Here is a 57,750-nt window from a genome sequence, read left to right as displayed (position 1 = left end):
CCAAATCTTTTCCTACCCTCAGGTCAATTTTATAATGAAGAACTGGTGAATGTAATAGGCTGTGTGTATCATTTACCACAATGGTAAATGGAAGTCATTACTACTGTTCAAAAAAGGCCCTAAGGCCATCCTATTGTAAAGAGATAAATGACACCAGGAGTGATAAAAGAGAACTAAAAAAAGACCCAGGAGACACCTTTGTTCTGCGCAGTAGGAAGTAAGAAAAAGGAGACCTAACAGAAATAAAAGAACAGACACATGAAATTTCTCATTTGTAATTTTAATCAAAGCATTGCTAATTCGTGTTTGTTTTTTTAACTTTCATAAAAGCACCAAATTTTAATCATGTAAGTCAATTCGTTTTTTGGGAAAGAAACACCATCAAGAACTCCCCTCCAGAATAGAACAATGATGTACATTCTTCCAAACAACCAAATTGAAAGTCTACCAAAACAAAAACAAAAACAGCCCACACAGGAAAAAAAGTAAAAAAAAAAAAAAAAAATCACATTCTAGGGTTCAGTGCATTTAGCAGCCTTTGCTATGCTAGCTAATCATCCTTCAGCTGACTTTCAAATAATAACACCCTAGGTCATCAAAATATACATTTTCCATTTGCCTTTTTAAATTAAAAAAAATAATTAAAAAAGAAAACTTGAAGGAATTCACAATCAATTGCCTGACTCATTTTGATGGCATGTACAGCATGTGAAGGTCAGGAAGGCTATTTGTAGCACATGTGATGAGGGGAGATTGATCTTCAAGGTTTAGCTTTCTTCCAAACAGTGTAAAATACCCACCTGGACAAGGAGTTAAGGAATGAGAACAGATAATTCAAAGAAGAACAGGTATCACTTAAAATGTTGTGGAAAGGCCTGCGTGGAGGCCTTGCAAACTCAAAAGAGACCTACAGTAACCACCAAGGATGGTCTGAAATGAAAACCTTTCATGAAAAAGCAGTTTACAGTGGGTAGTCATGTCCTAGGCCAGTATCTTCGCTGACAAAGATCAACTTCCATCTTTACTGAGCCTACTGTCTTTTTGAATCTAAGGTAACTTACCTGTGGAATGTCAGGGCCACTCATAACCTCCCTTTTTCTGGACCCCTCGGGGCACAACCATTGTTATTCTCTTGCTACTTGTTGACTGCTAACTATCCTTTATCCACCTGAGTAAAGAAGCATGTGTCTATCATTTTAGTTTTTACCCAATCCCAGAGGCTTGGCCGCTTTGCTTTATCCCGCCTCCCTAATCTATCACCAATGAATTTCACGTAACCCCACTTATGTCTCCTCCTTTGATTGTAATGTCTAAAACAAGGTAAAAAAAAAACAACACACAAAACCGCCATTATAGGGCACTATCACAATCTCAATACATTGGGGTTCTGCCTCCCTGCAATTGTTTTTATGGCTCAAATGAAATCACAAAATTCTTTACAGGTTTGAATGTTTTTTCCTTAACAATTTGCTGGCCTACAAAAATCGCTTAGAGCAGCAATTTTCAACCCTTTTCGTCTCATGGCACATTTTACTAATTATTAAAATTCTGCGGCACACCAAAAAATATGCTATACGTTTTGCCGGTCTGACAAAAGAAGTATCATTTTTGATTCATTCATACCAGATAGCTACTGTTGTGTTGGCTTGTGGTCGTTTTTTTTACTTGGCAATCTAAGGGAAAAGGGGTCAGTGGCCCTGACTAGTCAGGGCTGCAGGTTTTAAAAGTCCTTTCGGCACCCTGGCTGAAAACCGCTGGCTTAGAGCAGTGCGGCAATGAGAATGAAGGCCTCTTCAATAACCCACTTGGCAGCCTGGACACCCACCAGCCTGTGACCCTGAGTGGGGGAGGGGGTGTGCGGAGGAAAGGTGATGGTGCTGCTGTCAAGATCTCCAAGAAGTTTGAGGAAATTCTTACAAGGGTGGGAGGAAGAGACATAAACAAGAGGGAGGTGAGGAATGGGGTGGGGAGAGTGTGGGAGGTGGGAAGAAGAGGGGAAAAAAAAAAGGTGGAAGGAAGGATTAGAGCCCAAGCTGAAGCCCTTTTTCCAAATGTTATCAACTGATTTCTAAAGTCTTTGTTAGGGGCAGAAATAGAATATTGGAAACTAATTATAATGATAAGAAATCTTAATCATGCTCTGTTAACCCTGATGGTTCTGTTCTGATTAGAGAAAGCACACTCTAACCTGGCTGGGAGTTGTACGCCCTGAGACATGGGAGCTAACACCGGAATGCAGTCCATCCTCCGGTCCCGAGAACTATCTATCATTATGGAAAGATTTACAACCTCGTGGCTGAAACCATCTAGTCCTGGAGGCACCTGCTCTTTATAACCTCCAGCCCCTATTGCCCGTAATCTGGTCCAGGGGTGCCCATAGGCACCCTCCCTCTCTAATGCCCCCCCCCGGCCCATATGACTTGTAACCTGTAATGATTATCCTGTGCCTACTTTCCATTACCTGTAATTCCTACTTTCCCATGTAATCTTTGTCCTTTCTATCAAATATAAGCAGCCGGTTTATGGTGGGGGGCAGAGCAGATTTTTGTGGATGACTGGCTGCTCTCCCATCCTGCAGGCATTACTGGAATAAATGCTCATACAGGACTCAGCCCCGTCTCTGCTGAATTGGCTCATGTAGGGACAGGCAGCCCGGACCCCTTGGTTGTCTGGTTACAGTTCCAGAGAGAAACACAGACCTGACTGTAAAAAATGCTCTAGAGGAGAGCCCTGATGAAGGTGGATGGTTGGTAGGGGGAGAGGTGTTCAAGTCTGCCACAGGCAAGGAAGAACACGGCCCAGCACGCACAGAGCACTCAAGGCATCCCAGGGAGGACCCTGGGGGAGGCGAATGTTATGGCCTCCTTTCTGTCAGAACCTGCCCCACCTTGCAGGCCGGCAGCAATCACAGGAAACTCCGCCACCTCAAGAAAGCAAGCTTTTGCCTGCACTCTCCAGTGGTGCCTTTTAGGAGGAAACCCATTATAAATTTCCAGTGACAATGCTCTCATTCAGGTCCTCCCCCACCTCGCCCCCCGCAGTTCTTTTCTTATTTCTGGGGATTAAATTTACTAAGTGGCCCTAATGGAAAACACCAACGTTAACTTTGAGATCCCCGGCATTATTTCTAGCTCTCGATTTCTATTGCAAATCAGAATATCAAGGGAAGTATAGAAACTGATATTAAAGTAGGATCATCGTGATATAGAAGTAGAATGCATGTCTTTAGTCTTTTTGCCTGCAACAGCTGGGGTTCTGAAGTGCCAGTGTGCACATCAATCCCTCCCCTGGAGGGCTGCTTAAGGCCAGTCACCAGCTCCAGCTTTTCTCATTGGGCAGCAAGTGGGGGGGGGGGGGGTGGCGCTTAAGAATTTGCCTGTCTATTTCCCAGATGACGCTGCAGGACTGGGGACCACCTGTCAGAACCAGTAGGAGCCTTAGCAGGCCACACTCCAGAGTCTGAGGGCGGGACCCAGGAATCAGTATTGTTTTCAAGATCCCAGGGGCTTCCAATGTGCAGCTGCGCTTGAAAACTGGGGCCTCGTATACTACAGAGAATTCTGTTTATTCAAAATGTTAAGCCGGCACAGGATTGACTTGGTGTTCTGATCTGGCAACACAATGATAAGGTCAAAGGATACAATTCCAAGTATGAAGGAACACAGACGATCTCCTTTGAGAATTCCACAGGACAATACAGGTGTCCGAGCTGTTCTTCATAGAGCGACAGGGCTTCTGTCAAATTGACACAGTTCCCCTAAATCAAAGAGAGAAAAGCAAACAACGGGATACTGGAGTCCACTGAGGGTCCCACTCATTTGAAGGTCGCTAATAAATGGGAACAATTCTAGCTTCCGGTAAAAGTTCATCTTTGAAAATGAGATATGGTTTCTGTACTTTCACAAATTGCACTGAGCTCTATTTATAGATCCATTAGTTCATTATTCTACCTCATTTACCAAGCCTTTTCAAATGATTAGAGTATGAAGCAATACAAAAACAAGTGAGACCAATTTCTCATTTAGTGACACAGCCTGTGTATCAACACCATGCAATAGCGAAGATTCATACACAAAACCCATTCAATGTAAGTTTTCCCAGTAGTCACACTGTGTTTAGAATAATGTATCCAAAATATAATGTTCTCCCCCTAACCGGTTTGGCTCAGTGGATGGAGCGTCGGCCTGCGGACTGAAGGGTCCCAGGTTCGATTCTGGTCAAGGGCATGTACCTTGATTGCGGGCACATCCCCAGTAGGGGGTGTGCAGGAGGCAGCTGATCGATGCTTCTCTCTCTTCGATGTTTCTAACTCTCTATCCCTCTCCCTTCCTCTCTGTAAAAAATCAATAAAATATATATTTAAAAATATATAATATTCTGGTGGGTGGCGGTGGATGCGACCCCTTTCCCGGGGGGGGGGGGGGGGGGGGCAAGGGCCAGCTCCCTCCTCCCCTTTTTCCCAAATAAAAATATATATAATATTCTCGGTTTCCAGAAGGGCTTAAACTATGACCATCATAACAGTCTAAGTAATTGGCACAGAACTATATTTATCCTCCCATGCTTCCCCTGAAATTTCCCTGAATTAAGGCATAAGAGAGCAAAAGTCTATTCATGATATATACACCAAAGGTATTGCCCAGTTCCACTCCTTATCAAACAGTTTCTCTTGACTTCATTGTTCTAAGTTTTCTGCCTTTCTTGCCACCACTGATCTACTTAGCAAGCAGATCAGGGTGGTCAATGAATATAGTAGACATCTGCTAGGAGGCTACTGGGAAAGTATTTTATTCTGGACAATCAAGAATGAACTGTGACCCTGACTGGTTTGGCTCAGTGGATAGAGCATCGGCCTGCGGACTGAGAGGTCCCAGGTTCGATTCCTGTCAAGGGCATACCTTGGTTTCGGGCACATCCCCAATGGGAGGTGTGCAGGAGGCAGCTGGTCGATGTTTCTCTCTCATCAATGTTTCTAACTCTCTATCCCTCTCCCTCTCTGTAAAAAATCAATAAAATATATTTAAAAAAAAAAAAAGAATGAACTGTGACCCATCCCTTCAATTTCCTTCTAGCCCAGTGGTCGGCAAGTCAACAGAGCCAAATATCAACAGTAAACGATTGAAATTTCTTTTGAGAGCCACATTTTTTAAACTTAAACTTCTTCTAACGCCACTTCTTCAAAATAGACTTGCCCAGGCCATGGTATTTTGTGCAAGAGCCACACTCAAGAGGCCAAAGAGCCGCATGTGGCTCACGAGCCGCGGTTTGCCGACCATGGCCCTAGTCCTATAAACTCTGTCACTTTAAGACAGTCTCTTATTCTATAAAATGGCTTTGTTTTTAGTTCAAATAATAGAAAAAGATAAACTTAACTGCCTGACCTTGCAAGCTAGCCATCCAATGTAATAGAATAGATTAATACTGATAACAATTCCCATATTCTTATGCCAAGTACAAACTCATTATGTATTCAAGGTTACAGCTGTCTGTAACAATAACTCACACAGAGCCCTTTGTAATATCTGCAAACAAAGAGGCTCAAAAAGTATAAATACAGGAGACTTCCTGTATGTGGTGCTCAGAGATTTGGAAGAGACACCTCCCTCTGGGCCTCGCACAATAAATGACTCCTAATTAATTGGCTCATTAAGGCATCTGGTATCTCATTTGCTGATTTACGATACAACAGGGGTAGGGTCTATCATTTTAGCACAATATCTCCCCAAGTGCTTTCATAATGGACTTAGAAGACAAGATAGGTATTTCATGCCACCTATTTTCTTTCTTTTTTTGGCCACCTATTTTCTTTTTTTTAAACATCTTTTTATTGACTTTAGAGAGGGAGGGAGAGGAAGAGAGAGATATAAACATCAATGATGAGAGAGAATCATCGATCAGCTGCCTCCTGCAAGTCCCCTACTAGGGATCAAGCCCACACAATCCGGGCATGTACCCTTGACCGGGAATCGAACCATGACTTCCTGGTTCATAGGTCAACGCTCCATCACCGAGCAACACTGTCCGGGCACCACCTACTTTCTTTTAACCACTGAAGTTCCTAACACTCAAAGGGCTAATGAATGTATGTGCTGATTCGATTTCTTCAAAAGAACTTCACTGTCAACCTGCCAAAAAAATAGGCATGTGCAATATAAGATGAAAATTATTCACAAATTAAGACAGCCTGTGATGTAAGCATTTTTGAGGATGGTCTTTCAAAACCAATCAACCAGCCAGCCATGGGCAAGCCGGTAGACAGAACTATTCTGAGAGCTGGCCTTGGTGGTTTTAACTTAGCACATTCGCTCAGCATGACGTCACCCTTCAGTGCCAGCCAGTTTAGTAACCCATCATTCTAGGTCCTGCCGTGGGATTTGGCCAAAGTGCCCTTGGCCAGCATATAATTTGGTTTCAACATCAAGTTCAGCATGGGAGCATATAAACACCACATGTGTAATTTAAGACTCACAAATAGAAAACACTGCCTGGCTGTTTTTAGAGCACATCACCCCTGGGGGAGCTGTAGAATAGAAACGCCACCGACGTACACGGTTCAATGGTTTCCATGGCCATCCCAAAATTGACACCGAACTCTCTTCACAGAGGGTATGCAGGAGCACCTCCTTACAGAGAATGTGGTAAGGAAATGGGATACTTTCAATTTGTTCTTCCCCAACACTGTCAAAAAGCAGTTTAAAAAAGAAAATAAACTCACCACAAATAGAGACCTACCCAAAAAAGTAACATGATGCACTCCACTTTCCTGTTTATTTAAATAGAACTACCTTTTTTTTTTTATTTTCTTAAGAAAGACACATGGGAAATGCAGAAAAAAATCTAATAGCAAAGAATTAAGCACTTATTAAGGATGAGAGAAAGGGAATAATGGGGCAATGGGGGAGGGGGGAGAGGGTGCACTCCAAGGGAGTAAATCCCAATTCAGTAGCTTCAGTTCTAGAATGTTCTCCTTGACCCATGTTAGATGACAGCATGTATTACTTCTGTAATGTGAAAAGCAGGTGCAAAAGTATACATCCTTGCCCTCGCCGGTTTGGCTCAGTGGATAGAGCGTCGGCCTGGGGACAGAAGGGTCCCAGGTTCGATTCCAGTCAAGGGCATGTACCTTGGTTGCAGGCACATCCCCAGTAGGGGGCGTGCAGGAGGCAGCTGATCGATGCTTCTCTCTCATCGATGTTTCTAACTCTCTATCCCTCTCCCTTCCTCTCTGTAAAAAAAATCAATAAAATATATATTTTTTAAAATATATTTTTTAAAAAGGATACATCCTTAAGGACAGCATTTTTATCAGGTTCAAAAGCAAGAAAAACTACACAATATAATGATTTAGTATATCACAAATATGTGAAACATCTATAAAGAACAGCACAGGAATAAAAAAAACCAACAACACTAAAGGTAGTTTACTTCTAGAAGGTGGGCACGGATTAGGGAGGAATGGAGATGTGTCGATGGTACTAGCAATGACCAATTCTCAAGCTAGGGGAGTCAGAGTTTGCTAATACTTTGCATTATGATTTACATGAATGTCACACACATTATCAAACAACCTAGTCTTTTTTTTTTTAAATATATATATATATATTATTGATTTTTTACAGAGAGGAAGGAAGAGAGATAGTTAGAAACATCGATGAGAGAGAAACATTGATTCAGCTGCCTCCTGCACACCCCCCACTGGGTATGTAACCACAACCAAGGTACATGCCCTTGACCGGAATCGAACCTGGGACCCTTCAGGCTGACGCTCTATCCACTGAGCCAAACCGGTTTCGGCCAAACAACCTAGTCTTAACGGGGAGTGGGGAGTAAAGGGAGGGAGGCCAAGTCTCAGGATCTGCCTCCTAGTCCTGTGAAAGCAATTCTCCCCCCAGATGCAGATTCAAATTCCCCCCCATCCAGCAGAGCCAGAGTCCAGGCACTCCGTGATGCTTTCCCCAGCTTTGTGGCACAATGACAAGGTCACAGTGACACCAATGACATTTATGAACTCGGTCCTGTGATGCAAGCAATTTTAGGCAGGAACATTTAGCTTTTGTCAATCACCAAGCAACAGGTCAAACAACACTTTCGTCCCATCTTTACTCTGACTCCAGTTCTTTTTTTTTTTTTAATCTTTATTGTTGAAAGTGTTACATATGTCTCCCTTTCCCCCCATTGACCTCTTCTAATATGCCCTCTGCCCCAGGCCTTTACCACCCTATTGTCTTACTCCAGTTTGAAGCAAAACACTTGAGGACACACTTGAGGAAGGGAGGTGAGTGTGGGTGTAACGCATTCCGGCCCACAACGAATATTTTGCGGCCCAGCCAACATAACGGTAAGAAACATCTTAATAAAAATTCCGTCACTTAATTTTTACAATATCCTGTTATACATAATTATTAATAACGAACTACAATGTTTGCTAATGACTGAGGACTATAATCGTGTTGCATTCATTTCCCTTACATGCAGGCGCACCATTTCTCTCACTAATACCAGCAGCGTATATTTTAGCAGCAAATTGCCACGTCATTAGTCTTGGACTGACCTGTTTGGTGTGCGCAACAGGAAATATTTCACTTTCGGAGAACAAGAAAAATAGGTTTATCTGCGTTACGCTTATTAATTTGTGCAGTGCAGTTATATTTAGTGTCTGGTAAGTTAATGTTCAAGAAAAAATAATAATTGTTACTAAAATGTTCTATTATTTTATGTTAATGACTAGAGGCCCGGTGCACGAAATTCGTGCACGGAGGGGGTTGTCCCTCAGCCCAGCCTGTACCCTCTCCAATCTGGGACCCCTCAAGGGATGTCCAACTGCCCATTTAGGCCCGATCCCTGTAGGGGGTGTGCAGGAGGCAGCTGATGGATGTTTCTCTCTCATCGATGTTTCTAACTCTCTATCCCTCTCCCTTCCTCTCTGTAAAAAAATCAATAAAATATATTTTTAAAAAATATTGCACTGTGGCAACTACATCAGTACCTCCAGAATTAAACCACCCTGCACTCTTGACCACTGCTTCTTCAAGGGCCTACAACCTCCTTAGTCCACGTGTGCCATCACACATTCAACCACTGATCATTCCTGGGTATGATAAAATGACACAGCCTGGCGCCTCCACCTGTAATGAATGCAGGGACAGGAAACATGTCCTAATACAGCTTTTGAAATTCTTGGAAAGTGGCACAGCCCTGGGCATATAATGCGATTTTTCATAAAAGTCAGTTGGCAAAGGCAAGTTATCAAGGCCTGGATCATTAATATTTAATGAATGGGCGGTGGTGATCTGTTAAGGGAGTGTTTTTTATTAATCCTCCACATGGAGATATCAGTTCCCCAAGAAGGCAGTCTACCGGACAAATATTCTCAATGAAAGAAAACAGTTCCACTGTCTCCCTAACGCCACTTGTGAAAATTCCCCAACTCACTGAATGTGGGTTGCTCTTATAAGAATAAGCTGCCTTGGAGCAGGTTTCATTGGAGATTTCCTAGGAAGGGGGAAATCACCGTCTTTGTCTCCATCTCGTGGCAGCAGCTCATACTACAGCCAGAGCCCAAGGCTGATAAATCCGGTAACAAACAGAATACAACAAAGCTGATTAATTCCTTAATGGATGCCAGGTTGGCTATTTACAAACTTAACTGCTTCAAAGATCATAATCGAATTACGTTGTTCTATCCTTACCAGACATCAATTTCATGAATATGCATTCAAATTTCAAAATAGACAATGCTTATTAAGAGTTTGGGGGGCGGGGGGAGTGGGGGGACAGTTAAGTAGCCTACCTGTGTAAAATATTTCCCATCCTGTTTCAGTACTTTCATGGAGAGATCAAGAATCAGTCTGAGAAACTCCCAGGTGGAATCTGGATGTTGAAAAATGTAGGTTTATTAAATATGGGTTTGCATGCATCAGACACAAAATGCATCAATACTCAACAATACCAAAGAAAGAAAGAGCCACGAGCTTAAGACCCAATATCAGAGAGCTTATTAACCAATGAAAATGTATTCTCACTTATGAACATATCAATTGGGTGTCTTGTACACATGTGCACATAACCCAAGCGGGTCAAAAGCAAATGTGCTTCACTTAGCACTGTTCTCACAACACCAATAAAGATTCGACACAAAAGGCAGTGGTTGAAATCTGCAAGACTTTAAGTAAGGGGGCTAAGCAGCGACATCCCGAGAGAGAAACTGCAAGGGTCATCAGGTAGGAATGCAGCCTGCAAAGTCAGCAGGAAGACAAGGTTATAGGAAAAATCATTAAGACTCAAACCCCAGCCCAGCAGTGATTTCAAGCCTGGGGTTTGAGAAGGGAACTGTCGCTGGCGTTGTTTAGGCAGGTCACCAGTTTGTTCCATTATAGGTTAAAAATCACCTAGGGCAAATGATCAAACAAGCTAATGTATTAGTGGTGTAATTATGAGTCATTTTATTTCATGTTTGTTTCAAATGACTGAGTTAATTTGCTCATTTAGGAGCAGGACAGGATTTGACCAAAGCCAAATACAGCCATTTTTCCACCGTGGGCCTCAGTTTAACTACCTTTAAAAAAAAATGAAGACACTTAACTAGATAATCTCCAAGATCCTATCATTCTCACATGGTGCCAAGAAAAACATTTCCATTATTGTGGTTAAAAACAAAACAAAACAAAATCTACCTTCTTCCGGAGAGGTGGAGATTGGAACAGCTGTCAAATCATTAATCACATAATCAAACTCTCTCCCTTCTTTGGCGTACCTCTTCAGTACCGGAATACAGTCCTCTACTAGAACCTTCCAGAAAGAACAGAAATAATGCGGGTGAGCCAACACACATGGAAGTAGTTAAACACTTGTAGAGGAAGGGGAAAATGCAAGCTGGGGCTGACAGCCTACAGCACCTGCCACACGAATAAAAATGACTTCCAGCCCTAGCCGGCTTGGCTTAGTGGACAGAGCGTCAGCCTGCGGACTCAAGGGCCCCAGGTTCGATTCCGGCCAAGGGCACATGCCTGGGTTTCGGGCTCGATCCCCAGTGGAGGTCGTGCAGGAGGCAGCCGATCAATGATTCCATCTCATCATTGATGTTTCTATCCCTCTCTCCTTCTCCCTTCCTCTCTGAAATCAATAAAGAAATATATTTTAAAACAAAAAAAAATAACTTCCACCCATTCCTGTAAGAACTAAACTTCAGTGCTTACTACATGCTTCATGTGCCATCTCATTTTATCTAAACCACTCTACAACTGCTATCATTATCCCTGCTTTACAAACGGAGAAAACAAACTTATGAGGATACAAAGTTTACCCAAAGGCACCCAGTAACAGAGCCAAGAAGAACACCTAGAGCTATCTGAAAGCCAAGTTCATGCTTTTAACCCTAATCTAAATCACCTCTCCCACTCTCTGTATTTTCTTCTATTTTTAGTTTTTCTTCTACACGAGTACTGAATAACTTCATTGTCTATTGATGTATTTTTGCACTTTACTCCAAACTCTTAACCTAAGGTTTTTCAATTTCCTCTAACACTTATGAGTATTGCCGGTAATAAAGCCATGTAATACACACCAGCTCCCAAAACAGAGTTATTAATGAGGTAAGTATAGCAGCTAAGAGCTGGAATTCTCATCTAGACAGTTTACAGTAAATTCAGGAACTAAGTTTGGGGGCTGCCTTATCTTTGCAGTGCTGGGGACCCAGCTGGCTGCAGGCAACATCCTGAACTAGGCAAGAGTTATTCCCCTTGTCATTCATTTTTCTAGTTACAAAATACATATTTGTGTGAAAAGAATTCACATATAACAAATCAGAAATCAAGGTTCGCCTGGCTGGCATGGCTCAGTGGTTGAGCATCAACCTATGAACCAGGAGGTCACGGTTCGATTCCTGGTCAAGGGCACATGCCCGGGTTGTGGTCTCCTTCCCCAGTAGGGGGCGTGCAGGAGGCAGCCGAAAAATGATTCTCTCTAATTACTGATGTTTCTATCTCTCTCTCCCTCTCCCTTCCTCTCTGAAATCAATAAAAATATATTTTTGTAAAAAAGAAATCAACCTTGCCACAATCCCCTAAAATAATCTATTCCAGATTTTTCATATGAATGCTCTTACACATACCCTCTAAGTCTCATCTACGGCGCGCACTGACCACCAGGGGCAGACACTCAATGCAGGAGCTGCCCCCAGCCCATAGGGTGGGAGCAGGGTCCCCATCACCCCGCTGGACACCCCACAGATCAGCCCTGATCACCGGCCAGGCCTAGGGACCCTACCCCGTGCCAGAAATTTGTGCACCGGGTCCCTAGTGTTTTATAATGTGCTTCACTTAATACATCATTCAAGTGTAACCATGCAAAAACAAAGAAGGCACTAACACCCCAGTTGCCTTCAATCTATTTATCAATCCCATTTAAGTGCTTAAAAAAAATCTCAAGATTTTTTTCCCTGTGCTCATAAAGATTCTTATAAACTCTCACCCGCAAATAAAAACAAGTGCTTATTCTTTCGTAAAACTAGGATCACACACATTGTTCTAAACTTGGAAATATGTACCTAATATCATTCCAGGTAATGATGTTTGTAAAAACTGTATCATTCTATGAAAATGTTCTACACTTAGCATCTGCAAGCCTTGGCCCCTACAAATACAGCCATAATAAACCTCCATAATAAAGTAGAGATGCTTTTTTTTTTGTCCGAGGGCTGGATGCTCAAACACGGGATTGCTGAGACAAAGGCACGTGCATTTTAGTTCTTAAGGCAATTCACACTCCAATCGTCAATGCATGTGAACAACTGTCTCCTTTCAGCCTTCCTAGCATTGGCTGCTGTCCCCCTTCTTCTATTTGTATCAAATCCCTTGCTAATATTTTCACATGAACTTCCTGCACCAACAACAGGGGTGAACATCTTGTCTAAAAGTTTGCAGGTTGCCCTGCCGGTTTTGCTCAGTGGATAGAGCGTCAGCCTGCGGAATAAGGGGTCCCGGGTTCGATTCCGGTCAAGGGCATGTACCTTGGTTGCGGGCACATCCCCAGTGGGGGGTGTGCAGGAGGCAGCTGATCGATGTTTCTCTCTCATCGATGTTTCTAACTATCCCTCTCCCTTCCTCTCTGTAAAAAAATCAATAAAATATATATATTTTTAAAAAGTTTGCAGGTTATTTGACTTCTGCCTTCTGAGAAGTACCAGTTCATACGGTTAAACCATTTTTTTAAAGAAGCTAATTTTAAAATTTAAAAAGTTGTAGGGTCTCTTTATATATTAAAGGGATTAAGTCCCTGTCCTGTTTGTTAGCAGTATTGTTTTCAGTCTGTCTTTTGGCTTTGTTTATGGTATTATGTTGTCATTATAATTTCTGAGGTTCTTGTCCTTTTTAAAAATGTTTCTTTCCCAACTCCTAAACTTGCCTATATGTATTAGTTTTGTTTTTTAATATATTTTTATTGCTTTCAGAGAGGAGAAAGGGAGGAGAGATAGAAACATCAATGAGAATCATTGATCGGCTGCCTCCTGCACGCCCCCTACTGGGGAACGAGCCCGCAACCCGGGCATGTGCCCTTGACTGGAATCGAACCTGGGACCCTTCAGTCCGTAGGCCGACTCTACCCACTGAGCCAAACCAACTAGGGCTATGTATTAGTTTTTATATAGAGAGCTTAAATCATCTGAAATTGATTTTTCTATGGTTTCTAAGGTTAATTAGCTTTGTTCTCATGCATAGATACAGTCCATGATGCTAGCATCACTTATTAAATCAACTCAATCTCCTTTACCCAAGCAAAATGATTAGTAGAATGAAGGAACGGAGTGAAGAAATAAAATGGGGCCGAAACCGGTTTGGCTCAGCGGATAGAGCGTTAGCCTGCAGACTGAAGGGTCCCAGGTTCAATTTCAGTCAAGGGCACGTACATTGGTTGTGGGCACATCCCCAGTAGGAGGTGTGCAGGAGGCAGCTGATCGATGTTTCTCTCTCATCGATGTTCCTAATTCTCTATCCCTCTCCCTTCCTCTCTGTAAAAAAATCAATAAAATATATTAAAAAAAGAAAAGAAATAAAATGGGGTCACTATGGTCAAGCTGCTAAATTATAGAAATAAAGTAAGCTGAGGCACAAATGATTGTATTCTTGCCTTAACTATCCTGAGAACTAAAACTTCTGAACTTTCCAGTCCTGCGTCAGTGCCTGCATACACATCTGCTGGTTGTGCATCAATACCTGCACTCACATCAAACCCTCAGATGACCATATGAATGACCTCAAGAAGGAATTGTTCCATTGTCCATATCACGGGACATGTGAAGCTTACCATCCTGGACCGATTCATGGGCTATAAGAATGCAGGATTGACTCTCCTTAAGAATGTACTTTTTACTATAAAAACTCAGCTTTGCCCTAACTGGTTTGGCTCAGTGGATAGAGCGTCAGCCTGCGGACTGAAAGGTCCCAGGTTCGATTCTGGTCAAGGGCATGTACCTTGGTTGCGGACACATCCCCAGTGGGAGGTGTGCAGGAGGCAGTTGATCGATGTTTCTCTCTCATCAATGTTTCTAACTCTCTATCCCTCCCTCTTCCTCTCTGTAAAAAAATCAATAAAATATATATATTTTTAAAAATAAAATGAAAACTCAGCTTTTCTTTCTGCTTTGGAAAACTTTTAGTATTGCCTACTTGAATTTCCTGTTTTTAAACCCTAACATCCTTGAATAAATCCCATTTATTTCTAGCCCAAGCCTCCTGACTCTTTTGAGCTGGGTCCACACACCTTACACCACATATTAGCTGTATGTGTTCAAGCGTCTGTGACACTCCTCTTATCTGTCACCATCATACTTCCTGTGTCACCATCATACTTCCTGTTGGATTACAAGAGGGCAAATCTCCCTTCACTATGGTTATTTTAATTGTTTTTCTTGGCTATTCTTAGAAATTTATTGTTATAAATGAACTTCAAAATCACTTGGCCTAATTCTAAAAAGTCCCTTGGGATTCTGTTTAGAATTATTTATCATTAGGAAGAAAGACATTGTTCTGATATTTTCATCCAAGAAATGTAATGTCTCTCCACAGATTCAAACTTCAGTTGCTTTCTTTCAATAGGATCTTAACCTACCGTATTTTCTGGCATATAAGACGACCCCCAATTTTTCCAGTTAAAATATAGAGTTTGGGATATACCTGCCCTATAAGATGACACCCGGCATATAAGACGACCCCCGACTTTTGAGATTTTCCTGGGTTAAAAAGTCGTCTTATACGCCGGAAAATACGGTAATTCTTATCAGTCTCACGATACTCCGGATTTGTGTTAAACTTATTCCTAGGTATTTAACAATTGGTTACTACTCTAAATAGGATTTCCAATCTACCTCCACCCCAATTTCCACTCAAACTGTTTTTGTGGTTAGCATAGCAGAGGAAGTTTTTAAGTCTGCCTCTATCCAATCACTTTACCAAATGTTCATGAATTCAACTATATTTCTAGATGAGTTTTTTGGATCTTCTAACCAATTGGCAAATAATTTCTTTCTATATTTATATTCTTTTTTTTAAAATATATTTTATTGATTTTTTACAGAGAGGAAGGGAGAGGGATAGAGAGTTAGAAACATCAATCAGCTGCCTCTTGCACACCCCCTACTGGGGATGTGCCCACAATCAAGGTACATGCCCTTGACCGGAATCGAACCCGGGACCTTTCAGTCTGCAGGCCGACACTCTATCCACTGAGCCAAACCAGTTTCGGCTATATTTATATTCTTTACATTTTCCTGCCTTACTGAGTTAGGTAAAGCCTCAAAAAGAATGCTGAATAAAGGTAATAAGCATCCTCGTCCTAGTTTTAGAGGAAATGCCTTACGTATTTTTCCCCTGTGGACGAGAAAGGGGGCACATATTAAACCGGACAAGCTCAGGGGAGGCCTGTGTGGCCACCTTACGAACTCAGAGACCTAAAGGAACCACATATAGGATGGTGTGAAGTTAAAACTTCCTAACTAAAAGTGAGTCGTGGTGGGTAGTCATGTCCAAGGCCTGTATCTTCCTTGACAAAAGTCAATCTTTACCTTAACTGTGCCTGTTGTCTTTTTGCATCTACCATAACATACCTTTGGAACATCAGGGTAATTTCTTTATGTTCCTGACCCCCTCACTGCACCAGAGCAGAGGCCACAAAACCCCTCACAATGTTCTCATGTTGTTAACTGTTAACTATCTTATACCCACCAATGTAAAAGAAGTTTGTTTTACTTTTTATCCAATCTCAGAGATTCTGCCCCCAGTTTTGCTTTCTCCCGCCTCCCTGATCTATCACCAGTGGATTTCATGTAACCCTCCTTATGCCTCCTCCTTTGATTCTAATGTATAAAATAAGGTGCGAAACTGCTCATCTCTGGAGCAGTTTCTCAATCAGTTGAGATTTTGCTTCCTGGCAACTTTTGTCAGTTCGGCTCAAATCAACTCATAAAAATTCTCTACTTGTTTGAATCTTTCTTGAGCTGATACCATCCTATATAATAAAAGGCTAATATGCAAATAGACTGAACGGCAGAACAACCAGTCACTATGAATGTGCTGACCACCAGGGGGCATGCATGGAACATGGCAGGCGTTGGGCGTGGCGGGATGGTGGAGAAGGTAAGCGGAGGTGCTGGTCGTTGTCATCAGGGCGAGCCTCTGGTTACTGAAAATTCTTTGCTCCTGTGCGCTCCTGCCCAGCGCTCGCACCTGCTGCTGGCTCCAGCCCCACTCGCACACGCTGCCGGCACTGGAGCCGCTGCTTGCACCCCCTGCAGGTCCCGATCGCTCAGTGCTGTCAGTGGGTGCAAACAGTGACTGCCAGCCCCAATCGCCCCAGAGGGCTTCTCCACCTCCCCCTGCTCCTGAGGGGCAATCAGGGCAGCAGCCGCCACTTGCACCTGCTGCTGGCACTGGCCCCAATCACTCCATGCTGTCAGCGGTTGCGAGTGGGGCTGGCACCCTCAGCGTATGGGAGCAGCGGCAGAGGAAGCGGGGCTACTGGCAGAGAGGGGACCGGGGGCCACGGCAGGAGGTGCCGGGTGGGGGCACAGAGGATGGGCTGAGACCCTCCCCTGTGCCCACTGCAGCCTCGCGGCCCACAGTTCCTTTCAATGTGCATGAATTCGTGCACTGGGCCCCTAGTTTAATATAATACTATCTTTAGGTTTCTGATGGTTTCTATTATGTTTAGATAGTTGCCCTTCTTTTGCAATTTTATTTTACCTAAAGAAATTTCATTACCCTTTGTGACAGCATGGACAGGCCTGGAGAGCATTATGTTAAGTGAAATAAGCCAGTCAGAGAAAGACAGGTATTATATGATTTCACTCATATGTGGAATTTAATTAATAAACTGAACTACCAAGCAAAATAGAGACAAACTCATAGATAGAGAGCAAGCAGACAGCTCTGGTGGGAGAAGAGGGGATGGAGGGGGTTAAAGTGGTTGAGCAAAAAATAATAAAAGAGAGAGGGGCCCTAGCTGGTGTTTCTCAGTGGTTAGAGCGCCAGCATGCTCCTGGAAGGGATTGATTCTGAGTCAAGGGCACGTACCCAGGTTGCCAGTTTGATCCCTGCCCCTATCAGGGTGAGTGCGGGAGGCAACCAATCAATGTGTCTCTCTCCCATCACATAGATGTTTTCCTCTGCCTCTCTCTCTCTCCCTCCCTCCCACTCTCTCTCTAAAAAACAAAAAATCAATGGAAAAAATATCCTTGGGTGAAGATTAACACCAAAAAAAGAGAGAGAGAGAGGGAGAGGGAGAGAACTCTCATGGATATGGACAACAGTGTGGTGATTACAGGAGTGGGGGTGGAGGTGGAGGTGGAAGAGGCCATAGAGGGGATAAATGGTGATGGAAAAAAAGAAAAGAAAATTTAAAAATATTTTATAAATACTTCTAAGCCAACTGAATGTCATAATACAAATATCTTGATCTTTGAAAAAAAGAATGACTATATATTCCCAAATGCTTTATCATCTATTAATGTCAATTATTTTCTCCTTTAAATTATTCATATAATAAATTATGTTGTCTTAAGATTTTTACATTTATGAACTAAACTTTCTTGCACATAATATACATCATTCTTTAAATAAAGTGTCAGATTTAATTTACTACTATTTTACTTGGAAATCTTGCACATACAAAAAAAGGCTTTTAGTATTCTTTTTGTACTATTTTAATGATTTCAGTAGAGTGCTTTGGAACACTTATTATTTTCTAAAAAAGGTTAACAGAGTAATTTTCTGTTTTTCAAATGATAAACAGTTGCAAAGTCCTGGGGGTTTGTTAATGGTGGCAGAATTTTAATGCCTAAGGGGCTTGTCTGCCGCTGCCAGGGAGACCAACAACCTCCACCCCTTTAGAGCTGGGAAAACTGTGGCAGAAGAATTTTACAGGCTCCCCCTGCTGGTTGTTCTGTTCCAGAAAGAAGGCAGGGGGGAAAAGGATGTGTTCAGGCAAACAAGTTACCCAAGAGCCCAGCCATTTCAAATAAAATACTACTTTTCCCTTCTCTAAAATGTCCAATTGTCTGTGTCACCTTCTGCCTTCAGTGCTCTGCCCTCAGATGGACTTTCAATTGGAAAGGTTTATTCCCCAGGCCATTAGTAAATCTTCCCACTTATATATACCTTTCTATATACACTGAGTGGCCAGATTATTATGATCTCTGAACACATAATAATCTGGCCACTCAGTGTGTGTGTGTGTGTGTGTGTGTGTGTGTATGAATTGTATATATATTAGAGGCCCGGTGCATGAATTCGTGCATGGGTGGGGTCCGGCCAGCCTGGCCAGGGGGAGGGGACATGGGCGGTTGGCCAGCCTGCCTGCTGGTCGAACTCCTGGTTGAGGGGACAATTTGCATATTAGCCTTTTATTATATAGGATATACACCGAGTGACCAGATTATTATGCATTCAGAGATCATAATAATCTGGCCACTCAGTGTAATTCCTCTCAGCTTAAAAAATTAACACATGTGTACTGTGAAATCAAAGTTGGATACCCACTCTTTAAGGACAATGGGATGGGATAATTTACATATCAACAAACTGAAGCTCTCATCTAAAATGTCTATACATCTAGAGATACACAAGATTTTTGTTCAAATAAAAGAAGTATTTGCTTGATTATCTTGTTCTAAAAAGTACTGCATGTATGAACATCAAACATGCATCCTAAAATATAATACAAAATGTATCCTACAAATGTAATGATTGGTGAACTTGAAAGTACAGTAGAATTTAGGACAGGAACCACAGAGAGATTATCCAGGGTGGAGAGACAAAAGGTGGTGGTTGTCAGGTCACAAAATGGCACATGACATCTTTTATATAAGAATGAATGAACCCAAGCAGGTTTGGCTCAGTGGATAGAGCGTCAGCCTGAGGACCAAAAGGTCCTGGGTTCGATTCCAGTCAAGGGCACATAAGTTGGTTGTAGGCTCCTCCCCAGCCTGGGGCCTGGTTGGGGCTCGTGTAGGAGGCAACCAATCAATGTGCTTCTCTCACATCGATATTTCTGTCTTTTCCCTCTCTCTCCCATTCTCTCTAAAAATCAATGGAAAAATATCCTCAGGTGAGGATTAAACAAAAGAAAAGAATGAATGTTATTAAATTCAGAAATTATAGAGTTCTTTCTTATTATCAGTACACTTCTGTCCTAAATATAAATCTATCTATAACTCACAGAGAATGAAGGGGAGCAGAACATGCGACCTCAAAATATGCTGCATTGGCATACTGACTAGAGAGGCTTTCTCTGAACTCCCCTTATCTGCCTAAAGACAGATCCTCCAAAAGAAACTCAACTGTCATCCATTCCCCTCCCCGGAGGATTCAACCAGGAACACTGCCTCTTATCACAGGAGAGAAGATTGACACTATGTGGTCTCAGACAAACTTTGTCACAAACTACCTTGCCTTCTATCTATTCTTCTAAGGGCCATCCATCTTTCCAAAAAGTCATTTACTTTCCCTCAAAACACCTACATCCCCTTTCCCTATTTAAGACCAGAGGCCCAGTGCACAAAATTCGTGCACGGGTAGGGTCCCTAGCAGTTGCTGGCCGGGGCCTTCCTTCGATCCACGCTGCCCCCTGGTGGTTAGTGCAAGTCATAGCGAGAGATCGAACTCCCGGTCGGTCAAACTCCAGAGTGGACACTTTGCATATTAGGCTTTTATATACATAGAAGATGATATTTAAGCCTAAATTCTAAAGCTACCTCTGTGTTACTCACTTTTCTCTTGGGATCTTCCACATATTCATGAGGTATACATGCCAATAAATGTCTGTTTTTGTCTTGTTAATCTGTCTGTGATTACAGGAGTCTCAACCAAGAACTAGAAGGGTAGACAGAAAATTCTCCTCCTGTACAAGATGATCTATTTATCTTCTTAATCAGTTATACTTAAGGTTGTTTTAGGAAGGCACAATTCAGATTAATTATATTATCAGTTCATTTAAAAACTTTATCTGGAAAACACAAGTACCTGATAGCAGTCTCCTTTAAGATTGTCTAAGACATCACCACATGTTTTTCGCATGTATTTCTTACATCCATCAATCACCATTTGGTCAATGTTCAGAACAGGTTAAGGAGAAATTTAGCCAGAATTTAAACATATCAAAGAATTCTGAAATAGTAATACTTTTTTAAAAAGGTTAAGACAAACAAGTTTATAGCATTCATTTAGGTATCACAAGTTAAAAAAGATGAGTAAGACAATGATTATATTTTTGCACCCAGGACACTCAAAAAGAAATGAATTTTTTTCTTCTCATAAAGAAGCTATTTTGGCAACTGCTGAGTAGACATGGTACCACAGTTGCTTGCTCCTTCATTTGCAACTAGATTATCTCTGCTTCTTTGTTGCTGGCCACATAAAAAGGCTATTGGTACTAAATTGAAAAGTTTGTTCAAGGCACTCTTTATCACACATTTCCCTCATAACATTAACTGGAGTCACAAGACAGAAAGGAAGGTAGAAAACAAAAGCAGCCCATTGAACCTGATTCCATATAAAAAGGATATCTCTACCATAGTGACCATCTTTGGTTTCAGTTTGACTATTTCACATAAAATGCCCCCATCTCCACCTCCCAGAATCAGCACGTCTTTGCCAGTGTAATCTTCTTTGCCACTGCCCATGATGGCCCGGGTATACGCCAAATCACTCTCCGCCAGATCTAGGAAGGAAACAGATTCAAATTGGTGACTCTACCCAAACCCAGACATCTGGGAAGGGCTGGATTCTAGCCCAAGATGTTTCACTTTCCATTTTAAACACATTCAACAATGCACAAAGGTAGTTTTGTTGTTATTTTTTAATATATTTTATTGATTTTTTTACAGAGAGGAAGAGAGAGGGATAGAGAGTTAGAAACATCGATGAGAGAGAAACATCGATCAGCTGCCTCTTGCACACCCCCTACTACTGGGGATGTGCCCGCAACCAAGGTACATGCCCTCCAAGGTACATGCCCTTGACCGGAATCGAACCTGGGACCCTTGAGTCTGCAGGCTGACGCTCTATCCACCGAGCCAAACCGGTTTCGGCTAGTTTTTTGAATTGTGGAGTTTTCATCAGTCCCAAGACAATAGATTACATACATAGATGACATACATGTCTGCATTAGTCATTCGGAAGAAAACTTGGTCTTAAGGATGTACTGATGTGAATTATTAAAAGCAATTATGGCTTTCCAGATGAAATAACACAACATCTGAGAGTTGCTTCAAAATATGAGAAAGCCCTAACCGGTTTGGCTCAGTGGATAGAGCGTCGGCCTGCGGACTGAAAGGTCCCAGGTTCGATTCTGGTCAAGGGCATGTACCTTGGTTGCAGGCACATCCCCAGTAGGAGGTGTGCAGGAGGCAGCTGATCGATGTTTCTCTCTTATCGATGTTTCTAACTCTCTATCCTTCTCCCTTCCTCTCCGTAAAAAATCAATAAAATATATTTATAAAAATATGAGAAAGAGCCCAGCCAGGATAACTCAGTGGCTGAGCACTGACCTATGAACCAGGAGGTCATAGTTCGATTCCCAGTCAGGGCACATGCCCAGGTTGCAGGCTAGATCCCCAGTGTGGGGCATTCAGGAGGCAGCTGATCAGTGATTCTTTCTCATCATCAATGTTTCTCCCTTCCTCTCTGAAATCAACTTTAAAAAATGAGAAAGAAAGTGGACTGATGCCCTAACTGGTTTGGCTCAATGGATAGAGCGTCAGCCTGCGGACTGAAAGGTCCCAGATTTGATTCCAGTGAAGGGCAGGTACCTTGGTTGCAGGCACATCCCCAATAGGAGGTGTGTAGGAGGCAACTGATTGATGTTTCTCTCTCATCGATGTTTCTAACTCTCTCTTCCTCTCTGTAAAAAATCAATAAAATATATTAAAAAAAAAAAAGAAAGTGGACTGGCGTTTAGGGGAAACAAGACTAGCCAGGAGTCAATAACCATTGACACTCAGTGGTGAGTATATTATGTGGGTTCGTCATACTATTTTGTCCACTTAGATGTGAGGTTTTCCATAACAAAAATATTTTTGTAAATAAGCAATTATATACTTTTTGAAATACAATCCAAATACTCATTACTAAGAAATTAAGAAAAAGGAATGTCGAGAGAAAGTTTTCCTGGTTCTGCTGTAAAACATGAAGGCCCAGACAATCTACAAGTTAATACAACAGAAATGTTCATTTCAAAAACACCAGTGCCAAGGACAAGCTTGGGCAAATCCACAAAAGTGATATTTGTCAGGAAAGCAACATAATCCAACAGTCACTTTAAAAAATTTTTTTTAAATATATTTTTATTGGTTTCAGAGAGGAAGGGAAAGAGAGATAGAAACATCAATGATGAGAGAGGATCATTGATCCTTGCATGCCCCCTACTGGGGATTGAGCCCACAACCCAGGCATGTGCCCCTGGACCAGAATCGAGCCTGGGGCCTTTCAGTCCGCGGGCTGACGCTCTATCCACTGAGCCAAACCAGCTGGGGCCAACACAGTCACTTTGTTATATAATTGGGGTAGGGCTGGAATACTTACTAACATCCCCACTAAGGATGAGAATATTTCCAAACTGCTTCGAGTGCAGAATTTTAATGTTCTGATAAGGTGAGTCTTCATCATACACCACTTCATCTATGTCGTACTCAACCAGGCGGCCATCAGCAGTGGGCCAGTACCTGTCAATGGTCCCTCCTCGAACTATGGGTGGTAATCTGGAAAAAAAAGGAAACAGGAATGAGCCTTGTAAGTAGACCGGTTACGGTGAGCCTGCCTTAAAATTAGACCTGGGAGCAAGAGTGTGCAGGAAGCAAGCCACATGACCCCAGGCCGACTCCTGAATAGCACCCACAAATCTAATGCTTGGCCTTTTAGGTTTAACCAACATGGCCACCACCAAATCTCCACAACTGCTGCACATAGGACTTTATTCTTTAAAAACCTTCCTGGCGTGATTTAAATTTTCCTAATAACAAGTTGAAGGAGAAAATGGTCGCTGAAGACATCACACTTTACCCCTAATACATCAGCAGGGATCTCTTAAGACTGCCTACTTAACTACATGGCCATTATCACATTCCTGCCAAGTGCACATGGACGTAACACCACCATGTAGTTCAGAATCCACCCTCGAGTATTTCCAATTGTACAAATAATGTCCTTCGTAGTTCTGCTTTTGAACGAAGAATCATACACTGTATTTTGCTGGGGTTTTTTTCCCCCTTTTTTAGCCTCATTTAATCTAGACTAGTCCCCCCCCCTTGTATGTTTCATGACATTACATCTTGGAAAAGTCCAGACCACCAGACCAGGCACTCTGCAGAAAACCCCTCAGGTGGGTTTGCCTGATGATCTTCATTAGAGTCAGGTTGACATACCGTATTTTCCGGCGTATAAGACGACTGGGCGTATAAGATTTTCCTGGGTTAAAAAGTCGTTTTATACGCTGGAAAATACGGTATATTGGACTATTTTGATGTGATTAGATTTAATGGATTAGATATATTAGACTACCGTATTTTCCGACGTATAAAACGACTTTTTAACCCAGGAAAATCTTATACGCCCAGTCGTCTTATACGCCTTAAAGTACGGTATATCCTAGGTCAGTGGTCGGCAAACTGATTAGTCAACAGAGCCAAATATCAACAGTACAACGATTGAAATTTCTTTGGAGAGCCAAACTTTTTAAACTTCAACTTCTTCTAATGCCACTTCTTCAAAATAGACTCACACAGGCCGTGGTATTTTGTGGAAGAGCCACACTCAAGGGGACAAAGAGCCGCATGTGGCTCGCGAGCCGCAGTTTGCCGACCACGGTCCTAGAGGCATCACATTAGGGACAGGAGATGTGTGCTTGTCCTATTATTGCTAAGTGTGACCAAGCAGCTGAAGTAGATGGCACCAGATCTGTCCATGTGCAAAGGTACCTTTCTTTCCCTTTAAAATTACTAAGCAAGCTGGGGGGTGATCCTCCAAAACTGGGTAAGGTCCTGATCTCCCAAGAAGCCTTCACCGGTGGCTTTGGCATCTACACGGTTCTTGCCTGAACCTATTTTTACTAGAGTGGCTGCAAACGGATGATTTTCTGGTTCCATTATTGCAGAAGTGTTCAGTACTTCAGATAGGGTGAATGTACTAGAAACTACCAGCAGAGGACACTAAGTGACAGGGAAACACAGACCTGGAAAAGGGGCTTGGCAAAGCTAGCTGGAATACAAACACAAGGACAACTCGTCGCACACATGGCACAGCCCGTCTCCAAGTCACGTGTTCTCGGACAGTGGTGTTTGATAGCAAGACAGCTGCGGACACCTCAAACGCCAGGAGATGCGGCCTCTGATTCACTCTGATGAGTTTCTTTTCCCTCCCCGCTCACCTGCTTCCCAGAGTCCAGTCTGGACCTGTTTTAAGTTAATGAGGCTTCCCGTGGGGAAACAGTACTCGCGTCTGTAAAGAACACTTGAGATTTACAAAACCAAGTTCCTATAAACTCCCATTTAACTAACAGCTCCTGATTTACCACTTCATCTTTAAGATAAACAAATTCAGCTGTTGGAATGTTAGGCAGACCAGACGTTTTTCTTGTAAAATGTGGAGCCCCAATCAGGACACCTTCCCCCATCCCACAAGCAGGCAAATAGGACTTGGGGGAGGCCTCTTCCACCCCTGGCTGATGGTGGGGAGTAGCCCCAGCTTTCAGGGGCAGAAACCTACCAAACCCACCTCCTGGTTGCCAGCCAGCCAGCCAGCCAGTATAGGCTTTTACTGACCTATGCGCAAACCCACTGAAAATAAACAATGCCCAATCTCAGCTATGTCAACAGCACCTTGGCTAAGGTTGAGCTTTTTCCTTAATTGCAACACAGTGGTTTGTAAAGACTGGCAAAGAAACAAGGATCTGCAGCAGGATGGGGAAGGCATTACAGCGATGAAGTCCTCATCCTACCAGGACGTGCATTTATCTCCCTGTGATGGGCTACAGGGGATATTCCGGAAGCCTACAAACTCTTGTTCCAACCATCACTGCTGAAAATCAAAATTAGATGGTAGAAAAGTCAGGCAGCCCATGGCCAGTGTGGCTCTGAGCATCATCCAGGGCACCAAAAGGTCCCTGGTTTGGTACCTGGTCAGGGCACATGCCCAGGTTGTGGGTTCCATCCCTATCGGGATGTGTGCCAGAGGAAACTAATCGATATTCGTTCCCGTCCCTCCTCTCTCTCTCTTCCCTTCCTCTCTCAAATCAATAAAAATGCGTGTGTTTTTTTTTAAAGAAAAGACAGACCTAGCCGGTTTGGCTCAGTGGATGGAGCGTCGGCCTGCGAACTCAAGGGTCCCAGGTTCGGTTCTGGTCAAGGGCATGTACCTTGGTTGCGGGCACATACCCAGTAGGGGCTGTGCAGGAGGCAGCTGATCGATGTTTCTCTCTCATCGATGTTTCTAGCTCTCTATCCCTCTCCTTTCCTCTCTATGGAAGATCAATAAAATATATTTAAAAAAAGAAAAAAGAAAAAAGAAAAAAGAAAAGACAGTCAGGCAGAATATGCCCTGAGCCTCAGGTACAGTGTGTAAATTATAAGAATTATTTGCAACAAAACTGATGTGAGCTTGTTTTCCTGTTCCTTTTTCTCCTTTTCTTTTCAAAAGTAGAATACAAAAATACATTTTCTAAAAAAACAAACAAACAAACAAACAACCGCCCTAACTAGTTTGGCTCAGTGGATAGAGCGTTGGCCTATGGACTAAAAGGTCCCAGGTTTGATTCTGGTCAAGGGCATGTACCTAGGAGGTGTGCAGGAGGCAGCTGATCGATGTTTCTCTCTCATCGATGTTTCTAACTCTCTATCCCTCTCCCTTCCTCTCTGTAAAAAAATCAATAAAAAAAACACACAAAAAACCCCATGGCTTCATAGATGAAAAATTACATTTACTTCATTGCCCGTAGGGGAGTAATAATTTCAGATGTTACTGACTTATCTGTTAATGACTGACTCCCTAACAATGTCATTCCCGGGAGAGAAAAGTGGCACCATCCTTGTCCTTTTGAAGTCAATAACAAAGGGCCTACCACAAAGTATTTCCCAACCACCTCTCACCTCTTCCGCCCTGATTTTATGAAGAGACGCAAAAACAGTGACAAGCAAAAACAAGGTCCTCATTTCGAACTGAACGTCTGAAGCCTCACTTCACTACCCCTTTAGAAACTCCTAGACCAGAGAGACACAAACGAGCCAGACTTCTCATAAATGCTCAGGCCCATAAATGCCCTCCATCTGTTTCCTTCTTCCCAGAATGATCGCCGATAAAAATCAGACCAATAAACCTCAGAGGCATTTTGAAGTCGGCCAATCCATCATCTCCAAGTTTAGACATTTTACAACACAGTGGGAACCCGTTCCATTCAAATGGGTGTAGATAAGGAAAACTCTTAGAAATGGGAAAAAGATAACAAATCCAGAAAGGAGCGTGGGTGTGGATGTGTTTTTGAAGGATGGGGAAGGGGCTGAGAACACATAAACTGAACTTGGCGTTCCGACAGAAATAAAAAAAAAGCGGGCAAATTGTGCACTGTGCCATGTTCTTTTCACTTGCCGCTTCCTGCTCTCTGCCCCACCAGACACTAAAGCCTTTCTAGTTCTGGTACATGGCCCTGGAGCCTTCCAATGGGCTCATCACACTTACCATGCTGAGCCACGAAGCACTTAAACATCCTAGCTCTTGCCAATAAGGATTCCCTCTTCTGGCAAGGGCCATGAACTACAGAAATCTGTATTCCAGGTGCTTCCATCAGTGATGGCGTGACCTTGGTAAAGTCCCTCTATGTCTCTGCATCTATGTGTTGGCCTTTATGAGCAAGGGACAAGCCTCCTAATTTTGGGGGGCCTGATAAGGAACCACCCAGGCAGGCAAGAGCAAACTCCTGAGAATGATTTGCTGTAGATCCATTAATTCCCAGGACCTATCAGACGCTATCCCTTCTAATAAATGTTGACACTATAGCTTCTAGCAAAGCTCTTAACATCCGACACCACTGGCAAATACCTCTGTGCTGTCCAACCTGGCCGTCATCAACCATTAGCTATTGACATGAGGGGAGTGAGACTGAAGAACTGAACTGTTTCTTTTTTTAAAATATTTTTATTGATTTCAGCCCTAGCTGGTTTGGCTCAGTGGATAGAGTGCTGCCCTGCGGACTGAAGGGTCCCAGGTTCGATTCCGGTCAGGGGCACATGCCTGGGTTGCGGGCTTGATCCCCCAGTGGGGGGCGTGCGGGAGGCAGCCGATCGATGATTCTCTCTCATCGATGTTTCTATTACTCTCTCTGAGACTCTTCCTTCCTCTCTAAAATCAATAAAATATATTTAAATATATATATTTTTTTTTTATTGATTTCAGAAAGGAAGGGAGAGGGAGAGAGAGATAGAAACATCAATGATGAGACAGAATCATTGATCGGCTGCCTCTTGCACGCCCCCTACTGAGGATCGAGCCCGCAACCCAGGCATGTGCCCCTGACCGGAATCGAACCAGGGACCTTTCAGTCCGCAGGCCAGAGCTCTATCCACTGAGCCAAACCAGCCAGGGCCTGAACTGTTTCTTTCTATTACCTTAATTTGAAAGAGCCGTATGTGGTATAGTGGCTACACTCCTGGACGGGGGAAAGCTGAACTGTCTTCATTACCATTTGAAGAGAGCCTACCTGTGGCTGCTCAACGTGGGTGGCCTCTGGATTCTTAGTACCTTGCAAAGACTTCTTACTTGCAAATTTTCTATCACCCCACCCTGTCATAAATCTCTTAACTGCTTCATTCTACTCTGGAGCCCAGATCTCGGAACAGAGACAGGCGCCCTTTTCTCTTCACTGGACAGACAGGGGGAAGTTTCCTCGCTCGGCAGCCTCACCGGGTTCTCTGCTCTCCAGAGTTTCAAGCTTCTCGGACTCCCTCCACATCACCTTTGTGCCTCTGTCTCATTTTATCCAGCATGTTCCTCTCGCGGTCCGTGTATGTGTTCTCTCATGTCTTGTTTTGGTGTGAGGGGCCACTAGCTCAGTCTACCATGTGGCCTTTGGTAAGCACAAGCTGACTTTGATCTATGCCACATGTTTAGCAGACACAACTCAGGGGCACCACCACCTCTCCGATTACTGTACCACTTAACCAAACACAAAAGGACATTCGGGAGTGGACTTACCGCTTCACCCGCCCAGTAGTGTCCTGACTCAATTCTTTCATTCTTTCTTCTACTTTGTTCAAAAGCTGCGATTAAAAGAAATCAAATCAATGGGCTTCTAGAATAGGCTGAATGGAACTGCGGCTAAATGACAGAGCAGGAGCTTGAGGCTGTGTTGACAGAGCTGTGTGAACTGGGGGGTACCCAAATACACCTGCTCCTCCCCTCCCTACACAGCAGCCTCCATGGGTTCTGCATCCCACACTAACCAGTCCCCGTGCTGCTGACCTAACCTCGGTCTAAGTTACCAAGGAAACAATGGGAAAGGGGGAGGCTCAAGGGTAATGCAGATATAACATCTCGGCTAAAGCTTTACATTCCATTCGCTGCGGTGGACAGTAAAATCAGTCCTCAAGCTGTCAAGGGAAAAGTGGCGGCCAGGTTCCTACAAACGACTGAGGATGAACTATTTCGCTTCTAAAACCACTCATTGTGGAGGGAGGAACGTCTACTGTTCGCTGGGAAGTCAGCAATTAAGTGAAATCATTGTAACATTATGAAACGGAGCTGGCTTTGGGACCCTCAAATACTCGAGTAAGTAACCGTGAAAAACCAACACTGTCAACTTCTTTGCCTTCTGCATCGCCGTCGTAACTCTGAAGGTCCAGCAGCACCAATCCATGTGGGTAAATTCTCAGATTGGCAAAGCTACGAAGGAAAGCATAATTTTAAGTTGAGGAAGTGTATCAAAAGGGGGAAAAAGATGTCAACCAATTCAAAGGAAAGACCAATTCTCCTCTGCCCCTCCCCCCCAAATTACATACTTAACCCTGCTGCTGCCTTTTTAGAGCCACTTAGGGACAGGGAAGCCACCAAGCATTCAGGAAAGATTTAGAGTCACCAAACACTAAGGTTTTCAAAACAGGTTCTTGGGCCCAGAAAGTCATTCAGTAGCAAGTTCTGTGAATCTGATTTTTAAGAAGCTTTCCCAGCACGTGATTCAGCCAGGTCTAGTGACCACGGGGAGAGAGGGTGGGAGGGGCCAACTAGGTTCTCCCCATTAACCTTCAGAATTCAAACAGAGCCATATACACTGAGTGGCCAGATTATTATGATCTCTGAACGTATAATAATCTGGCCACTCAGTGTATATCCTATATAATAACAGGCTAATATGCAAATTGTCCCCTTGACCAGGAGTTCGACCAGCAGGCAGGCAGGCCAACTGCCCATGTCCCCTCCCCCTGGCCAGGCTGGCCGGACCCCACCCAGGCACGAATTCATGCACCGGGCCTCTAATATATATATACTGAGTGGCCAGGTTATTATGCGTGCAGCGATCATAATAATCTGGCCACTCAGTGTACATAACACAGGGACACAGAAAAGTGTGGTGATAGCCTGAGGGAAAGGGGGGAGAGGGGATGTGGGGTAGATGGGGAGGTAATGGAGACAGAAAGACTTTGCTTGGGGTGATGGGCGCACAATGCCTTGTGCAGATGATGCTTTGTTGTGTTGTACACTTGAAACCTGTATGGTTTTGCAAACTAATGTCACCCCAATAAATCCAATTAAAAAAAAAAAAAGGAAAACCAGAGCCGGTTATTTCCGAATGCAGGCAGGTGGTGATTAAATTCGCTAAGTTCAGGGTCAGCACACTCCCTGCAGCCTGCAAACCAGATCCAGCCCGCAGCACGTTTTGTAAAGCCCGCACTCTAAACATGGTTTTTACACTTTTAAAGAGCGCTTTTCTTTTAATAAAGGAGAATATGCAACAGAGACTTTATGTGACTCCTTACAGAAAAAGCTTCCTGACCCCCAATTTGGTGGATCTGAGCAGCATTTCTGATGAAATAAAAATGTGAGAGTATCACATGCATTAAGAGTTAATTATTTGAAAAAAAAAGAGTTAATTATTTGAGGAAGCATTTTTTCAATTATACTGTATATTTGTACCGTATATACACAGATGTGTATGTGATGATGTGAAGTTATTTCCTACTATGAGTCATGGTTAAAGACATATTTGAAATATACTAAATTAGAAGATGAATTCTGTTCAGAGACTATAGGCAGTGTGCTTGGATGTAAAAACACCCTATTGTCTGTGTCCATGGGCTACTCACATATGCATACAAGTTCTTTGGCTGATCACTTCCACTTCCCACCTACCCACCCTCCCTCCCCCTGGGCATGGGATTTTTGTTGAAGTGCTCCCAGGCGATGCTGCTGTGCCGATAAGGCCAAGAAGCACTGAATTCTAGCCTCCTCCTAAAAACTGTCAACGAAGGGAAAATAAAATCCCTGGACACCACCACTCTCTACCACCCTTTGAACCCCTCCCCCATTCCTGAAGTGCTCAGATGTAAAGAGGACCACTTCGGGCCATCTCACCTGCCGTTTTTGTTTATGTAGGTCGCTAAGTAGCCGTGGTCCTGCCAGGTGTGCACCGACTCGGTCATCCCCTGCTCCTGGAAAATGGACTGGAGGCCTTTTAGGATGGTCTCGCTGTCGGCTAGAGGAGGGAGAAGGCAAAGTGGTCAGAGGAATCACGTTCAGAAGAAAAGCCAGTAGAAACACAGTGTGATGACTGAACTTTATGAGAAAACCTGAACAACGAGTAGCCAGAGTCCCATTTGTCATGAGCTATAAAGATTCTCGAGCCCTGGCCTGTTTTGGCTCAGTGGATAGAACGTCAGCTTGCGGACTGAAGGGTCCTGGGTTCGATTCCGGCCAGGGGCACATGCCCAGGTTGTGGGCTCGATCCCCAGTAGGGGGAGTGCAGGAGGCAGCCGATGGATGATTCTCTCATCACTGATGTCTCTCTCTCTCTCCTTCTCCCTTCCTCTCTGAAATCAATAAAAATATTTTTTTTAAAAAACAAGATTCTCGACCCTGCAAGGAGAGGATACAGATTTCCAGGTAACACAAAAGAACACAGTTAATTTAAAGATCCAGAGATGAAATCATCTTGGATTATCCATATCCAGGTGGGTCCTAAATGCAATGATGTGTCCTTATAAGAGACGGAAGAGGAGAAGACACAGGGAGAAAGCACAGGTGATGTGAAGGCAGAGGTAGAGATTGGAGTGATATGTTACAGAAAACCGAAGAAGAACAAAGCAATACTTAGAGAGATGGAGTTACATTTATTACGTGCGGGTCCAGAGGAAAATGTATCTCAAATTCTGGGCCCCAACATGCAGGAATTCTCCCTATTTATATGTTTTTACCTTCTTTGTCTTCCAAATATGGGGTGTTTCCGGCCCCTTTTGCAAGTTCTTAAAGAGCCTGTATGTGTTGGACCTTGAGACCTCAACCAGAGGCCTGGCCTGGCGCCAGCAATGATAACCTTGTCTGGGGAAGGTTTAATGGCCTCTCTGAAGTGGGAGTAGTCTTAGCAAGCAAGAATTTACAGAAGCCAAATAGCAGGGTTAAAATTTCAAACGGCAGTTTTTATATAAGATGGATGCTTCAATAAATCACAGACCAAGGACACCTGGAGCCACCAGAAGCTGGATGAGCAACCAGGACCCTCCCCCAGAGCCTTCAGAGGGAGCGTGGCCCTGTCTATACTTTGTTTTCCAACTTCCAGCCTCCAGACCTGGGAGTCTGGAATAAGTTTCCATTTTAAACCACCCATGTTTAATACTTGATTACAGCAGCCCCTAGCAGACTAATACACCCCCCCCCCCCCGAAATTCCTATTTTCAGCTTCACTTACACAGGATCAAATGGAATAGCAAAAATGGCAGTGAACGGGTGAGTGAGTTTGGGGTTGTGATACCCTCATTGCTCTGTGTTTGGGGATCCTCTGAATCCCCAAACACAGAGCAATGAGGGTATCACAACCCCAAACTCAAGGACACCATTTAGAACAAAACTAGATGACTGGGCGTACCTGCAAACCCCAAAATAGGAGTAGGTGGAGACAAGCGGGACAGAGCCCAGAGATCTGTGTGGTACCAGCAGTTGTAGAGAGGAAGTTGAGAAAGCAAAGGGACTTCAAACTGCTCTGCCCCCCCCCCTGCATTAAAACACAGTGGTTGACCCACAGGGAAGGGGGCACTCCTCCCTTTGAGAAGGCAGCACCCAGCAGGCCAAAGGAGGGAGAGCAGAGGACCTGGGCAGGGCCGGAGAATGTCAGGGTGGCCCTCTGGACAACCCAAGTGAACTGAGGCCACTTCTAGGAAAAAGCTCCACTTCCGGGAGAGATTTCTGGAGCAGAATCCACACCACACCCCCATGGGAACACAGGCATCGACCAACACAGGCATCGACCAACACGAGCAGTGACCTTGTGTCTCATTCAAGTTTCACTCATTCCCAGGAAAACCGTGCCTATGGGAAACTCATTTGGCAGAAAATGATCTAGCTGGCTTCTCTATTCTGATATTGGGTTCAGGAAATTAAAAGGGAAGGTCGGAATGATACCCTCAGAACTGAATTCTCCCCCACCTACAAAAATCCTGATTTCAAACTTGACGAAAAGAACTGACCTCGTTCAGTTTGTGTTTGTCAAGGAAGCCTGGTGAGGTCAGGCCACCGTGTATGTTGTTGTGGAGAGCAGGCGAGTGAAGACCACTGGAGCCCAGACCGAATTAAAATTTAGGGAGCCTTTATTAGCCGGCCGGCCGGCGACTGCTCTGCCTTTCTCCATGCAGGGAGTCCAGAGAGCAGCAGAGACCCTTTGAGCAAGACCAATTTTAAGCACATTAACCACATCCTGTTTTTGCAGAGCAAGCAACCCAAGACAAAACAGTTTTCCCCAATCAATGTCAGGATCATGCCATTGACGACCATGTTGTTCACAGGGTCATCCTGTTCTTCAGAAAGCTGACAGTGTTCTGTGAAAGAAGGCCTACATGCTGGGAAGGGGCCATGAGACCCTATCTCAAGGCCTGGCCTGGTGTCAGCACTGACAGCTCTGTCTGGGGCACAGTCCACGGCCTCTCTGGAAGCATGCTCAAAAATTCCCACTCTCCAACAGTGTGACTGAAGGGCAGAGTGGTAAAGACAAGTGTGCCCAGCATACCCCAGCGGTACTTAACCCTGAAGAGGAGGAAAGCCGCTTTGAAATTCTTCAATCCTCCTTGGCTAGAACAGATGTTTTCTGTTTTGAAAATGTATCAAACAAGTCATCACTCCTGGTCAATGGCCTGAAGGCTGGCTTCTGTTGGCACGTTACAAAACGGAACACAAATCCCTAGGCTGGTGAAGAGGACAATGTAGGCAGGGCTGTGGGAAGCCGCCCGTTGCCTTCACTAGCAGAGAGGTGTGGACAAGGAACCCGGAAGGCTGGTTAACCTTGAAGCTCTGAAAGGTCAGAGCCAAGCACCCACTGTCTAGTTGAAACAAAGGGAGCGGGAGCAACTTGCACCTTTTAGTCTTATGTACATCCTTACTCATTGGCTATTACTGGAATTGCCTGCCTAGAGCTATGGGTATATCCCATAGTCTTAATAAAAGGGATTGCTAGGCTGGAGCAAAGCGTAGTCCTTCCTCTTGAGCTGGGCTCCCGCCTGGCCCCCAATATTTCCAAATTTATATTTTCTAGTCTCTTTCATTTGTGTGCGGCCTCCTCCAGAGCCTGAACCCTGAACCTGAACCCTGAACCCTGAACCACGCGGGACGTGTGTGTGGGGGGGGGACACTCACACAGGGCCCCCTGTGTGTCACTGGCCACACTGGACAGTGAAGGAGGACCCCAGCCCAGAGGCTGAGCTGGGGGTTGTCTCTGTGTGATACACGCACAGCCTTTGACTGCTGGCCGAGTCCAGCGTGGAGACCAGCCCCTATTCTAACCAGCACTGTTAGCAAAGGCACTGCTTGGGCTAATGGAGGCCCTCCCGCCAGGTTTCAAACTGGAAAGAAAAAAAAAAACACAATACAAGAGAAATCCAGTTTGACACGTTACTTATTTCTATACTTTGGGTTTACCGGTCCCGTCCCAGTTCAGCAGAAGGAGGCCAGGTCTGAATGTTTATTTCTGGCTGTCACCACCGCCCGGTCCACATGGGCACCGAGTGTGCCGGTCCTGCCACTGACACGAAGACCAGGCCATTTCGCCCACTGTCCACTTCAGCTCATCTTCACCTTATTCCTGACCTGGGGACTCCCCTGTTACCCACCCTGCCCCCAGCCCATGGCTAAGACTCCAGAAAGGGGAGCCAGAGCTGAAACAGCTGTCCAGCATCTCTCTTCCAGAATCATGGTTTTCAGGAGAAAATCAAAGACATGAGCTCCACTTTTCAGAGTTTCTAGAACACCTAGACCAACATCTAGACCAGTGGTTTGCAATCCTAGCTACACATTAAAATCACAGGGGGAGTCCTAGACGGTTTGGTTCAGTGGATAGAGCGTCGGCCTGCGGACTGAAAGGTCCCAGGTTCGATTCCGATCAAGGGCACATGCCCGGGTTGCAGGCTCGATCCCCAGTGGGGCGTGCAGGAGGCAGCCGATCAATGATTCTCTCTCATCATTGATGTTTCTATCTCTCTCCCCCTCTCCCTTCCTCTCTGAAATCAATAAAAATATATTTAAAAAAAAACACGGGGGGAGTTTTTAAAATTCTGATGCCACATCCTAGACCAGTGGTCGGCAAACTCATTAGTCAACAGAGCCGCAGTTTGCCGATCACTGTCCTAGCCCAATTAAATGAAAATCTGGAGGTGGGACTCAGGCACCAGTATTTTTAAAGATCCCAGGGAAAATCCAAGATGCAGCCACAGTTGAGAAGCACTGATCTAACCACTAGATACAAAAAGAGAGAAATCCCCACAATATCCTAACTAATTAACTCAAGTCACCAAAATTTCAACCTTCATGCCTGTCTAGGAGCATGTAATATGACCAAGCAAAATGTACTTGACTCTAGCAGGGTTCCTCAACTGAGGTTGACAATATGGTTCAATGTCTGTCCTCTCCCTCCACAGGACTTCGGTAAACCCAGCCATACCCACTAAATGTGAGTACCTCACCCCCTTATGGAAAAAAGGGCCCCATTCCTCAATTGCCCAGGGTCAGAACACCTTGAAAACTACTAGGTACCGTATTTTCCGGCGTATAAGACAACTTTTTAACCCAGGAAAATCTTCTCAAAAGTCGGGGGTCGTCTTATACGCCGGGTGTCATCTTACAGGGTGGATATATCCCAAACTCTGTATTTTAACTGGAAAAGTTGGGGGTCGTCTTATACGCCCAGTCATCTTATACGCCAGAAAATACGGTACTCTACACACAAGTGAAAATGAGCCTGGGTCAGAGCATACCCAACTTTGGCGACACAAGAGAGCAATGCCATAAAATGCCTACAATTGAGAAAATTCCACAGTAGCTTCAAATTCTAAAGGAGATAGAGCCACCTGCTTTCAAGTAGACATAGTAAACCAAACCAGGCTAATAAAATGCTGTTTGGCAAAAGTTCTTAGAAAACTCTGGCCAGGCAAGAATGATGCGTACTAATAAGTAGCATAGTACTCAGAGCCTTCCAAAGTGTGCAGGACCATAGCCGCCTGTCCCAGGGCAAAATGTGCCCTCTGTCCCCTGGAACGCTCAATGCCCCCATTTCCAGATCAATGCCCACTTTCGTGTGCGTTTATTCAGCAATAATTTTAACATGCGTGCGGAGGAGCGGGGTGAAGGCCTAAGGTTCATCTCCCTTCCTCATTTTCTCCCAGGGATCCATTTATTGGCTTAAGAGAATGAACCTCAGTCCTCTGACCCTGATCATCAACTCCAGATGCCCGAATCCCAAATCTGTACATGCAGGAGGAACCTGTCTCCCGCCCCAACTGCTCACCCGACTCTCCTCTAAGGAACCCGCACTAGTGTTCATTCCCTCCATCCCTGTGGTCTGGGGTACTACCATTTCATCACTGATCCATCAGATGTGCATAAATTAAGATGAGCTGTTCCCACACAACTTTAGTAGCCCAACAAATTGAAGGATTCGTGTTGAATAAAAATCTAAGACACCAGGCACCCTGGCAAAAAGGGGGGAAAACATTTGTTATATCCCCACTTCTTCAGCTTTAAGAGGCTAAAATGCTGTAACCCTCTTAACAAAGTGGATTCCATTAGAAGGCTGCCCTCGGGAAATAGACAATCCAGAAAAACTTTTTTAAAAATATATATTTTATTGATTTTTTACAGAGAGGAAGGGAGAGGGATAGAGAGTTAGAAACATCGATGAGAGAGATACATCAATCAGCTGCCTCTTGCACACTCCCCACTGGGGATGTGCCCGCAACCAAAGTACATGCCCTTGACCGGAATCAAACCTGGGGACCTTTCAGTCCGCAGGCCAACGCTCTATCCACTGAGCCACACCGGTTTCGGCCAGAAAAACTCTTGACTCTCTCCATCAATGGCCTTAACTTGCACCTTGAAGTCTTTTTCCATTTCAAAAACTGCAACTAAGCCCTGATTGGGTAGCTCAATTGGTTACAGTGTCATCCCAATACACCAAGGTTGTGGGTTTGAACCCTGGGCAGGGTACATAAAAGCATCAACCTACGAATACATAGCTAAATGGAACAAGTCGATATTACTGTTTCTCTCTCTCTCTCTCTCTCTCTCTCTCTCTCTCTCTCTCTCTCTCCCCCCCCCCTTCCTCCCTCCCTCCCTCTTTCTCCCTCTGTCTCTTTCTCCCCCTACACCCCCTCTCTAAAATAAAAGAATTTCAAAAAACTTCAAATAAGACAACTTAGGATAAAAGGTGTTGGGGTTTCTTTAAACTACCCAGTCCCAGTCTCTGCCTTACTGGAGGCCACCCTTTCCGCAGGACAATTACCACACCAGCCCGCCACCAGCCTGCTGGGATCAGGGGCCAGAGCTGCACTAGTCTCACCTATGAAAGTAGGGGGGTTAGGGGGTTGGAATAGACAATTTGTGGCCATATTCCTTTCCGCTCTTTCTCTCACACATTCAAGCAGCTATGAAAGTAGGAGATGAATTTCTATTCTTGTCAAACTTATCTTCAATTATGCAGGCTGGAAATTCCACCGCCAACACTCCCCCCCCCCCCAGTTTCTTTGTCTCCTAGGTCTCTCTTCCACAACAGCTCAAGCTATTTAAGTTCCATGGGGTGGTTCATTATCCCATCACTGCACCGTGCCCAAGTGGTGAGGCCCAAAGCCCAGCCTCCTGCCGGCCCATCTCCCACTCCCCAGACCCTGATGTTTCCAGAGCCCTGTACCGACCTCCTACCAGATTATCCACTCACTCTGGCTGGCCTCCCACACCGACACTTCCCCTTTAAGTCCAGGTCAGAGGGCCCTTCAGTGGACAGGGCCCACCGCCACTCCATCACCTGCGTGAGCAGCTCATGGCAAGAGGAAGCCAAGATGCGGGTATCCTTTCCTCATATCCCGAGACTCTGATGTCAGAGCACCTAAAAGCCAGAGTTGGGCTGTGCAGTTTCTCTTCCCACATAAACCAGCTTTCTGGTTTTCTTGACAGGCCTCTGCACTCCAATACAGTGTGAAGTCATTCAAGTATCTGATTCAAAACTCCGCTCAGAGGGCCTAATCTTGACAGTGGGCGGTGGATACGCAGCCTTGGTCAAAACTCCAAGAACTGTACACTAAAATGCACTCTATGTAGATTATATTAAGTTAAAACAAAAGCCTGTTCCAGCCTTACCACCATGACTGGCTTAACCCCTCTGAGACCAACAAAAGAGTACAGCATTCCTCTCACCCAAGCAGCTGGCTCACAACTGCCTAAGGCTTACAGAACGTCTTCTGAACTCCCCCAGGATATGCTAGGTAGAACCAAAAACATAAATGTTGACCGGCAGTGAGTCCAGATCACTGAAGTCAAGTGATATACAGAAACAGTCCTCATACTTCACAAGAGCTTAAATTTAAAATGACATTAAGATTGTTTTAATTTTTGCCCGGCTGGCATGGCTCAGTGGTTGAGCATCAACCTATGAACCAGGAGGTCATGGTTCAATTCCTGATCAGGGCACATGCCTGGGTTATGGGCTCGATCCCCAGTGTGGGGCATGCAGGAGGCAGCCGATCAATGATTCTCTCTCATCAATGTTTCTATCTCTCTTTCTCCCTTCCTCTCTGAAATCAATAAAAAAAAAATTTTTTAATAGAAAAAAAGATTTAAAGAAAAGATTGTTTTAATTTTTAAATTTTAACCTAGTGTCTGTGTATCAGGAGTCTTCTCACACATTCAGAGGCCTGATGCATTTCCAGGGATTAAAGTGAAGGTCAAGCAGATGGTTTCCTTAGGACAGCTTGGTCTTACAGTCCCACGTCCAGTTCTTTAGGTAACAGCAGCAAGATGATTAATCTCCTCGTACAAAACCCAAGCCAATAGGAATGTTCGGAACATGATTCATAATAATCAAAATGTGCAAATACCCCAATTGGCCAAAATGTTATAAATGGATAAGCAAAACATGGTTTGTTCATACCTCGAACTATTATTATTGAGCAATAGAAGAAACACAGCACTGACACACGCTGCACCATGGATGGCCCTTGAAGTCACGACGCTGAGTGAAAGGAGCCAGTCACACAGGACCATATACTACATACCCTCATTTATCTGACATAGCCAGAGAAGGCAAACCCCTAAACACAAAGGGCAAATTAGTGGGTGCCAGGGCTGGGAGGAATGGGGAGGATGCCTAAGGGGCCCAGGTTTCTGTCTGGGGTGATGAAAATATTCTACAATTGTGGTGACAGTAGCCTGACTCTGAATATACAATGGATACCAAAATCCAGAAATGCTCAAGTGCCTTATATAAAACTAGAGGCCCAGTGCTAACACTGGGCCACCTGCCCTCTCCCAGAAGGAATCATTTGAGCATGCTCGGACTCCATGGGCTGAGGGACATCTTTTCAGACACGAGGAAGGAGTCAAGTCAGGCCAGAGCTGTGCAAGAGAAAAGGGGATGGTCACCAAGACAGGAGGCAGAGACGAGGTCAAGGCCTTAAAGGGCCCTCTCTAGGGACTGCACCCATCCCAACAGGAAGAAGTTAAAGGTGTGACACAAAAGCAGGCCCCGGGCATATAAAAGAGACATGCCAGTCGGCAAGAGGGGACGTGCAGGGTTTGAGGTTAGAGAACAGGAGAAGACTGAAGGTACCTAAACCAGGAGATATGACCAGCCCTTACCTTTAGCTGAAAACTGCCACCCGCAGTCCACCATGAGGTGTGAAAGGGGTCCCAGCTGCAACCTGCCACCTCCCCCTTGCCCCTGTTGTCACAGAGCAGCGGGATGAGAACAAGTTCCAGGCTGGCCTGAGGTCAGAGAGCAACGGTTCCCTTCAGCTCGACCCGGGAGAACAGATTTCTTTCCCCAAGTAGTAACTGTTTTTACTACTTTTCTTATCCAGGAAGGAGCACTAACCAGCAGCAGGAATAGCCAGCTCTCTTCCCACGAACTTTAGGTGGGCAGAATCCTTTACAGGTCAGACCTATGACCATTTATGTTTCCATAAACAATTCTAGGGTTTCTGCCAAGTTTCTGTGCCGGGCTATGAATCAAAAATAAAATAGCCTGGCCTAACTGGTTTGGTTCAGTGGATAGAGAGCTTCAGTTTGCGGACTGAAGGGTGCCGGGTTCGATTCCGGTCAAGGGCACGTGCCCAGGTTGTGGGCTCTGTCCCCAGTGGGGGGCGGGCAGGAGGCAGTCGATCAATGATTTTCTCTCATCATTGATGTTTCTATCTCTCTCACCCTCTCCCTTCCTCTTTCTCTCTAAATAAATTATATATACATATACATATATATATATATATATATTTTTTTTAAATAATAAAATAAAATAGCCTGGGTTGTGGGCTCAATCCCCAGTGTGGGGCGTGCAAGAGGCAGCTGATCAATGATTCTCATCATTGATGTTTCTATTCTATTTCTCTCTCTCCCTCTCCCTTCCTCTCTGAAATCAATAAAAAAAAAACCCACATTTTTTAAAAATAGCATTTCCAGCTCTAGCAGGTTTAGCTCAGTGGATAGAGCCTCAGCCTGTGGACCAAAGGGACCCATTTTCGATTTCGGTCCAGAGCATGTACCTTGGTCTCAGGCTCCTCCCAGGCCCGGGACCTGGTAGGGGCACGTGCAAGAGGCAACCAATCGATGTGTTTCTCTCACATTGATGTTTCTCTCTGTCTTTTCCTCTCTCTTCCACTCTCTAAAAAACAGATCAATGGAAAAATATCATCAGGTGAGTGAGGATTAACAACAAAAAACAACATTTCCAGAGATAAAGGAGTTTGCACTTTGTGACGTCAGAAATCACCTTTCTGTAAAGAGCTGATTCTGCCCTGACTGGTTTGGCTCAGTGGATAGAGCATTGGCCTTCGGACTGAAGGGTCCCAGGTTCGATTCCAATCAAGGGCATGTACCTTGGTTGCGGGCACATCCCCAGTGGGGGGTGTGCAAGAGGCAGCTGATCAATGTTTCTCTCTCATCGATGTTTCTAACTCTCTATCCTTTTCCCTTCCTCTCTGTAAAAATCAATAAAATATGTATTTTTTAAAAAGATAGAATCATAAAGAGCTGATCCTGAGGCGGCCCAGCACTTTCCCTTCTGACTTTGACCAGGGCAGACTCAGCGGAGACATTTAGGTCTTCCCCCTTCAGAATGGACCTCCAAGATCACTCAGCACCTAGAAGGCACTGGACAATGAAGCGTGACCACAGAACAGCACAGAGATGAAAGACAAAGGACACAAGTCAGAACTCAGACACAGAGAGGGGCGTGTGAGCTGATGGATTCCAGATGAGAAAAAGGCCATTTTTACAGATGGCTCTGAAGCAAGCCACGGGACTTGGCGAAAAGGCAGCAAAGTTGTTCTGTAAGGGGTCACATAGGAAAGATTTCAGGCTTTACAGGCCAAAGCAGGTCTCTGTCACAAATGTGTGTTTACGTGTTTTACCACCCTTTAAAAATGCCAAATTTATTCTCAGCTGGAGGGCCATACTAAAATAGGCCAGAGAGCAGGCTTTGGCCCAGCGCCTTAGTTGGTTGATTCCTGGGATAAAGTGTTTTCAGCTCTAAATTTCTAACCAACAGGCATAGGGACACTTAGCTGTACTTCTACAACCTGAATTTCCAGAAGCGATGTTCTTAAAATCTGAGGAATATATCCTATATTCAAGTTAGCAACTTATTAAATGTGGGGAGACTGGGGGAAGCCAGCTAATAACCTACATAATTAGGAACCCTGCTTTCTTTTTAAAAAAATCTATTTTTTATTGATTTCAGAGAGGGAGGAAGAGATAGTAACATCAACAATGATAATTATTGATTGGCTGCCTCCTACACACCCCCTACTTGGGATCGAGCCCCGAACCTGGGCATGTGCTCTGCTGGGAATTGAACCGTGACCTCCTGGTTCATAGGTCGACTCTCAACCACTGAGCCATGCTGGCCAGGCCCCTGCTGTTTTTAAAGAATACATGGAAGTGACATTAGCAGCTAACAGAAACCCCACACTACAGACTGAGAATATTTAAAGTCTCAAATCACTAATCTGTGCTCCTACTTCAAGAACCTAGAAAAAGTAAACCCAACAGAGAGGATGGAAATAATAAGGATAATAGTAGAAATCAATGAAATTGAAAAAAAAAATGAAGCAAAAAGGTATTTCTTTGAGGGGGAAAAAAAGCAATAAAATTGACAAATTCGAGCAAGACTGACAAAGAAAAAAAAAGAGAGAGAAGGCACAATGGCCAATATTAGGAATAAACAAGAGAGATCATTACAAACACCAAAAGGATAATAAGGGAATACTACAAACAACTCTCCACAAATAAATTTGACAAGTTGAGAAGGAAAAGGGCCGATTCCTCAATTCACCAATATGAAAGAGATAAACTGAACAGCCCTCATACTAATAAGGAAATTGAATGTATAATTTTTAAAACTGAAAAAAAGAAAAATCTTGAGGCCAGATGGTTTCACTGGAGAATTCTACTAAACATTTAAAAAAGAATTAACACCAATTCTACATAATCTCTTCCAGAAAATAAAAAGGGAGTGAACTCCACCCAATTCATTTTAATGAAGCCATTATCCTAACACAAAACCACAAATGACCCCAAAAGAAACTTCCAGACCAGACCACTATCTTTCATAATTGTAAACACAAAAATCCTTAACAAATCCTGGGCAAATCCTTGAAATCCTTAACAAGTAAAATTCCCACAATATAAAAAAATAATTAGCCCTGGCCAGCCTGGCTCAGCAGTAGTGTCGACCCAGTGGACGCAAGCACTGAAGGGTTTCAAGTTCGATTCCCAGTCAAGGGAAACTACTTGGATTGCAAGTTTAATTCCCTGCCCCAACCAACTAGGGCACCTGCAGGAGGCAGCCAATAGATGTGTCTCTCTCACATCAATGTTTCTCTTTATTTCTCTCTCTCTCTCTCTCTCTCTCTCTCTCTCTCTCTCTCTCTCTCTCGCTGCCTCTCTCCCCTCACTCTCCCTCCCTTCCACTTTCTCTAAAAAAATCAATGTAAAAAATGTCCTCAGTGGTGAATAATAATAATGATAAGCAGCCATTATCCAGCAGGATTTATTCCAGGTTCAATATTTTCAAAGCTCCATGTAATGCTCCATATTAATAGGCTACAGAAGAAAAATCACATGATATTAAATGATGCAAGAAAAGTTATGCGACATTCAAAATAAAAACTCACAGAAAAACAGAAATAGCCCTAGCTGGTTTGCCTTGGTGGATAAGAGTGTCAGCCTGCGGACTGAAGGGTCCCTGGTTCAATTCCGGCCAAGGGCACATGCCTGGGTTGTGGGTTCGATCCCCAGTAGGGGACGTGCAGGAGGCAGCCGATCAATGATTCTCTCTCGTCACTGATGTTTCTGTCTCTCTAGCCTCTCCCTTCCTCTCTGAAATCAATAAAAATATATTTTTTAAAAGAAAGAAATAGAAAGGAACTTCCACCCTATATAATAAAAGGGTAATAATAATAAAAGGGTAATATGCAAATTAACCATCACTCCATCACAAAGATGGCGGCGCCCAGTACTCTCAGCCCCGCCTGAGTCCCCCAGTCCAGGGGGGGGGGGGGCCAGCCGCTGAGAGCGGGCAGTGTGAGCGGCCAGGTGGAATGCTTGCTTCTTCACCGCAGCGACAAGGCAAGTGTTCCACCCCAGCCATGGAGGGCCTCTGGGCAGCAGGCGTGGAGTGGCCAGGCCCTGCAGAGAGTTACTGGCGCACGAATCTGTGCGCAGGGCTACTAGTAACTTGATAAAGATCATCAACAACTAGCATTATACTCAACTAGAGGCCCGGTGCACAAATTTGTGCACAGGTGGGGTCCCTTGGGGTGGCCTGCAGGGATCAGGCCCCAGCTGGCGCCCCCAGGCTCACAGCCCCAGCTCATGCCCCCAGCCCTGCAGCCCCACCTGGCACCCTGCCATGGCCTGGCGCCACCCCTTCACCTGCTCCACCATCCCACCTGCAGGGCGATGGATGGGGGCTGGATCCCCCCCCCCCCGGCCCAGTCCCTCAACCCGCCTCCATCGCTGGTTGCTGGTTGCTGTCTACAGGGCTATCGGTGGGGTGATCAGCACCGCCCCCTCACACCCGCCTTGTCCTCCACCGCCATCCCACCACAGTCCCACTCTCGTCAGGGCCCATCGGGGCTGGTAGCGCCTCCACTGTCACCCACTGCCAGCACCCACCATGTTCCGCGCCACCCCCTGGTGGTCAGCGCATGTCATAGCCAGCGGTGGAACTCCCTGTGGAACAATTTGCATATTGAGCCTTTATTAGATAGGATGGTAACAGACTGAATACTGAATGGTTATGAGGCAAGGATGTCCACTCCCCCTAGTGTTATTCAACCCTGTAACTAAAGTAGCCAGCCCAGTAAGCCAGAGAGGTACAGAACATGCCCAAGGTAACACAGCTAGTGGTGGTACAACCAGAATTCCAACTCAAGCGGTCATGCTCCAAAATCTAGTACTTTTAATCAAGACACTGTGTTGCCTTCATTAGTTATACATGCAACAAGAACATGGCTTACTGGTTCCATACACTAAACATCAACAGTGGTTACCTACTGGTGATAGGATTCCAGATCTGGGTTCCCCCTTTCCCTAAACCCTATATATAGTCTAAAACTAGTAAATAGCTTTTAAAGCAAAAAAAAAAAATGTATGTAAAAAGACAAATGCATGAGCCATTACTTGAACAGCTTCTGCAGTTTCTTCAAGTAAACTGCCAGATCTTTATTCAAAGAAAAAAAACACACACACAGGAAATCCACTAACAATTTAACATTCACAAAATGCTTTGGAGAAAAAAAAAAAAGGCCTATCGTAATTTTGCACTCCATAAGCCCTTTTCTCTCCCTCCAACTTAGACTAAACCCACTTAGGAACATCAAACACTTGGACTAAACACACTTACAACCCTCTTCCTCCAAACTCCCAAACCAACAGGGCCACATAAACCAGCTGCAGCATTACGTAGTTCAAAAATTCCAGTATTAGCCGAAACCGGTTTGGCTCAGTGGATAGAGTGTCGGTCTGCAGACTGAAAGGTCCCAGGTTCGATTCCGGTCAAGGGCATGTACCTTGGTTGCGGGCACATCCCCAGTGGGGGGTGTGCAGGAGGCAGCTGGTCAATGTTTCTCTCTCATCGATGTTTCTGGCTCTCTATCCCTCTCCCTTCCTCTCTGTAAAAAATCAATAAAATATATTTTTAAAAAATTCCAGTATTAAACTATTTCTAAAACCTACACCATTACTGTTTCCCAAAGCGTGACCCAAGGCACTGGTCCTGAAAACTACTCTAAGAAAAAGGGTCCCATTTTGAACCAAGTTGAAGGCCCCTTAGCCCATCAGTCTGGCTTGATCACTGTGATCTGCAGTCCTTCGGAAGAGACAATTTGGTGAAATATAACAATATTCTAGAAACCGGTTCGGGGTTTTCACTGCAGAAATTCCCACCCTAGAAAAACAAAATCACGCAACACAAATCCAATGAAGTAATATTTTAAAAATCCAAGTGTCTTTTTCAAATGCTGCTTTTCTAACTCAAAAGAGGTCCTTTATATAAGTAGATCAATATTCACATCACGTGCCCACCCATCATTTTCTGCCTCTACCTTTGCCAGGAGAACTTTCCCTGTATTTCTGTACGTTAAACTCACACCTCTTTATAACTGAGCATCATTATCCACTGGCCCGATTTCAAGGTACTCAGCCCTAAGTATTGCAATTAGTGTTACGTATTCTATGCACCATCTGACACTCTTCCAAACATTTTATTGGACATCCCGCCCAACAACACAGTGTGTGGGATCTGGGTATCATGAGAGCCTTCATGCCAAGAGAGAAATTAAGGTGCAAGTGAAACTACCTGGCGGGTCAAGTCAACTCAGGAATCTAGAGCATGCAACCTGCAGGCTCATGCCGGCGCCTTTGGAGTTTGCGGCTTAGCACATAAATGCATTTCATCAAAACTATGCACCAGCTCAGTGGCTCCTTCCAGAACACAGAGGACAGTATCCGTTTAACGAAATCCAGGCCCACCACAACTTAGGGCCCTACGGTTGTTTTTTCTGGGGTCTGGAAAAGTGCCTGCTTGTAAGGGTTTAAAAGAGCATTTGTGCAATGGTTTACATACTTGGTTTGCAGATCCAATTGAGGAGGTTTCCCAACTTCTCAAAAGAACTGAGCCTGTAATTAAACGACCATGAAATGGTGGTTGGAGCCGCAGGGCACACCAGCAGGCTTAGGTTACAACTGCAGTGAAATGGTGGATTAAAAATGCCCGGAAGCTCCAAGGTTGCAAAAACTAAACTCAATAATAGCTTCGTTGAACACGTTTTTAAACAGACACCCAACCGCAATCCAGTAACTTTCTAACTAAGCCTTACCTGCCAAGGGTTAGTATAACCGTGGTGGTCTCAATTCAAATCCTAAAGCCTTACCCAGGTATCAAGACTGACACCAGAAGCGCTAACTTTGCAAAGCTGTTAAGAGACCACAGCACTTCAGTCTGTCTCCCCAAGAAGGTGGCAAAGGCCTGTGAGTGCTCATTCAAACAGCCAAGTTCATTATACAATTAAGGGGATTCAAAGAAGACTGCAAATTGATAACTCCTCCACTGCAAAATAAAGCCGCACCCTACCCCCCCCAAAAAAAAACCCACCAGACAAACTGTCTATGGGTTAGAGTCTAGCCATTGAATTGGAAAGCTGCTCTCCTTCAGAAACATCACAGGCAGGGCTTCAGAATACTTGAAAACATGCCTATCGCTAGTGAGCTGGGGTGGGGATCATCCCTAATGCCTGGATTATGGAGTTAAGACTTGATAACAGCTGTCATCCCCTCCTGTAAAACACTGGAGAACTACCAAGAACTAACACAAACCATTTTGTCATATTTGACCTCTGCAGACTTCAAGAAACGGGTATAAGGTTGGAACTGCACTCTAAAATGAATTGTGGGTCATAAAAACATTTTTTTTAATTGATTGTAGAGAGAGAGGAGAGGGGAGGGAGAAAGATAAGGAAGGAGGGGGGGGAGAGAAAGAGAGAGACAGGACATCAATTTGTTGTTCCACTTGGTTATGCATTCATTGTTTGATTCTTGTATGTGCCCTGACCTGTTTGGCTCAGTGGATAGAGCATCGGCCTTTGGACTGAAGGTTCCCAGGTTCGATTCTGGTCCAGGGCATGTACCTTGGTTGCGGGCACATCCCCAGTAGGGGGTGTGCGGGAGGCAGCTGATCGATGTTTCTAACTCATCGATGTTTCTAACTCTCTATCCCTCTCCCTCTCTGTAAAAAAATCAATAAAATATATTTTTAAAAAAATTTTTTTAATGGCAAGCTCACAAAATGAATTCCCAGCAATGTGCAATTATTCAGCCTGGAGTCAAATAGAGCATAATCGGTGCAAATAAGAATTTACTGTAGCGTTGGCCAGTGTAGCTCAGTTGGTTTGAGCGTGTCCCATGCACCAAGGGATCTTCAGTTGGATTCTTCATCAGGACACGAGCCTGGGTTGCAGGCTCAATCCCCAATAGGGGGCATGCAGGAGGCAGCCCATTGATGTTTGACGTCTCTCTCTCTCTCCCCCATTGATATTTCTCTCCCTCTCTCCCTTTCTCTCTCTCTAAAATCAATAAAAACACATTTTTTTAAAAAAGAATCTATTCTGTTGAACACCATAGACCCAGAGACATAGAAGCATGGAACAGACTGAAGGGGGGGGGGGGGAGTAGAGGCAGTGGAAGAGTAACCAAAGAATCTAATCTAATAATAGACAAATATGCAAATTGACCACACCTTCGCTATGCCCAAGCCACGCCCACCAACCAAGCCACGCCCACCAACCAATCAGGACGAGTATGCAAATTACCCCAACAAAGATGGTGGCTAATTTGCATATCAAGACAGCGTCAAAGAACCCAAGAGCTGCAGAAGGGAGTAAAGCTTCGGAGAAGCAAGCAAGCCAGGGGGAGGAGAAGGGAGGAGTGTAGGCAGGGCTGGGGGTGAAGGGAAAAGCAGGTGGGCTGGCGGAGAAGGCGGGGCGGGTGACAAGGGAGGAGAGGAGGCGGGGTAGAGTGCAGCAGGAAATCCTATTGCAGGATTTTTCCTGCAACGGGAATGCTAGTGTATATATATGCACACATTGGAGTAGGGGGAAGGGAGGGGGCTAAAAGGGGTCAATGCAGGGGGAGGGAAACATCTGTAATACTTGCAACAAGAAACGTAAATTTTTTTAAAATATATTTTATTGATTTTTCAGAGAGGAAGGGAGAGGGATAGAGAGCTAGAAACATCGATGAAAGAGAGACATCGACCAGCTGCCTCCTGCACCCCCCCCACCAGGGGATGTGCCCGAAACCAATGTACATGCCCTTGACCGGAATCGAACCTGGGACCCTCCAGTCCGCAGACCGACGCTCTATCCACTGAGCCAAACCGGTTTCGACAACATAAATTTTTTTTAAAAGAATCTGTTGTAGAGTTGGTGGACAGCAGTTAAAAAAAAAAAAATCCAAAGAGCATGCTAAATGAAGGCAGGCTCCAATGAGGACCCCCCCCTCCCCTGCCCCCAATAGGCCACAAGACATTTTCAAATACACTTAAGGTCCCAGAGAATACCTAAAGGTCAAACCACGCCTCCCCCAAAGCTTTCAATTCTGAGTCCAGGCTACTTGGAAGCACAAGGAGTGTGAGACTGAAGCGTGTGTTCAGGGATGAGGAGAAGCAGGGAGAAATGGACCTTGTAAAAGTTGATAAGGAAAATAAATAAATAAATAAATAAATAAATAAATAAATAAATATTGATAAGGAGTTTTTGACTTTATTTAGAGGACAATGAGGCCGCTCCAGGGGGTTCTAAAATGGGGAAAGGGGAAATGATCTGTTGAGTTCCTGATGATCCAGCCCTTCCTCAGAATGGGAGACCAGTAGGGAGATTGTGGCCAAGGACTGGAGCCAGGGAAAAAATTAGCAAGGAATCTGAGAGGGTGTAGTGGTTACTTCATGACTTGCTGATTGGGGTTGAGGTGGGTGGGTGCCCCAAAGGCTTCTGATACAAGGCGTTTTTTTTGTTTGTTTTATTGATTTTATACAGAGAGAGAGAGAGAGAGAGAGAGAGAGAGATATCAATCCGTTCCCTCCCAAATGTGTCCAGACTAGGGATCCAACCCACAACCTGGGTATGTGCCCTGACAGGGAATCAACCCTCCACCTTTCTGTTCAGGGTGCATAGAAGGATACTCCACCCAACCCCCCTTCCCCCGGTCAGGGCAAGGGTTTTGTTTTTAAATGAGGATCTTTTTATAGCAGTTCACCTTCTTAATCAACATCAGTACTACTGAGAGAAAACGGGTTAAAACCGGCAAATTCCAGGAACTCTGTCCCCTCCCAGAGTGTGATTCAGTCAATCTAGAGTGGGACCCTAGTGGGCCTTTTCCCACTCCCAGGCATCCCTCCCCAGGCTTAATTGTTAAAGTGGGGAGGAGGGGTGTGTTGTTTATCATAGTGTGGACGAGGGTTCACGATACTGCTGAGAGGATAAGGGGAAAGCTTTTTCTACTCCTGAATAACAAAAACACTTGATGAACTTAAAACTGGATTGTTGAAGTTGTAACTTACAGCTATTTTAAACACCACAAGGCGATCTGCTTCCACCAGAAAGCAGCTAAACAAATGCAAGGGTGACCTAGCCAGTTTGGCTCAGCAGATAGAGCATCGGCCTGCAGACTGGAGAGTCCCGGGTTCGATTCCGGTCAGGGCACGTGCAGGGTTGCAGGCTTGAACCCCAGTGGGGGGGGGGGGCGTGCAGGAGGCAGCCAATGGATGATTCCCTCTCATCACTGATGTTTCTATCTCTCTCTCCCTCTCCCTTCCTCTCTGAAATCAATAAACATATATTTAAAAAAATAAAAAAAGAAGCAGGGGAATTTTGCTAACGGTGGGTCATCCCAATTACTGTGATAGCCTAGTTAGAACTTTCATTGGGGTTCTCTACTCCAGCACTATTGACAGTTTGTGCTGCCAATGCTGGGGGCCAGGGGGCTGCTGCGTCCTGTAGGATGTTGAGCAGCATCCCTGGTCCTCCCCAGTTGTGACAACCAAAAATGTCTCCAGATACCACCAAACATCCCTGGGGGCGGGCGAAGAGGGAGACAGGGCTGCTGGGAATCACTGCCTTAAACTGAGGCTTCCCAGTTGTTGAAGTAGCAAGGGCTTTGGAATCAAACAGATGTAGCTTTGAATCCCAGCTCCCCACCCACCAATGAGGTGAAAACTTCAGTGGGCCTATTGATTCATCTTAAAATGGAGATAACAAGGCCTACCAAAAAGTTGTTGTGAGGATTACATAAAGTAATTTGCAATGCAATGCCTAGCCAAGGAGGCATTTCATAAACATTAGCCAGGCGTCCTCAAACTACGGCCCGCGGGCCACATGCGGGTGTTTTTGCCGTTTTGTTTTTTTACTTCAAAATAAGATATGTGCAGTGCGCATAGGAATTTGTTCATAGTTTTTTTTTAAAACTATAGTCCGGCCCTCCAACGGTCTGAGGGACAGTGAACTGGCCCCCTGTTTAAAAAGTTTGAGGACCCCTGATATTAGCTTTTACACTTTCAAAGAGTTGTTTTGAAGAACAACCAGGGACCTCCACTTATAGCTCTGGCCTTGAGTGGAAACCTCCTCCTAAAAAAAAAAAACCAAAAAACACAATATACAGAAATGGCAGTCCGGTTCTCTCTCTAGCTCCTAGAGGATCTGTACTTGACTCCATGGGCTCCCAAGAGGCCAGGGGACGCAATTTAGGGGGAGGGGGGTCGGTGAACTTGGATGGGAAAAAATACACGTCCTTACTTTTTATGAGTCAAGATTTATCATTTTCTTCAATTATACTGCTAAAAACACACATTACCAACTATATCTGGCCATTGTCACCAATAAAATCACAGCTTTTATATAAATTTTCTCCGCTCTCCTTCGAAATTATGGCCTACTACTCGGCCTGCTGCTAGGTCATGTTATTTTTTTTTTAATATATATTTTTTTATTTTTTTAAGATATATATTTTTTAATTGATTTTAGAGAGGAAAGGAGAGGGAGAGAGAGATAGAAACATCAATGATGAGAGAAAATCATTGATCGGCTGCCTCTTGCAAGCCCCAAACTGGGGATCGAGCCTGAAACCTGGGCATGTGCCCAGGAATCGAACCTGGGACCCTTCAGTCCGCAGGCTGATGCTCTATCCACTGAGCCAAACCAACTAGGGCAGGTCATGTTATTTAATGTGTTACTAAAGAAGCACATGTTACTATGCCACCACATTTTATTATATTTTTAAATGTGCAAGTTGCATTTTAAAGAATTGGGTTATCTTATACATTTAAAAGTCTTGTTCTAAGAAGAGTTCCACAGGCTTCCCTTATGAGGGTCAAAGGCATAAGAAGTTCAGAACCCCTAGCCTAAACCTTCTATTCTTAATTTATTATAAACAAGATCTTTATTATGAAACGAATTCATGAATGAGTGATGCAGTCACTTTCCCCCCTGCTATATAAAGTATCAATCAGTGATCCAACAGACAAACTTAACAGCCATCAGCCAGGTTTTCCCACTCAGGACTCATCCTCAATTCTAATTAATGTAAATATGGGCCTTGTTTTCCCCTAGTGCGCTTGAGCTAGCTTTCCAGTTTTACCAGAACACCCATAGGGCCCACTTAACCAGCACTTATCAAACATCTATGATGTTCCAGAACTGTTTCCAGAATACAGACCCTGGAGATCTGCCGTGAGAGATGCTCCCAGCCTAGGGGGAAGATGAACCTCAAAAGAATTGATAACCTTCCAGGGCTAATTGGCCAACCAGAGACTGAGCTTCTAAAAGGGCATCTCTGTTTACCCGCACGCTGGCTGCCTAGCATGTCCAACTAGAAACACACAAGGTATCCTCCACTGGTATAGAGATCCTTAAACTATACAAACACGGAACATGTTCATTCTTGTTATCCTCTCAGGTTGAGAAATCACAAAATGTTTTCTGGGCTCAAGAGTCCTCAGAGTCCATCCAGTGCTTCACTTGCAAGATGACCAAAGATGGGCCTTTTTTTTTTTAAGCAAACATTCAAGTTTCTGGGTTACCTCATCAGCCAGCATGCTCAAAAGGCATCACCAGGCCCAACGTAGAATTGCCCTTTGTGGCCAGTGGCTGTTGCGTACTCCTGGCTTGCATTGGTAACCAAGTTACCGTATTTTCCGGCGTATAAGACGACTTTTTAACCCAGGAAAATCTTCTCAAAAGTCGGGGGTCGTCTCATACGCCGGGTGTCATCTTATAGGGCAGGTATATCCCAAACTCTCTATTTTACCTGGAAAAGTTGGGGGTCGTCTTATACGCCAGAAAATACGGTATATGGAATCACAGTAACATAACTATATGCTTCAAGCTTAATTCCATGAAAATCAGAGCACAGAACTGTAGGATTAGGAAAAAATACTGACAAGTGGGAAAAAGAACATAAATCAAGGCTCCACAGGCTTTGACTCACCCTTGAGTCACATCCAATACTCGTGCCAAGAGTAGTATACTTGGACTCATTATTATCAATTAAAATAAATGTTTTTTGGAGACCTCACAGGTGGTAGATCTCTCATAAAGTGCCCTTTAATGAAAACCAAAAGAACTTACAAGAGCCTAGTCTAGCCAGGCCCCTTTATTTTACAAGGCTGGATACCTACTGACAAGCGAGGGTGACATGCCTCCCCCCCATATCAAATGATGGGGGGAATACAATAAGAATCAGACTTCTCTTACTGCCGAAACACTCATGTAGGGACTCAAGAGCTAACATAGATGCATGCGTACACACATATCCCCTTCCTTAGAATTATTCCTTTCTAGAATGTTCTTCACCGTGCCATCAAAACTTTTTCAACTTAAAGATTAACAGGCTGGGAGTGAAGAATAAATGGCTGGGAATCCACCTCGATCTTTTTTCCTTTACTTTTTCTTGGCACAACTAAATTATTTAAATATTTTTTTTATTGATTTCAGAGAGGAAGGGAGAGGAAGAGAGAGATAGAAACATCAGTGATGAGAGAGAATCATTGATTGGCCGCATCCTGCACGCCCCCTATTGGGGATCGAGCCCACAACCCTGGGCATGTGCCCTTGACTGGAATCGAACCTGGGACCCTTTGGTCCACAGGCCGACGCTCTATCCACTGAGCCAAACCAGCTAGGGCACAACTAAATTATTTAGATGTCACTTTCACACCTTGCCAACTCTGAACCTACCAGTTCCCCCTGCTCCCTTCCAAACTGCACATCCATGGTTCTCTCTCCCTCTCTGGCCAGTGTCAGGCAGTGTTCAAGTTCTCTCACTTTTTCTTCACCCAGTTATGTGAAGGTTTTCCCCCACTTTCTTTTTTAATATGTTTTATTGATTTTTTTACAGAGAGGAAGGGAGAGGGATAGAGAGTTAGAAACATCGATGAGAGAGAAACATCGATCAGCTGCCTCCTGTACACCCCCTACTGGGGATGTGCCCGCAACCAAGGTACATGCCCTTGACCGGAATCGAACCTGGGACCCTTGAGTCCGCAGGCCGACGCCCTATCCACTGAGCCAAACCATTTTCGGCAGGGTTTTCCCCCACTTTTACAACAGAACACAGAAGCAGCCATCATTTCGGCAGGCAACATCCGAATTAAGCCGAAAGCTGTTACGGCTTCAGGCAGGGACACTCAAACTGAGTCAAGTGCCAGAATCTTTGTGCCTCACCCAGAGAGTACCCTCCTTAGAGCCTAGAAACGCATGCTAAGTCCAGGTGAGTGCTCACAGATGCTTACTTACCATCAGGGTCACTTCCTAGACGCACCTCTTAGCAGCTAGGTATTCCTTCCTCCATCCTCACTCAACCTCCTCACCTCTAAATTGAGTATGCTACAGCCTGGCCAGTATGGCTCAATGGTTAAGGGTTGACCTATGAACCAGATCACGATTGGATTCCCGGTCAGGGCACATGCCTGGGATGCGGCCTCGATCCCCAGTGGCTGGGGCTTGCAGGAAGCAGCCAATCAACGATTCTTTCTCATCGATGTTTCTCTCTCTCTCTCCCCCTCTCACTTCCTCTCTGAAATCAATAAAAATATATTTTTAAAAATATATCAATAAATTGAGTATGCTACAATCTTCACTAAGCACTATCAGCTTTCAATGGCAGGGTTGAAAACCTTAGCTATCTCACACCCCACCAGCCACATTCCCCAATCACCATTTTACCTCCGGATTCTTCCCAGCAGTCTCCTTTCCCTCCATCCTCACCTAAGAAATGTGGGAACTAAAAAAAAAGCTTTGTTTTCTCCAGGGCACTTCCAGACCACCCAAATACAATGAGATTACTTAGCAACCTCGTAGTGTTTTAGGGCAACTCCCTTAATATTAAAAGCCCTATGAAGTCTGCACTGTTCTCCCCAACCTCCCCCCACCCCCATTTTTTTTAACCAGGGGGGGAGATGAGACTCAGGAGGAGAAACAAGGCCAAAGTCACAGGCAGGGCCAATCATGAAGGGCAGGGCGCCAACCTAGATCTTCCTCCAGTCCTCACTTTATTAAGTCTTGTGCCTTCGAGATCCTTTCATTTGGGGAAGAAAATGCAAAGTTCAGTACTCAGAAGTTCAAAAATCGGGAAGAGAAAGTGAGAAAGTCAATGTTTTCCATGGTAACAAAAAAGGCTGATCCATCCAATTCAAGGAAAACACTGAAAAAGCAGGCTATGGTCGAGATGCTCCAAGGGAAGGCAATACGGGAAAGGCAGATCGTAGTTTACAGCTCTCCCAGGTTTAAAAGCCCTCAGAAAACCAGGCCCGCAATGCTCCCCCTCCCCCCACGTTAGAAGCACCTAGAGAAAAAGCCTGCAAAATACCACTCCCCATCATAATTCCCGCACGCGGTTCCTATTTCCTCAGCCCTCGGTTCTGGTCGCCTCTCAGTCTTCTAAGCCTCCCGGATTCGGGGAGATCGGGCTCCCGCGCCTAGACCTCAACCTTCCCTCCCCCGCCCCCCCCCCCCGCCCCATACAACACCCCACATAATAATAATCATTTCCTTTTCCCGTCGCCGGTCCCTTTCCGGGGGATTCATCTCCCACGCCGTCGCCTAAGAATTCTGCAAGCGCGGAGCGGTCCTTCCCCAGCCCCAGCTCCCGCCGAGGGGAGTCCCCATCCCCGTGGGGGAATTTACCCGCCGCGGAAAACAGGAAAAGGTCACGCGGGCGGCCCCGCGCCGTCCACGCCTCGCTCCGCCGCCGCCCCTGCACCCCCGCCCCATGGCTGTCCCGCCTGGGGGGGGGGGGCTGCTTGGCGATCCGGGCCCCAGAGGGAGGCTTGGCTGGGAGGAGGCACCCGGCGCGCCCACCCCCCCCCTCCCCCCAGGCCCTGCGCTGCGGCCGGGACGGAGCGGGGCGCGATCGGAGCGCGGCCTCCCCGCCCCCCCCCCCCCCCCCCGCGGGCCGCCGGTGCACATGGTCCCGCAGGGCGCATTGTTCGGCCGCGGCGTGCGCCTCGCCGGGCCCCGGCTCTCCGGGCGGCGGGGGCGGCGGGGCAGGTGGCGGCCGCGTGTCCTCACCTTTGGCGCCGAGCATGAAGTCGAGCGTGCTGTGCCGTGCTGCTGCCATAGTGAGGCGAGGCCCTGGGCCATGCCTGGGGAGGCGGCCGCGGGAAACGGGGGGTCCGCGCGACGGCTCAGCCAGCGGCTGGTGGGACTGCGCCGCGCCGGGGAGGCCGAGGAGAGGAGGTGGGAGGGACCGCCGGGAGCCACCCGGGGCGCAGGGGCGGGGTCGGGCCCGCCTCCGGGAGGGAGGAAGCGCGGACGCCCGCAGCCCCGAACTTGGAGCGCAGGGGTGAGGCCTCGCCGATGCGCGGGTGGAAACGTGGGCGCCGCGCTCCCCGGCGTGCGTCACCAATGGCCGCGCCCCGCGCCCAGGATCGGGCGGGCGCTCCCGCCATCCGTTAGGTCACCTTAGGTTTAAACAGCGCAGCGCGACTTCCGGGGGGGCCCACCCGCTCTACTGCTCCCAGACCGGCCCCCAAGCCAAGGCCCCTCTGATTTTCCCGGCCAAGTCAAGAAAATAAAACGCGGGGATCCACCCTGGAGTCTCAAAGTACTGCACTGCCGCCTTCTTCTTAACTCTTCCCATACCCCGGTTAAGCCCATTAGACATAGGATGGCCATTCTTCTGAGCCGGGGTCCGCTGTGCATTTCAGGACCGAATAGAAAAACACCTGGGCACTTCAGTTACCCACGTTTTTATGCAAAACGAGAATGGGGGAGAAGCACGTGAGGGGAGAACGTCGTTAACGTTGATCTGGGGAATTACAGATTCCAGAGCGGCGCCTCCATCCCTGATGCTTCCATCCGTGGCAGTGAACCTACCCGCTCTGCGCTTGTCTTTGACTTTGGTGTGGCTGGTGTTCAACAAGATGTGGTAAAGGAAACAACATCAATGGCTGTGCATTAAAGCTCGCCTTTATTACAGTGGCAGAATCGCTGGGCAAAGGCCTCCATCCTGCCATCACTCTTTTGTGCCTGTCTTGCCTCTTGGCTCGTGAATTGCTGTACTGGCTGGACAAATTTTAGATCAGTGAAGTCTCATACCTCCACAAAACCAGAAGAACCTAGTATTAAACTCATCTCTCCTGCAGGCAGCCACTAGTCCTGTTTTGCTGAAATCTTTCACCTTTCTTTCTTTCCTTCCTTCCTTTCTTTTTCAAATATATTTTCATTTATTTTTTTTACAGAGAGGAAGGGAGAGGTTTAGAGAGCCAGAAACATCGATGAGAGAGAAACATCAATCAGCTGCTTCCCGCACACCCCCCACTGGGGATGTGCCCGCAACCAAGGTACATGCCCTTGACCGGAATCGAACCTGGGACCCTTCAGTCCGCAGGCCCACGCTCTATCCACTGAGCCACACCAATCAGGGCTCTTTCTTTCTCTTAATCCTCACCCGAAGATATTTTCCCCATTGATTTTTAGAGAGAGGGAAAGACAGGAAATATCTATGTGAGAGAAACACATCGATTGGTTGCCTCTGCACGTGCCCCGATCAGTGCCCAGGGGAGGAACCTGCAACCTAGGTACCTGCCCTTGACCAGAACCGAACCCGGGACCCTTTGGGCTGCAGGCCGGCACTCTGTCCACTGAGCCAAACCCGCTGGGGCTATCCTTCACCTTTCTACAAGAACTGGGCATTGTCTTCACAAGTTTTCTTCAACACACCGTTCTATTAAGAACGGAATCCCCTTTTTAGCAACGCATTCATTGTTTCCCACCCACAGCCACCTGTTTGCTCTGTATGTTTTCCTTCCTTCTGTGGTTCCCAGGTTCTCAATTGCCTGTAGCTACTCTCGCTCAGCTTTCGGTCCTTACACTTCAGTCTGCAGCTCCTCCTTGCTTCCTGGGATACTCTTCAGTTCTTGCTTTCCTCGGGAGTCAGGTTACTGGGAACACAAGTTGTCCTTGGCCACATTGAATGGCATTGTGGCTCCACGGGTCTC

At 45.2% G+C, this 57,750-nt stretch overlaps 1 protein-coding gene across 1 annotated transcript; it reads right to left on the bottom strand.

Annotated features, from left to right (window-relative positions):
• Nucleotides 1-270: 270 nt before the first annotated feature.
• Nucleotides 271-56,138, bottom strand: SMS (spermine synthase). Its single transcript, XM_079765546.1, has 11 exons — nucleotides 55,820-56,138; nucleotides 31,098-31,218; nucleotides 29,321-29,411; nucleotides 28,725-28,789; nucleotides 23,070-23,245; nucleotides 21,053-21,207; nucleotides 20,511-20,600; nucleotides 10,674-10,788; nucleotides 9,791-9,870; nucleotides 3,642-3,757; nucleotides 271-800 (listed from the first exon to the last, which is right to left on the bottom strand). Exons 1-11 carry the CDS (start codon nucleotides 55,866-55,868, stop codon nucleotides 761-763), a joined length of 1,098 nt encoding a protein of 365 aa, XP_079621672.1. The 5' UTR covers nucleotides 55,869-56,138; the 3' UTR covers nucleotides 271-760.
• Between the last annotated feature and the right edge of the window lie 1,612 nt (nucleotides 56,139-57,750).

This window comes from Cnephaeus nilssonii (genome assembly GCF_951640355.1).
Source record: "Cnephaeus nilssonii genome assembly, chromosome: X".
In the NCBI taxonomy this organism is placed as follows: domain Eukaryota; kingdom Metazoa; phylum Chordata; class Mammalia; order Chiroptera; family Vespertilionidae; genus Cnephaeus; species Cnephaeus nilssonii.
The sequence above is the reverse complement of the archived record's forward strand: the minus strand, read 5'-3'. Positions and strand labels throughout refer to the sequence as shown.

Coding starts and splice junctions, on each gene's coding strand:
- SMS (XM_079765546.1), bottom strand. CDS start 55,868: ATGGCAGCAGCACGGCACAGCACGCTCGACTTCATGCTCGGCGCCAAA. Junction 29,412..31,097: donor TACATAAACAAAAACGGCAG/GTGAGATGGCCC, acceptor TTTCCTTCGTAG/CTTTGCCAATCTGAGAATTT. Junction 28,790..29,320: donor AAGGCAAAGAAGTTGACAGT/GTTGGTTTTTCA, acceptor TTTTAATCGCAG/CTTTTGAACAAAGTAGAAGA.